Below are 72,089 nucleotides of genomic sequence, written 5' to 3'. Positions count from 1 at the left end.
GATTGTGTTCTATAATATCTTTTATTCCAGCAGTCTTCATGATGAGAATAAGGCCATGAGTTTTCTGTCGTTGGCCTCCAGGTGGTCCGATGAAAAGTACATTCAAAACATCTGCCATCTTGAAACTCTGACATCTAATTTTCACGTATTATGCGCAATAAAGTCCACTTGTTTCCGAATAGTCGGGTTGTATTTGGCATCGGAAAAACAGTACTGGGGTCCGTTAACGATGAGTACATTCTTAAAATGTTGCTGGTATGTTTCTGGTGCGCGTCCTAGGGAGTAAAAAAACTCGGGCGGTCCCGATGCAGGGAAGTGAAAAGCCACCCAATGACTTCCTTTCTGGTCACAATTGTCCGTGTTGATCACAAATGTTTTAGATCTTTCGCTCACATAGGCAGGTAAGTCGTCTGCACAGCAAACGTCGACCGATGTTTCCCTCAAAAGTCCCTCCAGTGTCTCTCCTGACATTGGTAGCTGAATTGATTCCTTTTTACAACCATGGTACTCTAGACCCTGAAGGTGTGCAAAGACTAGTCTGCAGTCTCGAAAAGCTACCAGGTCTTCTTTGTCATTCTCTATATCTGACGTTGTACTTTCTGTATCGAAACTATCGTCGTCCTTCATCTCTTCGACAGCTTCAGAGTTGTCGACTCTGCTGCCCATTTGAAAGACATCAGTTCATGCAGTTCGGAGTCTTGACGACTCTGTCGTTCCGAGTTTCAGGTCATCCAACAGGAATCCGTAGGGTAGCCTCGTCGCCTCTTCAAATTTTCGTAGAAATAAGTCCGACCTAGTCGGCTACATCTGTCGTCCTAGCGTCATGACGGGTTGACGATCTATGGGATTGTTAAAGAGAACGAGGTAATGACAGTTTAGTCTCTGGGTAGGATCCTTTCCAAAGTACAAGTTTTGATTTAAAACCACTACCGATAAATTTCTGTGATGACTGCCTGCTGTAAATAAGTCGTTGATTCTTGAATCTTTGGCCGATGTAAACATCAGATCATCCAATATGATCATATTCCTCATACTGGGATCGAAAAAGTCGTGACTTTCTTAATCGACCGGAATACCGCGGAAAAATTCCACTCGTGGTTTTCTGTATATCCCCATAGAGTGGCTTCCATCTCTTGTACAACCACACGATCCTTTCTGGGCATGGTTGGCACATCCTCCTTACTTGTTGTGGCATGATTTTCATGCTGTTCATAAAAAACGTCTTTCCACACGAGGTCAGTCCAGACACGATCATGGTAAACGGATGATTAAAAACAAAGTCTTGCCGTTGCTGCTGCTGGTGAGGTACTTTGTAGTCTTCTCTCAGAGAAAGGTACTGATGCTGCTGCTGCTGCTGCTGCTGCTGGGCATGCTTGTTTTTCATATGTCTTTGAAGATCGTTAGACCAAGAATAAACGCTACGACATAGGTTGCAACTGAACATCTTCACTTTCTCTGCATGTGTATTCAATGTTCTCTTATAGGTTTTTTTCGAAAATGCAGCAAGAAAAACAGATGGTCGTCTTTCAGGCGACAGAATTTGAGATTGTCGTCCCTCAAGACGAATCCGATTTGAAGTATGGACAGAGTCGTTCCTCTGACGTACGTGTGGTTTACGAAATCTCAGTACTGTATTGATGCTATTGACAACGTTGAAGTTCACTAGGTAAATTTTTGCTTAGGTTAGTGTCGCTTCAGCATACTTCGATTGACATTGGTGTTGATATTGTATGGGTATTACTATTATTGTTAGAATAACGAAATGTGTTTTTCCTGGCATGAATGTTTGGGAGAGAGTAGTAAGTCTATAAGTTTAACAGAGTCATTTCTTTACTCTTTCCATTTTTGAGTTGAATGGGTGGATTGAACCGAGTGTCGAATTTGTCATTCACAGACACGATGACAGAAAACCTATGCTCAAGAGCTCTATTGTCGACGATGCGTTATAACAACTTGTCATCCATTTATTTACCTTAAAAACATCTTTTGTCCGTCAGACTCGAACTGCAGAACCCTATCGGAGAGATGACCTCTGCGAACGTTTCTGTTTTGCTGGGACATTGAGCTTGAATTATGCCCTGATTTAAATATCATCCTCAGACTCTTTCAGTTTCTCTGACTGGGGAATCACATCGATGACGAACAAGGGATACAGGTCTGACAAGTCGAAAGGATTAATGTTACTGTTGCTGATGAGATGATCCATGTTGAAGGCAGCATTGAAGCCCATGACTGAGTGGCGTTGTTCGTTGAGGGTGACGTGGATGTTTCGCAAAAGCCAATCGTCGAACTGAGCTGCGTTATGAGTCAGATCGTTACTCTTGTCGGTTTGGAAGGCTATGATGATCAAAAGAGGTTTTTCTCGACCGCTTTTAGTAGATAGTCGCCAGCTGAATTGTGTACTCTGGGGAACGGCTATGGAATCGCACTATTTCATGCGAAAACCACAGTTGAGTTTAGTCTTGGTCTGGGTTGTTTTGTAGTTTCAACATGTTTTTGTCGGAGAGAACAATGTAAGAAATGCACCTGGATACTTTACTCTACTTTGCCACATTGCTGACTGCCGCTGTTCATTCACAGCGTTAGTATCAGAGTTGCACTAGTTTTAGTTCGTGTTTGAATCCGTTCACGATCTTTTCATATTTCTCTGCGATACCGAAGAAATGCTTTAATGGTGAAAGGAATGAGAACGCTCCTTTGCTCGCATGCTTCTTAATGATGTATACATGCCTAACTGCAAACCCAATGTTGTCGGCTTTGGCGTCAGCCGTCGAATCTGTGTACCACAACTAGATGAGACAATGGGATTTGCTAAAGTCGAAGTCGTCAAGATAAGTCAACAAGCTCAACATGGTAGTCGCTATACCTGGATCATTCACGTGTTCGATCGGCTTACCTGGCAGTCTCGAACCAAGGCTTTTTGATAGGTGAAGGATACAATTGTTTAAAAGTGTCACCAGATCTGCATCTGCGTAAACTGTGCCATTGTTCTTCAAAATTCGTCCTTCAACCGAGAGATAACTCTCATCCGGATGAACAAACAGATCCTGGGTCTCAATGTTGATTCGTATCTCTGCGCCAGAACTGTTCAATGGAGCTTCGGATTGCGGCTTGTATTCGTGTAATGTGAAAGCACTTTTATTCGTGGGTATCAATTTTCGTGTTTTAAGCAAAATTAAGTTACATGTTCGTAAGTTCTTAAATCAATGGATTTTAGTTTTCTGAAAAAAAAGTCAAGTGAAGAATTTGAAGCCATCAGAACCGAAGAGTCTTGAAAATAATCATATGCTGTTTTAAAATGCTTTGTGGGACATTTCAAAATTAGGTGTTCATTTTCATTTTCTTGTTCATCTTTCATTACTGACAACATTCATCAAATTTTTAATGCAAAAACTGCTTTGGGAAATAAGCTGATTCATCTATGTTTACAGATTGTCTCGATTGAAGGAAATTGCAAAGTAAACATTTTAATTGTTGCACACGTGTAATCAGTAGTGATGACACTTATTAACTCGAATGATCAACAGATTGACGATCATCAAAGGTGTCAATTGAGCAACAAATTTTTAAAAGAAAAGGGTACATAAGAAAAATGCTACAAATGTATTTTTGAATTGTAGAATTAATTCTTATGAAATAAAAAAGGCAAGCTCAATATGAAAATATTTTGTTCACGTTAGAATTATGAGGAGATAAAAATTAACACTTCATCTTCGCATATCATCACCGGAAGTCTGACTTTCATCGACTAAAACTTAAACCCTACCAATAAAAGTACTTTCACAGTGGTTGGTACTCCTGAATATTTTCATCGAAAGACAAACCTTTTGTGATGCTAAGTATTTCAGACATTGTTATTTATTTGCTAGTTAAGCGATGGACGAAATCGCGAATGGTTGCAATACTGCCGCCATGTTTTTTTTTATATGGGCTTGCTGCGGAGAAGTCTTCGTTTTAGGGGTTTTCTTTCTGGTCGCTTTGTCAACGACATGGTTAACAGTTTCAATGGCTCCCTTTTCAGCACATTTTAGGGTTGCATTGTTGACAGCACTGATGACCTTACTCCCAAATGCCTTCGTGACAGAGGAGGTGAACATATGTTCGGCTTAATTGGTTTAATAATCAGACAGACTCCGCTCGTCCACCACGTTTATATGTGTATATATAGGACGTTACTATGTGCCAGCTTGTACCCCCTGATGTCGATTATACCAACCTTCTTCACCGCGTCAAGGATGGATACGATTCGGTTGCGTACACCATTATTTTCAGCTCCAAAAGAGGCAGCGCTCAGGTCCAGTTGATCTAGAAGCTGATCAAAGTCTGATGGTATAAACACGGTTTGATATCCACTACCAAACTTATTTTTTTGTATATGTGCGACTCGATACCATTATATTCGTAACTCCTGTATGGACTCTGCATCACAATATTTATTCATTGCATTTGTAGTTTTCCAAATATCTACATAGGCATTTAAGTCTGCTTGTTCGAATGTTTCATGACGTTTCTTGACCACGAGTTCCCATAATCCAAGTGTTCCTTTGGATCGTACTCCATTCAGAACAATATCATCTCCTTCAAAGGAAGCGGGTTAATTCCGATGTAAATACCATTGTTTTTAGATCTTAGTTTAGAGGTGAGGTCTGCATCATTCGTCAAACTGAGTTGCAGGTATTCCTGTGCTCGATGTCCGAGGGTAGCACCTTAAGCTGGTTCGATAGGTTATGCATCTGAAAATCAGTAGGTGGAGGAGGCAGTGCGTGTAGCGTTAAGATCGCCATGAGGTCTTCAATCGTCTTGGTGATCTTAGAGGCAGTTTTTTTTTCTCTTTAGCTTTGACGACTGGTTTGAAAATTTGTTGAGTTCATGACTAAATCCTTGTTTGTCAAGTCGTTGTTGTAAGTTACTAGCATTGATGCTGTGCTTTACACACTGGAACTCCCTGTGGACAGCTTCACGCTGCTTGGGATGGGCAATTATTACAAACGTCATTTTATTCATAGCGTTTGTAAAAATACCCTTCAGCGTGTGAAAAGTAAAATAACAAAAATACCGAACTCCAAGGAAAATTCAAAACGGAAAGTCCCCAATCAAAAGCTAAAACACATCAAACGAATGGATAACAGCTGTCATATTCCTGACTTGGTACAGGCATTTTCCTATGTAGTAAGTGGTGGGTAAAACCTGGTTTTATAGCTAGCTAAACCACTCACTTGTATGACAGGCGCATAAAATTGCATTAAATTGACAACGATGTGTGAACAAAACAAACAGACATAATAGGTAAAAATGTCAAAAATAGGGGTACAACAGTTTACATTGTTTTATTATCTTAATCACTATAAAAACAAACAAATATGTCAACAAAGAAAAACAAAAGCGTTTAAAAAACATCCTCTAGTGGTTGCTGTTGTAGTTGCGGAATACCAACTCTGTAGATTCCCGGTACTATCCAGATCGGATTACATGATGATATTCACACCAATGTTTTCATGATTTATCAAAGATATTTACAAGTTCCAGGTGTCTGTGGCATTTGTCTTTACACGGTTGACACAGATGAGTGCATTGCTGTCCTCATACCGTGTTTTTCACTACAGTGTGGTTGTTGAGCTTTCAGTTAGCTTTCGATTTTTCGAATTACAGAGGATTTTCTACCCCAGGAATAAATTAACCTTGCTGTATTTGGCAAAACCTTTCAGAATTTTTGGTCCTCAATGCTCTTCAACTTCGTACTTTATTTGACCTTTTTAATCTTTTAATGTGATTAGTCTTTGTAGACGAAACGCGCGTCCGGCGTACAAATTTGGGATCATGGTATCATGGTATGATGAGTTTTTTTTCGACCTCACTTCTGTGTTCCTTCCTGCGTACCCTGTATCATCATCATCATCATCATCATCATCATCATCATTATTGCAGTTCTTTCAGCATCACATTCATCACAACTGACACCTGCGACAAACCCGTGATGTGATCTTGTGAGGATATTCACACGTTCCCACTTATGTTTACACTTGAACTTGCGTTTACAGGACCACCTTTGGTCAAACTATCGCTGGTTTTCTACGAAGAAGTATTTGTAACGATACACTCTTTATAATAGACAACATAAAGCTCTTCTTTTTATCTCTGTATATCCCAACACCCTTAGTGCTAATCAGATTGATGGGGACAAACCCGTAAGGCTCAGACCAGCAGAGGTTGCATAGGTTTTGAACTCCTTGAAGGCTAGGTCAGAACAGTGGTCACAGTGAATGAATTGGAGATTTTTGTGGTCTTTTTGAAAAAGATCTTGACACACAAAGTTGGATCGACTGGCGCGAGAGTTTGAAGTAGTTTGACACAGATAGAAACAGGCGGCGTTGAGGAGTCTACCTCGAACGTAGTAGTCTTCCCACTTATTATGTTTGCTTAGAATCAAATCATCAAAAACCACCAAGATCTTACGGTGTGGGTCAATTCCAAAGTCTTGCACTTCACCTTCTCCCCTCATTGTTCGAAGAAGAACGCGTAGATGCTGCCACTTTGCCTTGATGGGGGAAAATACGTCAACGACATCGATCAGTGATGTGGGACACTTACCTTTGATGGAAAGGAGTTCGCGTATGTAGTATTTTGAGAACATCTTCCCCAATTCTTTTTGCGGGAGCTGATAGATAGGTCGATGAAGAGATTTTCCAAAGACGTACAAACTTTCTCACATAAACACCCCGACCAGAGGAATAGGTGGTTTAGCAGCATCGTCTTACGGCAGTCTGAAGTGTAAGAGGAATACAGAGACAAACAATCGCTTCGAAATTACTGAACAAACGAATACATATAGTTGTAATCCCAAAACTTTGGTCCATACCTATCAACAGAGTCGCTCAAGCTGCGTATTGTCACGATCTCTGCTGTTTATACACTTGTTAGGTCCACCTAAGTGTGTATTCCTTTCAAATGTACCCCTCTTCTTGTGATTAGAATCTGGCACCCACGTGGAACCGATCCATGTAAACGAGCTGTCGATGATCAACATAAGGATACATGTACAACCACTCGAAACTATGTGTGTTAAAAGAACCTGTTTAGTTAACTGGACACTATCAATAATCCGACGACGAGAAACAAAATGGAACGCGGAATCGTTAGACCCCTTATCACCACCAAAGTATAGTTTTGTCTTGGTGTCCCAATAGAAAAGTTCAGTTTGACGTAAATTCCAGAAACGACGCGTGATCGTTGTTGGTGTAGGTGAAACTTGGACTGCTGATCTTGTCGTTATGAACCACTAACAAAAGAACAAAGGGTTCACGTTAGTTCTTAGCATCAACAATGTTTTCTCCAAATACAGCTGCTTAGTACCGCCAAAGAACAAGAAAGGTGTGATGGTCAAGGTTCAAACGGTTCTAAGTCACGCATTCCCATGAAACTATGTACGTAAAAGGGTGCCGATTTCTACAACAAAGAGGTCAAGATGCTATGCCGAAAGTACGTCATTGATGGCTGCTCTACAGATCCCGCCAGAATGAAAAAAGTCGAGTGTTGTCGACTGATGGACCCGCACCATGAAAGATAGGATAATCGAATACTTTAAAGCAAATGCTACGAGTACATGCATGATTGTTGTTTTGAATGATCTCGTTCACCAATGAAAACACAACCAAACAGAGATCGATCAAAATGACTACTGTGTCTGCAAGTCACACTAGGTTTTATCCGTGCTGTCTTTTACTTTTTAAATGACCCACTGTTTCCGTTACAGCATCCGAACTGGCCCTCGGAGCTTTCAGAATGATGGTACGATTGTCGTTCATGTTCAGGTCTTCGAACAAACTACCCATGGTCATCCCTTTCGCATCATAGAATCCAAATTAGTTTACCATGTTTTATTTATTTAATGCTGCAACGAGAACACAACTTCATCAAACGATTGATCTTTCGACAAAAATGTCAGCACATACAACAAAGTGCCACTATACCATCTTTCCTCTTATCTGTATTTCATCTGTGTTGTATTAGAATGCGGGTCGTATGTACTCAATTATCTCCCTAAGTAGGTTTAAGTCCATAAGAATCAAAGTACACCTTCGTCGGCTTGTCCTTAAACCAACACGTCCAATATGTATCTAGATCCGTTCGTGATTCGTTGGGGAAATCGAATACTTCAAATCTTTCAAACTTCGTTCGAGTTCCACTATTGACGAGGTGTTGGGAGGAAAATACTATGCACCTGTATACCATCCATTTATTTTAATCTGGTAGTGCCCGTTGGCGAGGGTACTAATACCGTCTTTCAGGTTGTGGCACTTGAATTATCATCATCGGCTGAAATACCTTCCTTGCGACACTCGAATGAATAATCACTTTATAGGCCGTATCTTGTCCAAACCTTTCCATGATCTAGCATAAGAAGCTGATGAAAATAAACTGTTGAATAATATTACAAAGTGGAGTGTCAATTAGTCTGTAAGTTCATATAGAATTATAGGTTGTAACGAGTCAGCACCTGGTGAATGTTTTTAAAGTATTAAAGTTTTTAAAATATTTGTTTGTTTTTTTTATTGTTTAAAAGTTTCGTTGATAGAAGGTTCTTCGCTCTAATTTTCTTTCAAAAAAGTTTTATCTTAATTTCTTCTTTTCGAAATACCCTTAAAAAATTAGTCAGTATTCAGCCTCCTCTTTATCAGTTCTTGCAATACACGTTTAACCATCTCTTTAACCATGTGATTCGGATAGGGGATTTTGGATTTTCATTCTGACTCCACACATGACCAGAAATTCTTACAATTAGTCTCTACTGACTCAGCTATGTCTTTTTCACGGTTTTTACGTTCTCGTGTGACATTTTAGTTGGTTATGTTCATAGCTTACGTATACTTCAATTAGATATCATTTAACATAGTGCAATACCCCGTGACACCATCCTTTTTTTTCTCTGGAAGTCCTGTAATAGGTAAACCCCCTCCCCCCCTCCCCCCTGTTTTTTTGTCAATTTTTTCAAAATTTCGAGCCCTAGTTACAGGTTTTTTTTAACATAGCGCCTCTCGAAACGCTAACGATGCGCCTTTTTTTTCTTCTTCAAAACCCATATAGCCATACCCCGTGACAACCCTCATTATTTTTCTCTAGAAGCCCTAGAATAAGTCAACCCCTCTGGTTTTGTCCCAATTTTTCAAATTTCGAGCTCTAGTTTTAGATTTTGGAACACAGCGCATCTCGAAACCTTGCACAAACGATGCGCCCGTTTCTCCTTTATAAGACCTATATAGCCATACCACGTGAAACCCCTCATTATTTTTCTCTAGAAGCTCTGGAATACGCCTATCATCCTGCTAATGTCCGAATTTTTCACATATCGAGTCCTTGTTTTAGATTAAGGAACATAGCGCCTCGCGAAACCTTAGGCAAACGATGCGCCTGTTTACCCACTACAAGACCTTTATAGCCATACCCTGTGACACCTCTCATTATTTCTCTCTAAAAGGCCTGGAATACGTCTACCTCCTGTGTTTGTCCCAAATTTTCAAATTTCGAGCCCTAGTTTTAAGATTTCTGAACATAGCGCCCTCGAAACCTTGCGCAAACAATGGGCCAGTTTTTCCTCTACAAGACATATATAGCCATACCCCTCCCCCCTCCCCCCTCCCCCACCATTATTTTTTTTCTACAAGCCCTGTAATATGCCAACTCCCCTGTTTTTGTTTTAATTTACAAAAATAACCTCTGGGTTTCTGGAGATCTTGAACAAGTATACTATGCAGCGCATTAATCCTAAAGTTTTAATGCAAAATCCAAGACTAGTAAATTGTGGCTCAATATGGTCTATACATATTTCTCTATCACCAAAAGTTTCATTTTTGCAAATTTGGTAGGTAGTTCAATTGAATAATGACATCAAAGATACTATTTTTTGTCAGGGAAGGACTACTTTTACGTTTTATATTGAAGTGGGTGAATTGGTGGTCTGACACCTACAACTAATCCGTTGACATGTGCGGATTTACTGTGATACTGAATGTTACCCTGAAAAGGGGTGTGGCTTGTTTTATAAATAGATTTGGTAAATCCCATTTTTAAGATAGAGCTGTAAATTGAAATTTCTGGACGGAATTTCTGCATTCTTAAATAGTTTTTTCGAACGGCCGTTGCTGTCTTTTACAATTTTTTGGTTTTTAGATATATCGTCTTATTGTTTGCTGGCTTATTGTTCGATCGTTTCACGTTAGCTAGTATCAGCCTGGTTGGGAAACCATGTTCCCATAACTGAGCATATAGTATCCCTTACAAACACCCTCATAACAGTCGACCCAAACACAAACTTTCCCGCCTAATGTCGGAATCTACACAATATAAAAAGAAGATGTGGTATGATTGTCAATGAGACAACTCTTCACAAGAGACCAAAATGACTCAGAAAATAACAACTATATGTCACCATACGGCCATCAACAATGAGCGAAGCCCATACCGCATAGTCAGTTATGAAAGCCCCCGAAATGTTTTTTTTGTACAAAATATTGAACTAAAACAAATATGTAACACGGCAACAAACGACAATCACTGAATTACAAGCTCCGGACTTAGAACAGGCACATAATGAATGTGGCGGGGTTAAACTAATTTGAAGTCGCCAACCCTCCACCTAACCTAGGACAGGGTTGTAACAGTACAACATGTTTTCTTTAAGTGAAATCCGTATGTGTAACCATCAACGATCAATAAACATTGGGAGGGAGCGACGCCAGATATTACCGGGTACTAGGTGAAGTGGAGAGGGGTTGTACAATTTTGTAATCACAGTTAAGAAATCCATTTTTAATGCATTTGTAAATATTGCACGTGTCTTCAGATTTGTATAACTAATATGTTGGGAATTGACATATTCTACAAATCATTTAGCCGGTTTAATGCTTCTAAAGATTGGACATTTCTTCTTCTAGAGGTTTCTCAACATCTTACGAACGAACAAACAATTGCCCTAACTTAACGTAGCTTGCCGTAACGAGAAAAGAGGGAGCATTGATTTATATAATAATATTGGACTATCGGTTGTGCACTTCCCTTAGAAATGAAATGTTTTTTACATAAAAATATAAACGCAAGATTTTCTTTAAACCATTTTGAGTTGTAGACATAATTTATATCAACTTCATATATATATATATAATATATAATATACAATTTACGATTCAATCAACGCAGTATTAAATCTATTTTGTCAATAAATTTTGGCGAAGAATATGAAATATTAAGACCGAGGACAGTAATCGTACAAGAGATTTAGATCAACATGACAACATCATTTCGAATTTTTTATTACATACATGTGAAAAAGGGTAAATGTAGAACTTTAAGATGGAAGGGTCTAGGGATCTTTGTTGAAAACCTACCTAGGCTTAGATCAAAGGTAAAAAGTCCTGCGCAAAAATACAAAACAAATCTAGGAGTGAACGCCTCTAGAGAAAAATCGGTTTTTAATTTGAAAATATCGTCGGATCTGAGATAAAACCGTTGCCCCCAACCCCTAAAATTCAAATGATCACTAGTCTTCTTCACCTTAAATGATTATTTTTGTTTATATTCTAGCTAAGCTGGCATACTCAAGAAAATAAATAAAGGGAAAATTTTAAATAAATATTTGAAAAAAAACATGCAGGTAATTTAAAAAAGATATTCTGTAATGTACTAATGTTTTTTTTTCATGACCTTTCTTATCCTTTTTGTATAATATGTTTTTGTTATCGTACAAATATTAGTATGAAAAATATAATTTATTTTGATTTTCTTGTTTATTGTTTTCGTTGAGCTTTTATGGCATGTTGTTAATATTTTCTTCTGTTTTTATATTTCCCACTTGTTCTTTTTATTTTAGGCATGTAATTTAAAAAAAAAATGTAACTTTTAATAACTATGTGACTATCAGTTTTGTTGGTGCTGTAGCATTCATACTTTCAACAAGAATACACAAAACTCTGTTATTTAACGATAGATCGAGTGCATCGTTCTATTTCTGTAACTGAAATAAAAAATAATAAATAGCGGTGTTAACGACATATATATCCAAGAAAGCATAACACATGCCGTCTTATCTTACTGTAAGGAGTGGTTTATAAAAATTATTATTGAAAACTATCGAATAAATGTGGGGATGAATGAAGAAATTGAAATGTCGTTAACGACATCTTATCTCTTTACTCGTTTTTATTGATATAGTTATTTTTTCATTAAAGTTGCTTTATACTTATGCATGTATAAACATGAATCAGTATGTATGAATACAAATGTTATGGTTAACGAGTTTTTGTATTAGACCTTTCTTACTACCTTTGTTTATGAGGTGACAAAATTTCATTTCTCTGTGACTTTCAAAATTCCTTTTTTTTTCGTTATTCGTCCATAAAATAGGATAGGATAATATTACTCTACTTTGTTTGAACTTTCAGAACTAGCTAAAACCATGTGGACTGCTGATATATTAGTCTTGCTTGGCCTATAAATCAACGCAAATCTTTTGCAGTCATTCCTGCAAATAATGTACTCAGCGACTTTAAACGGACTATCCTTAAATTCATAGCTGTGACTTATAGTTTACTCAGATTTTGATCTTAATACCAACATTAAATAACTTTTTATGATCTTCGTCACTATCAACGGTGTGTTCCCTGACAGTATACTTAGTCTATAGATGATCTTTCATATAGAGCCCTGTTGGTCTCATGCAGATATAGAGTTGTGGTTTTGAAAGTCAAGCGCGTTTAACCACAACAATAAAATGCAAGGTTTCAAAATGAATATGAAATTGTTTACTGCTGTCTTTGAACACATTGCAATATCGACAGAAATTTGTTACTGAACAAAAATCACTGCTCCTTAACGATAAGTTCAAAGAGTTTCGTCCAGTCGTAAGATGTTGAGAAAGCTTTTTTACATTAGAGGTTTCTCAACATCTTACGAACGAGCAAAAATCGCCCTAACTTGACGTAACTTGCCGTAACGAGAAAAAAGGGCGCATTCATTTATTTAATATTGGTCTATCGGTTGTGCACTTCCCTTAGAAATTTCTTTTACATAAAAATATACATGCAGGTTCTTTATTAAAACCATTTTGAGTTGAAGACATATAACACATGTATTATATTGACTTGATGTATAAAATATATAATATACGATTCAATCAACACAGTAGTAAATCTATGAAGAAGAATATGAAATATTTAGACAAAGGACAGTAATCGTACAAGAGATTTTGATAAACATGACAACATCATGTCGAATTTTTTTTGTACATACATGAGTAAATAAAGAACTTTTGGATGAGAGGGCTATGCATCTTTTTGAAACTTATCTAGGCTCAGATCAAAGGTAAAAAGTCCTGCGCAAAAATTAGGTAAAACAAATCTAAAAGAGAACGCCTCTAGGAAAAAATGTGGAGATGAATGAAGAAACTAAAATGTCTTAAACGACATCTTATCTCTTTACCCGTTTTTATCAATATAATTTGTTTATCAAAATTCCTTTACACTTAAACATGTATTAACCTCGATTAGTAAATATGAAAACAAGTGTTATGGTTAACGAGTTTTTGTATTAGACCTTTCTTACTACCTTTGTTTATGAAGTGACAAAATTTCATTTCTCAGTGACTTTCAAAATTCATTTTTTGTTATTCTTCCACAAATTGGGATTGGATAAGATTACTCTTCTTTGTTTGAACTTTCAGAACTAGCTAATGACTTGTTCACTGCTGATATATTAGTCTTGCTTGGCCTATTTGAATCCACGAAAAACCTTTGCAACCATTCTTGCATAAAATGTAGTTAACAACTTTAAACGGACCATCTTTAAATTCATAGCTGTGACTTATAGTTTACTCAGAATTTGATCTTAATACCAACATAAAATACCTTTTTATGATCTACCTCACAATTACAGCACATTAACCTGAGTGTGTAGTTAAAGTTAGTATCGTTGGTTAGCTTGCTTGCTTGCTTGCTAGCTGAACCATGAAAATCATAATTAGCTCAGGTAAAATCTTCCTTTGGTCAATGATATTTGGTATGCAATTGTATTAGCATTGGCACATCTCATTACCATGAAAATTATTTGGCCCCGCCCCCTCATTCAAGGTTTATTGACTTTGAAACTTTGCTTAGTTTGCATGTATATGTTTGTGATTAGGTCAGTTTGTGGGGAACCACTAGTGGTATGTCAATGATATTTGGTATGCAGTTGTATAAGCATTGGCATATATCTCATTTCCATGAAGGTTATTTGGCCCCGTTCATGGTCTATTGACTTTGGAACTTTTGCTTAGTTTTCATGTATTAGTTTGTGATTAGGTCAGTTTAAGATGAACCTCTAATGTTAAGTCAATGATATTCGGTATGCAAATGTATTGGCATTTGCAAGTTTCATTTCCATGGAGATTATATAATCCGACCTCCTAATTATGGTTCATTGACTTTGAAACTTTTACATAGTTTACAAGTTAATGTTTGTGTTTAGGTTTGGTTAAAGGGAACGACTTATGAAAAGTCAATGGTATTTGGTTTGCAGTTGTATTAGCATTGGCACATCTCATTTCCATGGAGATTGTTTAGCCTTGTACCTTCAGTCATGGTTCATTGACTTTGAATATTTGCATAACTTACATGTTGAAGTATTGCTATTTTAATTTAAACATTTGCATTATCAAAAAAACAATTAGGCGAGACATATCTCTGTGTTAACAGTTTATTAAAGTGAAGCGTGCTGGGGATGTAAAGTCTAGCGCTGTAGATTTAATGTCAAGCGATGGAGTGTTAAAGTGCTTTATTTTAGGAGACGGCATTTACCAAACACTCCTCCTCTAATCGTTCCATATAAGGCCGCCGAGATTTTTTAGGGCAGATGTAAGGGGAAAAAGGCACATCAGAAAATTTAACAGACTGCACAAGAGCAGACGTATGTACGTAGAACATGTAATAAAAGTATTAAAAACATTTAGTGTCATTGGTTCGTTGAACCGTCACCCAAGATGGCAATTTTCTTGTGTTGTAGAACTTTGTGCTGGGTTATCAAAAAGACATTATATATAATAAATGAAACATACTAAAGTTTTGTCATCCTAATCACTTTTCAATACTTTATCAAATGATAATCTCGTCGTGATATGCATTGAGTACTTGCCACTGAGCGTTAAACATCCAACAATCAATAAATCAAAGGCACACCAGATGCGAGGATTTTTTTTAAAACGACATAACAAAAACAATGTTCTTTTTAATGGATAAGGGAGATAACTCAAACGCATATACGACATATATCTATGTAAACAAACGTAACTCAACGTAAGCTTCCTCAACATTCAACAACACAAAATGAATTGGAACACTAATTGTAATTAATGTTTAACCACAACTATAAAACGCAAGTTTGTCTAAAGAATACCAAATTGCTTTCTGTTGTCTTTAAACACACTGCAGTATCGGTAGAAATTTGTTACCGAACAACAACATTCTTTAATATTTTTTTTAAAGAAAATCATTTACATTATCAAAATCTTCATAATGTACCGATATTGAATATTTGACTTCCCAGACACTAATTCGCCAATATTTTCTCGTATGCAGTGACCTTAACTACAACACCTCTCGTTATAACTTCTGCCATCGCACAGCGCAAGTGCGAGCGAAAAAAATGATGAAAGAATAAACAAACGTGCTTTTGAAGGTAAACAGTAATAACAGATTCTTAAAAAAACAAATTCAATACAGCAAATTGTTTAACAATTGTTAAGGAAAAAATAAATTACCAATTTGGAAAGCATGGAAAATATAAAAAAAAAACAAATGTCATGTTTCTTTCAATTCACTTATCTGTTACGTTTTTAACTTGCTCTGTTTTCATTGTTTATCAATGTCACGATCCGGTAAACTTCGGAAACAAACTCGAATGTTAACTAGCTAGCGATCAACAATCACTGAATAAATATTATTTGTCGATAATACGTTATAGATGTGTAATAAATATTAAAAAACGTGCATGCAAGACTTTGTTTAATATATATGTATGCATTGGTTCAATGATTTCGATAACATTAAAATTGCAAGGCTCTCGTTTCATATGACTTTAATGAAATCATTCAAGTATGATACTCTATATTAACTATAGAACACATTAGATATAGTGTCCGGTTGGGATCGTGGTTTTTCGAGTGCTTTGAACGGTTTTTTTTCGAGTATGACCGCTTTTTTTCGAGTGAATATGATCGAAATAGTAAACAAACAGACTTCATTTCTAATAAAACGTGAAAAAAGTAGCAAGAACCTTATATACAAAGATCATAGAAGGTAAATTAGTATTTTTGATAAAAAGATGTTATCAACCCTACATCAATTTTTTTTTTAAATGTTTAATTTAACCTTACAATCCTTTATACCAAAATATAGATTAAAGCCATTTTCATACACATACCAATGCAAGTGTCAATGGAAATGTGCACATGGGATCTATATCTTAGATATACAGACAGTTTACAAAAATTCTTGTGTTTGCATTGAAAAGGACATTTTGGAGAGTAAATTCATTTTTATATGTCCGTATTTTTTCGAGTGTGTTCTTGTTTTATCGAGTGAAACAAAGATCCTATTGCTTAAAAATGTAATATGTTGATGCATTAACGTTTAAAAATTCAATGAAAAGGTTAAAATAAAGTACTTTTTAAGCACGAAACAATGCATTAAAGTAGTTTGATAATGCTGTATTAACATGTACATTTCATAAAAAGTCATCGTTCATTTGCACTCAGAAATTTTCATGTTAGTGTACCGATATGGATTTGATACAGTAAACATTTCGTGATGTAAGCAATCTTAATGTAAGCTCAGACATGTTGGACTGAGACGTACGTACACATAGTGTGTACGGGTATGTACGGGTAAATGTGTTTTTTTACAGAAGATATATCCTTTATGTTTCATTTATCATTTGTCTTGATGGAAATATTATCTGTCTTAGTGTAATCAGGAGTGTACAGAGTTCAAACCGGGAGGCACAGCCAAAGATCGTATGCATTTTCAACACCGGTGTAAAATTCCGTACACCCCTGATTGCACCAAGATAACGAATGTATTTCTTATTTAGCGTTCTTTACTCTTTTTATTCCTGGGAATAAAATTGAAAAAAAAAATCTTATGACGAACTTTTTTCAACACTGACGTTGCTGTGCATTGTCAAATATTATCTATTTATGTTTTTAGTTATTTTTGAAAAATTTACAAATTCTATTATTTGGGAAATATTGGAGAATTTTTTTTTCTTAAATTTAATTTTTATTTAATTTAATCTTCTTTTAATCATTGTTTTTTCCAAAATTTAAATTTTCATAATTTTGGCATAGATTTTATTTTTTGGAAAATTTGGCATATTTTTTTTATCCCCTGGTGAACTGGGGTGGGGTGTTATTTCTGCCGGGTAATTAACCAATCCGATTGCAAGATTCTTGCTTCATAAGAAATAATGTTTTATCGAATGATCGGATATAGAAATGGAAATCAAGAACAATGTTCAATTGCTCCTATTGTGATTAAGAGTCCGATAAACGTATGCTAATAAAAAAGTATGCTTGATCACACAGTAATAAAGCACCAGCTTCATTTCCATCAGAAATTAAAAGAATAAAAATTGTCAATGTATATTTGTAAGGAGAACGCATATCATATACACATTTATTCTTTTTTTTTAATATTATTTCAAAAGGATCGTATTGAAGCCTACATATTATTTATTTCGTTGTTTATTAAATACATTGGACAAGTCCCCGAGTTTATCATCAGTTTAGTGGTCAGTAATCGGTATTGACATGATTTATAACAAACCTTTCTAAATTTTTAACCTTAAAAGAGGGACAGGGGAATAAGATATGTTCACTTAAAACAAATCTCACAAAACATGTTTAACCCCGCCGCATTTTTGCGCCTATTCCAAGTCAGGAGCCTCTGGCCTTTGTTAGTCTTGTATGTTTTTTTTTTAAATTTTAGTTCATTTATATATTTCGGAGTTTAATGTGACGATCATTTTCACTGAACTAGTACAAATTTTGGTTTAGGGGCCAGCTGAAGCCCGCCTCCGAATGCTCATTTGTTTTTTTTTCTCTTTGGTCGGCTTGTTTTCTCTTTGAGACATTCTCCATTTCCATTCTCAATTTAACTTAAGTCCTCTTCCGACCGACCCTTGCCAAAGTGCGACGTCCGTTTGGCTGTGTGGGATGTTCAAGTACGCAGCCACGTCTGGTCAGAATCGACATGTAGAGAGAGTGCTACGCTCATTGCACGTTAAGAAATCTTGCAACAGCTCTTTAAAGGGTCCGTGAGTGGACTGTTGCAAGGCAAACTTTTTATTTTCAGTGGCAGTTTAAATTTCCCGACCTTTATCCCGAACTTCCTCTGCTACAGGACCTACTTATTGGATTTGTTGTTAATTTGTTCTCGTCTTTATCATGTATGTCACATTTGCTACTGGACGTTACCATCAATCAATCATTTAGAATTTTCCGTTTATTGTAAATATCATAAAGAGGCTAAGATTTCAACTCAATCGGGCAAAGTTGACCTTAGATGGATTTGGCTATTTTTTTAGGTCCTTCTTGTCGTATAGCATAAAATTATTGTTGTTTCCATTTATTATTAGATATTACATTCAATTCAAATGTTATTGTAATTATTCAATAAACATGTTATTGTAATTATTTTCGAAATCCGGATATGGTGTAAAATAAATTAGCACCTCATGTTGTGATTTACCATCTTTGCCGCAAGTTTATTTTTTCTACTTGGTATTAAATTTATTTATTGTTACACCTTGTGATCAATTTATTAGGCAATCGTCAATGGCAGTCAGCAGGGTTTAAGAACATCAGTTGTTCAACCTCTAAGTCAAATGTGTTTTGTTAAAATATATTTTTTCACTCTTTTGGTCTTTTGGAAAATGTTGTTTGTGCTGTATTAAGACCCCTCTACAACGAAATTTGTTACATGCTCACGCATAAAAATTGCGGTTTTTATCCAACGCAATCATAGGTTTGAACGTTGTTTTCAATTTAGACTCGTTTATATTTATTTCGTTTGGGCTTGTATTATATTTTCCCTCCGGTTTATATAATCCGTTCATCCTATTTTGACTCCTAAAAATTCAAGAGTCTATCCTAAATTGAGGTAAATTAAATGGCCTTACAAATACTTTTCGATCCCTAATATCACTGAAGAGACACTAATTGTCGAAATCCGGATATGGTGTAAGATAAATTAGCACCTCATGTTGTGGTTTACCATCTTTGCCGCAAGTTTATTTATTCTACTAGGTATTAAATTAATATAGAGATCCATTTTGTTACACCTTGTGATCAATTTATTTGGCAATCGTCAATGGCAGTCAGCAGAGTTTAAGAACATCAGTTGTTCAACCTGTTAGTCAAATGTGTTTTGTTAAAATATATTTTTTCACTCTTTAGGAATTTTGGAAAATGTTGTTTGTGCTGTATTTAGACCACTCTACAACGAAATTTGTTACATGTACACGTATAAAAATTGCGGTTTTTATCCAACGCAATCATAGGTTCGAACGTTGTTTTCAATTTAGACTCGTTTATATTTATTTCGTTTGGGCTTGTATTATATTTTGCCTCCGGTTTATATAATCCGTTCATCCTATTTTGACTCTTTAAAATTCAAGAGTCTATCCTAAATTGAGGTAAATTAAATGGCCTTACAAATACTTTTCGATCCCTAATATCACTGAAGAGACACTAATTGTCGAAATCCGGATATGGTGTAAGATAAATTAGCACCTCATGTTGTGGTTTACCATCTTTGCCGCAAGTTTATTTATTCTACTAGGTATTAAATTAATATAGAGATCCATTTTGTTACACCTTGTGATCAATTTATTTGGCAATCGTCAATGGCAGTCAGCAGAGTTTAAGAACATCAGTTGTTCAACCTGTTAGTCAAATGTGTTTTGTTAAAATATATTTTTTCACTCTTTAGGAATTTTGGAAAATGTTGTTTGTGCTGTATTTAGACCACTCTACAACGAAATTTGTTACATGTACACGTATAAAAATTGCGGTTTTTATCCAACGCAATCATAGGTTCGAACGTTGTTTTCAATTTAGACTCGTTTATATTTATTTCGTTTGGGCTTGTATTATATTTTGCCTCCGGTTTATATAATCCGTTCATCCTATTTTGACTCTTTAAAATTCAAGAGTCTATCCTAAATTGAGGTAAATTAAATGGCCTTCCAAATACTTTTCGATCCCTTACATCACTGAAGAGACATTAATTGTCGAAATCCGGATATGGTGTAAAATAAATTAGCACCTCATGTTGTGGTTTACCATATTTGCCGCTAGTTTATTTTTTCTACTTGGTATTAAATTTATATAGAGATCCATTTTGTTACACCTTGTGATCAATTTATTTGGCAATCGTCAATGGCAGTCAGCAGGGTTTAAGAACATCAGTTGTTCAACCTGTTAGTCAAATGCGTTTTGTTAAAATATATTTTTTCACTCTTTTGGTCTTTTGGAAAATGTTGTTTGTGCTGTATTTAGGCCCCTCTACAACGAAATTTGTTACATGCACACGTATTAAAATTGCGGTTTTTATCCAACGCAATCATAGGTTTTATCGTTGTTTTCAATTTAGACTCGTTTATATTTATTTCGTTTGGGCTTGTATTATATTTTCCCTCCGGTTTATATAATCCGTTCATCCTGTTTTGACTCCTCAAAATTCAAGAGTCCATCCTAAATTGAGGTAAATTAAATGGCCTTACAAATACTTTTCGATCCCTAATATCACTGAAGAGACACTAATTGTCGAAATCCGGATATGGTGTAAGATAAATTAGCACCTCATGATGTGGTTAATCATCTTTGCCGCAAGTTTATTTATTCTACTTGGTATTAAATTTATATAGAGATCCATTTTGTTACACCTTGTGATCAATTTATTTGGCAATCGTCAATGGCAGTCAGCAGGGTTTAAGAACATCAGTTATTCAATTGTTAGTCAAATGCGTTTTGTTAAAATATATTTTTTCACTCTTTTGGAATTTTGGAAAATGTTGTTTGTGCTGTATTTAGACCACTCTACAACGAAATTTGTTACATGCACGCGTATAAAAATTGCGGTTTTTATCCAACGCAATCATAGGTATGAACGTTGTTTTCAATTTAGATCGTTTATATTTATTTCGTTTGGGCTTGTGTTATATTTTTCCTCCGGTTTATATAATCCGTTCATCCTATTTTGACTCTTTAAAAATCAAGAGTCTATCCTTCATTGATGTGAATTAAATGGCCTTCCAAATACTTTTCGATCCCTAACATCACTGAAGAGACATTAATTGTCGAAATCCGGATATGGTGTACAAAAACCTTTGCACCTTTTGTTTGCGGTATACCATCTTTTCCGCAAGTTTATTGTTTTCTTTTTAGTATTAAATTTATAATTAGGATCCATTTATTACTTCGGTAATCCGTTTATTTGGCAATTGCCAATGGCAGTCAGCAGGGTTTAAGAACATGTGTTGTTCGACCTGTAAGTCAAATGCGTTTTGTTAAAATATACTTTTTCACTTTTTTGGTCTTTTGGAAAATGTTGTTTGTGCTGTATTTAGACCCCTCTAACAAGAAATTTGTTTTGCATGCACACGTATAAAAATTGCGGTTTTTATCCAATGCAATCATAGGTTTGAACGTTGTTTTCAGTTTAGACTTGTTTATATTTTTTCGTTTGGGCTTGTATTATATTTGCCTTCGGGTTTATATGATCCGTTCATCCTTTTTTGACTCCTCAAAATTCAAGAGTCTATCCTAAATTGAGGTAAATTGTATGGCTTTCCAAACACCGTTTCGATTCCTAACATCACTGAAGAGACATTAATTGTCGAAATTCGGATATGGTGTACAAAAACCTTTGCACCTTTTGTTTGCGGTATACCATCTTTTCCGCAAGTTTATTGTTTTCTGTTTAGTATTAAATTTATAATTAAGATCCATTTATTACATCGGTGATCCGTTTATTTGTCAATTGTAAATCGCAGTCAGCAGGGTTTAAGAACATTTGTTGTTCGACCTGTTAGTCAAATGCGTTTTGTTAAAATATACTTTTTTTTACTTTTTTGGTCTTTTGGAAAGTGTTGTTTGACTCCTCAAAATTCAAGAGTCTATCCTAAATTGAGAAGGTAAACAGAATAATATACTTTTTCACTTTTTTGGTCTTTTGGAAAATGTTGTTTGTGCTGTATTTAGACCCCTCTAACAAGAAATTCGTTTGTATGCACACGTATAAAAATTGCGGTTTTTATCCAACGCAATCATAGGTTTGAACGTTGTTTTAAATTTAGACTTGTTTATATTTTTTCGTTTGGGCTTGTATTATATTTGCCTTCGGGTTTATATGATCCGTTCATCCTATTTTGAGTCCTCAAAATTCAAGAGTCTATCCTAAATTGAGGTAAATTGTATGGCTTTCCAAATACCGTTTCGATTCCTAACATCACTGAAGAGACATTAATTGTCGAAATCCGGATAAGGTGTACAAAAACCTTTGCACCTTTTGTTTGCGGCATATCATCTTTTCCGCAAGTTTATTGTTTTCTGTTTAGTATTAAATTTATAATTAAGATCCATTTATTAAATCGGTGATCCGTTTATTTGGCAATCGCCAATGGCAGTCAGCAGGGTTTAAGAACATTTGTTGTTCGACCTGTTAGTCAAATGGGTTTTGTTAAAATATACTTTTTCACTTTTTTGGTCTTTTGGAAAATGTTGTTTGTGCTGTATTTAGACCCCTCTAACAAGAAATTTGTTTTGCATGCACACGTATGAGAACTGCGGTTTTTATCCAACGCAATCATAGGTTTGAACGTTGTTTTCAATTTAGACTTGTTTATATATATATATATATATATATATTATTTATTTATTTTGTTTTGTTTTTGTTTTTTTTTTTTTTGGGGGGGGGGGGGGCGCTCTTTTAGTAGAATATTTGGATTTATGTTGACTTTTTGTGATCTTTTACTCCTTTTCCTTTGTTTTCTTGATCCTATGTTTTTCCGTTACTGTAATGTATATCAATCATAAAATAATATTGACTGTAAAAATAAAGTAGCATGCAATTAAATTAAAAAGATTATAAGTCCCTGTACTCGGTTCTCAAGACCTTTTTAAAAAGGACCTATTGATTTCTTATATATAGTAATACTGCAAGGTTATGGTAAAATGCTTTCAGAACAGAAAGTTATCATGAAATTGAAAATGGTTAAATATTTGATCAACATAGTAATATGTTTTTGTGACTTATTAGGAATATATGATATTGTCCTTCGCTACATTACAGTTACAAACCTGAAATTTTTACGCCAAAAAATGTCCTATTTCTTATTCACATTTTCCTTGAAAAAAACCGGACCATTTGTTGAAAAATCCGAACGTTTTAAATGTTGCTCTCAAACATAACACGGACAATATAGAACACTATATTTTAAGTAAACAACTAGGAAATTCTGCGTCGTTTGTGTTCAAAACATGTATTTAATTCATAATAAGATAAACAGTCACGAATAATACTATTATACTCGCAAAATAGCAGTAAATCGATCTGATCTTATGTTAATTCACTCAAAAAAACACGATCTCCGCCGGACACTTTACCTACCGTGGTTTCTCTCTATCTATTACAAATTTCAATATAATAGACAAAACATGAATTAAAAAAAAAAAATAGCCAGAAAGGAAAATTACTCCTAAAAGCGGTAATCTTACAATTTTGACGATCATATGTTAAGATATTTTGTACATTCATCTCCTTCCCCCTGGGGTATTATATTTTACCTCTCGAACGTCCCTAAATTCCTATATCGCACGAAAATTGAAGTTGAACACGTGTCGTTGTGCATACAGTGTAATGGTCCTTGATAGGCAAACGTTGGGGCAAAACGCCATAGAAGTTCCTTGACGCTTTGATTAGATTATATAATTATGTCAAAATAAAGGATCCCTTAAACGAGTCTTTTAAAAGTATGATTCGTGAAGCGTACGTATCTTTCGTCAAATTGATAGAAAGCTCTATTATTCAATCATGACTGACTATAAATACACAGTCATGACCACACTTTTCATAAATTGTCTTTCAAAGTTATGTAATTCCACCGGGGGAGGGGGTCTCATCAACATGGGATTGTGGGTACAGTTGTGCAGCTGGGAATAAAAAAACACCCCCATTCATATATTAAATAATTGTGAAATCCCTACCTATTTATATATTTCACAGCGAAATCATAACCCATTCACATATTTATCAGCTCATCAGCAGATGTGGAAATTTTAATGACAAAGAGTTTGGGAAATTCATTGAAGATCGTTGCACAACAAACTGAAAAATTATGACCCATAGATATATCACAATTGGTCAATTACTACCTATTGATATATTTCCTCGGTAAAATTGCAACCCATTCATATATTTGACGTATCAAAAAAGGGACCCATTCAAGCGGCTCATATGTATATACCTTCATATAGGAAGAGACCCCCCCCCCCCCCCCCCCCGTGTGTAATTCACAAAAAGATCAGGGATATCACGGTAGGTATAGTGTCCGGCGGAGATCGTGTTTTTTCTAGTGAAACGGTGCACTTTTTCGAGTGTAGATCAGGTTTTTTCGAGTGAAATTACATGCGATCTGATCGATTTACTGCTATTTCTCGAGTATAATAAAATAGTTTTATTTGTGACTGTTCATCTTATTCTGCATGCTATACATGTTTTGAACACAAACGACGCAGAATTTTCTTGTAGTTCACTTACAATATCGTGATTTATATTGTCCATGTTTTTTTCGAGAGCAACATTTAAAACGTCCAGGTTTTTCAACAAATGGTTCGGTTTTTTTTTTTTAAATGTGAATAAGAAAGAAGACATTCTTTGGCTTAAAAACTTTTTCTAGTTTGTAACTGTAATTTAGCGAAGGACAATATCATATATTTTGAATAAGTTACAAAAACAGATTACTATGTTGATCAAATTTAACCATTTTCAATTTAATTATAGCTTTCTGTCCGAATTTTGTTTCATAACCTAGCAGTATTGATAGATGATTGTATACCCTTCATGATTTCTTATATATCTACGATATAAAGAAGAGAGCAATGGGTCCTTTTTAAACGATCTTAAGAACCGAGTACAGGGAATCATAATCTTTTCAATTTTTTTACAGTAAATATTATTTTATGATTGATATATATTACAGTGAATAAAAAACATAGGAGCAAGAAAACTAAGGGAAAGGAGTAAACAATCAGAAAAATTCGATATAAGCCCAAATATTCTACTAAAAGAGCAACCCTCCCCCCCCCCCCCTCGCCCCCAATAAAAATTAATAAATTACAATAACATTTGAATTGAATGGAATATTTAATACAAATTCAAAACAACACTTTACAATTTTATGCTTTATGACCAAAAGGACCTAAAACAGCCAAATTCAGCTGAGGTCAACTTTGCCTGATGGAGTTGATACCTGAATATTTTTAAATATAAAAAACGGACAATTCAAAATGATTCATTTTTACTTGTTTAACGTCCAGTGGCAAATGTGTCATGCTAGTTCAGGACGAGAACAAATTAACAATAAATCCAAAAAGTAGGTTCTGTAACAGAGGACGTTCGGGATAAAGGTCGTGAAATTAAGACTGCCACAGAAAATGAGAGTATATTGGATATGAACAGAAATTTTGCATTGCAACAAGCCACCTACGGACCCTTCAAAGAGCTGAAGCAAGGGTTCTTAACGTGCAATGAGCGTAACACTCTCTCTAAATGCCCCATTTTGACCGGACGTGGCTACGTACTTGAACATCCCACACAGCCAAACGAACTTCCCACTTTGGCAAGGGTCGGTCGGAAGAAGACTCAAGTGACATATTTCTATTTCCCTGTCTCCCTAAGATATGTTTGAGGTAAATAATTTTAGAAAGGTTTGTTATAAATCATGTCAATACCAAAGTACCGACTACTGAGCCGATGATAAACTCGGGGAATTGTCTAATGTATTCAGTAAACATCGAAATAAATACTCTGTAAGCTTCAATGCGATCCTTTTGATATAATAATAAAAAAGAGAATAAATGTGTATATAATATGCGTTGAATTCACAAATATACACTGACAATTTTTTAGCTATGCTGGTGCTTCATTACTGTGTGACCAAGCAGAGCATACACATGATCAGACTCCTCTTCACAGTAGGAGCAATTGAACATTGTTCCTGGTTTCCATTTCTAGAGCGATAAAATATTATTTTTTATGAAGCAAGAATCTTGCAATCTGATTGGCTAAATACCCGGGTGTAAATAACACCCACCCTAGTTCCCCAGGAGATAAAAAAATATGCCAAAATTTTCAAAAAATATTTTTTTTAAAGTGTCTGTATATCTACGTATCAAGATTCCATATGCACATTTGCGATGACATTTGCATTGGTATGTGTATAAAAATGGCTTTAATCTATATTTTGGAATAAAGCATTGTTAGGCTAAATTAAATGATTCTAAAACAAAACAATTTAGTGTTGATAGTATCTTTTTATCAAAAATACTAATTTACCTTCTATGACCTTGTATATAAGGTTCTAGAATATTTTTTCACGTTGTACCAGAAAGGAAGTCTGTTTGTTTACATGTTCGATCATATTCACTCGAAAAAATGTGATCACACTCGAAAAAACCCGATCAAATCACTCGAAAAACCACGATCTCAGCCGGACACTATACCTACCGTGGATATGTAGGGCAGCTTGCATTTTACAACCTCTCCCCGCTTCAGCTAATAATATATTATTATGGTGTTGTTCCCATAAGGTGTACAATGCGTAGTTTTCTGACGTTTCATAATAAAAAATAAAACGAAATACAATGGTTATTCTTCGCAAACCATAATATAAGTATATTTTCCTATTAAAATGTTGATCTTTTCACTTGAACCCCCTTGATAGAGCCTAAAACATTTGTTACGCAATGTAATATAAACCAAATCAATAAATTCCGACTTGTCACCGGTAAACAAGCTACCAATCATGGTTGTATTTTATTTTGTGTAAGGTAAGATTTTTCATTTAAGAGTGTTACACATACCGATATTTGCTCGCAAAAAATAAATATTTAAAACTAAATTTTGTTCAGAGTATGTGATTGTGTGTCTGTAATGTCAATGAACCAAAACAAAATTAAAAACATAAAAAACCGGGGGATTTGGGGACTGATACAAATATATCATATTAAAGCGTTGTAATCTGTTTAAAACGAAAGTATTTTTTATTAATTCAACAATTGATCATCATAGTAATAAGTATTATAAGACTTAGTCAATCTTCTTATGTTCTTTCGTGTGTTTAGGAGAAATGTATACATGTAAGTACTGTTGGTAAATACGAGGATGTGACAATGATTTAATTTTATCATTTAAGGTTCTGGATAGGGTTTACCGAATAGAGAAAAAAGGGCAAAGTATTAACTTCTTCTAGTATCCACGGTAGGTAAAGTGTCCGGCTGGGATCGTGATTTTTCGAGTGATTTGATCGGGTTTTTTTCGAGTGTGACCACTATTTTTCGAGTGAATATGATCGAACATGTAAACAAACAGACTTCCTTTCTCGTAAAACGTGAAAAAAGATGCTAGAACCTTATGAACAAGATCATAGAAGGTAAATTAGTATTTTTGATAAAAAGATATTATCAACCCTAAATTATTTTGTCTCAGTATTTTGTTCTAAAAACGTTTAATATAGCCTTACAATGTTTTATTCCAAAATATAGATTAAAGCCATTTTTATACACATACGTGTACCAATGCAAATTTCAACGGAAATGTGTACATGGAATCTATGTATACTTGGATATATAGACACTTTACAAAAATTCTTGTTTCTGCATTGAAAAGGACATTTTGGAGAGTAAATTCATTTTTATATGTCCGTGTTTTTTTCGAGAGCAGTCCGTGTTTTTTCGAGTGTGTCCTTGTTTTATCGAGTAAAAAAAAATCCTATGGCTTAAAATGTGATATGTCAGTTCATTGACGTTGAAAAAACAATGAAAAGGTTCAAAAAAAGTATTTTTCAAAGCACAAAACAATGCATTAAACCAGTTTGATAATGCTGTATCAACACGTACATTTCATAAAAAGTCATCGTTCATTTGCATTCAGAAATCTTAGTGTACCAATATGGATTTCATACAGTAAATATTTAGTGAGGTAAACAATCTTTGTGAGAGCTCAGACATGTTGGACTGGGACGTACGTACATATAGTGTGTAAAGCGGGTAAATGTGTTTTTTTACAAAAAATATATCCTTAATGTTTCAATTACTATTCGTCTTGATGGAAATATTAGCTATCTCGGTGTAATCAGGAGTGTACAGAATTTTACACTGGTGGTGAAAATATTTACACCCTGAGGCGTAGCCTTTTCAACACCGGTGTACAATTCCGTACACCCCTGACTGCACCGAGATAACGAATTTATATCTTATTTACACCCGGGTAATTAATTAATCAGATTGCAAGATTCTTGCTTCATAAGAAATAATGATTTATCGTTCTAGAAATGGAAATCAAGAACAATGTTCAATTACTCCTACTGTGAAGAGGAGTCTGATCAAGCGTATGCTATGCTTGGTCACACAGTAATAAAGCACCAGCACAGCTAAACAATTGACAATGCGAAATAGCAATTAATTGACATGATCGCATGTTTAATCACTCGAAAAAAAAGCCGATCTACACTCGAAAAAAGTGTACCGATTCACTCGAAAAAACACGATATCCGCCGGACACTATACCTACCGTGAGTATGCAATTTATTGATTTAACCGTGACCAGGAAGTTTGTACAGAATTTAAAGAGATTATGATTATAGTATTTTTGGATCCTTTTAACCTTGTTGAGATACAAAAATAGATAAAGGAGAATGTTTGTTTATTTACACGACTAGTACACTCATGTTTTACTGGCTCATGGAAAAAAAATTGGTTCGCAGACAATAACTTTAGTGTAAGTGTATGGATGTGTAAGAAATTTTAGTACAAGATTTCATACCACAAAAGGAGGATTGGGATTGATTTTGGAGTTTATTGTCTTAGCTGTTTTGTAATTTGGAGCCAGAAAGGGACCAAAAACAATTATTTGTCTGGTTCACAGACAATAACTTGAGTATAAGAGATATTTCTTTTCTCACAAGGTTCCACAACACAATAGGAAGGTTTGGATTAATTTTGGTGGTTATTGTCATAGTTTTTAAGAAATTAGGGGCCAAAAAAAGTCTAAAAACAAGCATTTTTCATGTTTCAGGACAATAATTGGTGTATAAGAGTATAGATTTCTATGAAATTTTACCACAAGGTTCCATACTTTAAAAGGAAAGTTTTGAATGATTTTTGGAGGGTCATGGTTCATACCGTTTAATAATTAGGGGTCGAAGAGGGGCTGAAAACAACTATTTTTCTGGTTTGCAGTTAATAACTTGATTATAAGTGTATGGATCTCTATTCAATTTTAACACAAGGTTCCATACCACAATAGGAAGGTTGGGGTTTATTTTAGGGGTTATTATAGTAGCTGTGTAGGAATAAGGGGCCAAAAAGGGCCTAACAAAAACAATCATTTGTCTTGTTAACAGACAGTAACTTTTCTGAAAGAGTATAACTGTATAAATCTGTATTGAATTTAAGCACAAGGTTCCATTCGACAATAGGAAGGTTGGGATTTATTTTGGGGGTTATTGTTGTAGCTGCTTAGTAATTAAGGACCAAAAAGGGGGTCAAAAACAAGCATTCTTCATATTTCAGGACACTAATTTGTGTATTAGAGTATGGATTTCTATGAAATTTTACTACAAGGTTCCATACTTCAAAAGGAAAGTTTGAATTGATGTCAGGGGTCATGGTCCAAACTGTTTAATAATAAAAGGGCTGAAAAGGGACCAAAAGACTTGGATATTCTGATTTCTGGACAATAACTTGAGTATAAGTCTATTTTTTACTATTTGATTGTGCCACAAGGGTTATAGCATAGAATAAAGTTTGGGAATGATTTTAGGGGTTATGACCCTATTGGTTTAGTTAAAAGGTGCCAAATCCAATGCTTTGTAGAAATTGCTTATTTTTTTTAGCAATTTCAATGGGGTTTATTTAAAAAGTCTTGAATTCTTGGGAGTCTTTAATATGCTGAATCTAATTGGGTACTGTAAATTAAGAAATTATTGTGTGCATTTATTATTGCAATTTTTGAAAAAATTAACAAAAATGTGAGTTTAATTATTGCGATTTTAAGAAAAACAACAAATTATAGATAATATATGTATTTGATATCAGAATGCGAGTTTTTATTATTGCGATACTCAAGTAGTCGCATTATTCGCATTAATAAAAACCTTGCAATAATTTCTGAATTTACAGTATCTAGAATTTGGATTTAAGGGTCTGTTTTTGAAATGATCCATATTAAGGTCCAAAGGGTCCAAAATTAAACTTTGTTTGATTTCTTTAAAAATTGAATTATTGGTGTTCCTTGATATGCTGAATCTAATTGTGTATTTAGATTTTTTAATTGTGATGTCAGTCTTCAAATTGTCAACATTAAGGTCCAAAGGGTCCAAAATGCAACTTTTTTTTATTAAAAAAAATTTGAATTCTTGGAGTTCTTTAATATGCTGATTCTAAGCGTGTATTTAGATTTTTGATTTTGGGCATGGTCGGTCGAGGTTAAGGTCAAAAGGGTCCAAATTTAAACTTTGTTTGATTTAAAAAAAAAAAACAAGAATGGTTGGGGTTCTTTGATATGCTGAATCCAAGCGTGAATTTAGATTTTTGATTTTGGGCACAGTATTCAAGATGGTCCAAATTGGGGTCCAAAATTGAACATTGTTTGATTTAATCAAAAAAAAAAAATGTTTTGTGTTATTTGATATGGTCAATCCAACAGTATTTTAGATTTTTTTATTTTGTGCTTGGTTTTCAAAGTTGGTCCAAATTTGGGTCCAAAATTAAACTGTGTTTGATTTCAACATAACTTGAATATATACAGCATGTGTACAGGGTTCTTTGAAATGCTGAATCTAAACCTGTATTTAAATTTTGGTATTTTTGAGCCCAGTTTTCAAGCTGGTCCAAATCAGGGTCCAAAATTAAACTTTGTTTGCTTTCAACAAAAATTGAATTTATGGGTTCTTTGACATGCTGAATCCAACCATGTATTTAGATTTTGGATTTTGGGCTCCGTTATCAAATTGGTCCACATTGAGGTTCAAAGAATCCTAAATTAAACTTTTGTTTGATTTTATCAAAAATTGATTTCTTGGGGTTCTTTGATATATGCTGATTCTAAACATGTACTTAAATTTTGGATATTGGACCATAATAGGTAAATGTCCAATTTCAAATTTTCAGTTCTTTGACCACATTAATTTTGTGTCACAAACCTATGCTGTGTCAAATATAGAATCACAATCCAAAATAAGCTGTTTAAAGCTTAAATGCTGTGTCCATACTTGCCCCAACTGTTAAGGGTTCGATCTCTGTGGTCGTATTAAGATGCGCACAGCGGAGCATTGAAAATTTTTATCTAAATTGCAGATATTTATTTCATATCACGAAATCAATAGGAGGGACAATTTACCGTGTCATCTTGAATTACAGTAATATAAGTTTAAAAGGTTTTATGTCACGTTTTGTTAGGAAATAAAATCTAGATTACCTTACATTATTAGCACTAGCAAATACAATATTTATCATATTTGCTATGGAGTAAGGACGTGATGATCAATACAGTGTTTTTAACTTGTTTAAATGTCTAGTCTCTTGTATATCATATGACAATAATGACGATGATTATCATCGTTTTTCACACCAAAATGGTTGACATGGGTAGATACATGTACATTTGTTAGACAGGTCATGCATTATCTACTCCCATCCGATAATGATATCAATCCGTTTGGCTGTGCTAGACGTATGAGGGGAAAAGGAACATGGGAGTGAGTGGGGGAAGCGACAGTCCGGGGGACCGCGGGGGAATCAGGAATTAGGAGCAGAAACAGGGGATGAGGGGGAGTTAAAATAGGGATATTCTGGGGAAATGTTTTTGACTTATTTTCGTCTGGGAGGAAGGAAGAGGGAAATGGGAGTAGGGAGGGTTGCATTGGGAGTAGTGGTGGAGGGAAATGGTAGTTTTGGGGTAGGGAAGTGGAATCAGTGACCCCCTATTAACACCCTCAGTATATAAATGAGTAACCACGTTTGAACAGAATGCCTCGTGTAGTGCTCCACGTTTTCTGCTTTCGATGTTTTCAGGTGACCTGTTGCAGGCAAAGTATCTGCCTCAATTGCATTTAACCTCTTCTCCAGTAAAAATTGAATGGTCTTCGTCAAGGTCAATTGACAGTCCAAATTTTACTGCATTACTCCCCCCGGCTGACCACCACCTTGCAGGTCCTACCTATTGTATTAACGGGTAATTTGTTCTCCTACTGAACATTCATGAAATATTTTCACTTGACTTAAAGTAAACAACAATCAATCAATCATAACTATACGGTATTAAAGTACATTATAACAAGTAAATTTCACAAATGCATTAAAGATTACTAGCATAAAAAATTAAAAGGGAATAATATAAAAATCTTGTTAATTCTATTTTACCGATTTGTCCACATTGAATACTAGTCGTGAGATGTTTGATTGATTTGGGATTTCCATGACAGTTATTGCATGCAAAAAATTAAAGGAGATGCTAACTTTGTCGATGCACCCAAGACTTGATCCGTCAACATGACCGCTGTTGCTCAAAATAGAACATAAGCGTAAATTGCAGTGTTTTACTTATATCTTAAAAACTAAAACACTGATATTTATTCCATATAGGAGTTATTTCCACTAAAAAAAACGATATTGACCAATGTGTTGAGTCTCTGTCTTTCTCTGTAATGTAATACCCAAATTAGCTGACAATATGTTTCTTTTATTTTCAGCATTCAGAATGGATTTACAACGCTTCAAATTTGACATACATGTCTACAGTTTTTTCTTGGTGTGTAGATTTTTTGTATTATAGAAGAACAATTATTTATTAAACAGAAGTGCTTTCAATAAGTGGTCAACGTTGCAATGTGTATATTTAAGTTTGACAGACGTGCCACTGACCATGTCCTCTTTTTTATGATTCGCTGTGAACTATATCAAAAGTGGGTAGTTTGAGTTAAATTCGATGGGCATACATTTGACAACTGATGATCTTCGAACGATTTTTCTTATAATTTGATCGTTTATATTTATCAAGAAAACAAACAAGGTAGAGAAACTAGCTAACTTTACGAGATGAACAAACACATTGATATCTATAATAAATTACAATATCAATAATACTGTTTTTAATTTGTTCTGTTACAGGCACTTTTCTGATTAAGAATTTATCGCGAACGTACCAACTTAAAAAATGAAATCTTCATATTTCAGAAGTCTTTAATTTTATAACTGGGTTGCTTAGTTAAGTCTAATTAGAGAGGCGCTAATATCATTTCGTAAGTAAGTTAATTGTTCAAAAATTATAAGTAAAATAAAATTTTATCCTGGTTCTAAAAAAAATATTGTCTTGTCTTGAATACACTTAAATGCACTCAACAAAAATAGATACATGTATTTGAAGATAGGTAATGTGTTACTGCAAAAAACGATGCACGGGAACATCGAAATATCACCTTTTTGCTACATGAAAAAGTTTCAAGGATTTCAAATGTATTTGAAATTGGAATAAATCGTAAATGTATTTTTTTCCATCTTTAAACATATGTAAAATGGATGTAAATAAAACACACCAGAATGTGTACTCGTCTTTGTACACAATATATGCCAACTTATACATAAGTGTAAACATATTGTATTAAAGATTTTGTTATGCGTATAGCTACACGAGTAGATAAATGCTAAATATACGAGTAATTAAAAAATTGGAAAACAAAAGCTACAACTACATTTATTTTAATACATTATTTTTCAGGTTATATCCTTATTAAAGATATCTGATGCGGTTTTTAGATTTCATTGTCCTGTTCAGGCACACTGGAAACATAGAGCAGAAACATTTTGTGATGTTGGCAAGAGTTACTTTTGCTTGTATGACATAAATGAAAAGAATTCTACTGAATTTTGTAGAGATACAGAAGATTTTGATGCACCAGGTAATACAGTCTCTCATCTTCTAAATATGCACAATTTCCAATACCATGTATGTAATATATTACTCTAAATATTGACAACATGAATTCTTCTTCTTCTTCTTTTTTGTATTATCAGTGGCTTTGATTACTGCTATTAGTTTTAAGGCTTCACTGGGCTAGTGTGGTAACGTACTCTCCAAACGCGCTGGAGGTCAAGGGTTCGATCCTCTGTCGGGTAAAACCAAAGACTTGGTAAAATTAGTATTGCTGTTTTTTTTCAGCTTAGGACATAACATTTAGAATTAAGAGCAAAAGACTTAACCGACTCGGAATCAAAACAATTTTTTGTCTGTATTTGTGTTTTACAGAAACAAGTATTACAGAGATAAAAGGTAAATGACAATTCTAGTGATCAGCAAAGGAGATCTTAAAAGAAGTCAATGAATTGACTTGTAAGATGACTTTGCCAGAAGTTACTGCACAGGCACATGTCATTTGAAAAAAATGACCCATATACTTTAATATAACACAAGATACTTGTACCTAATCGTATATTTGAGAAATGTCAATCGATCACGAACTTCTGTAATATTTCGATTTTGCGGTTCTCTGTCCAACTGAAACTTGTAATCTCGTAAATCTGCATTAAATTTTCTACAAAATGGTATATTACAAGCCTATTTCTATTTTCGGAATCATTCGTAATAGGTCTTCCAAGTCTGCCAACCATAAGTATTTCGTCTTCTAACAACCCAATATGGCAATGTTAATCTAACATTGAATGATTAATTATAAATATCAGTTTGGTATCTTTCTGTTTATTTACGTATGACGCAGTTTTTTTTACCTAGGTTTTTGACCAATCCACTAAATGAGTAACAATGCATGATGGACTACTACGTGTTTACGATCAACCGAGAACAAGTTCTATATACTGAAATACAATACATTTTTTCATGCATTGCTGGATAAACATTTTGTTTTGTTTTTCATTTTTTGTATCCACATTTATAGTCCGTGATATAAAGTATTCGTTCCATGCTCAGATTAACGAAGAGTTGTTTCTATGCGAAGAAACGAGTGTTTGGATTACCCGAAATATAGCCATTAAATATGATTGAGGATTACACGAAGATTCCAGATATTCGTCCACAAAACAGCAACGAAACAACAGTGTTATGATATTTTACCTTCTTTTATGATTAAAAAGTCATTTAAATCGAGGAAGGGTATGTGTTTATTAATTTGTCTTAAAGAAACAAACACGTGTATTCATCAATCGGGGCCATTTATTTAGTATACCCGACTATACGGTATGGGTTTTTCTCATTGTTGATGGCCAGATGGTTGCCTATAATTGCTTACATCCACTTTATTTGAACTTTGGTGGATAGTTGTCTCATTGGCAATCATACCACATCTCTTTATTTTTATATACAAACACTTTTCAGAAAGATTGGTTTTCCATTATCTTGAATAGAGATATTACTATAGAATACTGTGAAATATTTTTATATTTAGATCCGAACATGTATTAAATCTATATCATCTTATCATATTTCATAAAAACTGCCCAAGACATTTCTTAATTCTTGTCTGACAATGTTAAAAAAATCTATAAGTATTGTTTGTCATATTTCAGTTTTTTGGACTTTTTTTTCTATTTCAACTGCTCCCTTTGTTCTGAAGGTAATGAAGCAATATTTTCCTGAATCATTGCAAGCAGCTGTAGTTTCGTTTTGTTTTCGTATTTGCAAAGTTTGTTTTCTTTTGTATTTTTTTATATTCTTAATGGACTCGGATATTTGCCAATCTTAATACTACATGTAGTAAAATCATTTATGATGCTATCTATGTTTACGTGCGACAAGGACGTGAACTTTGATATATGTATTGTGAAAATTGCAGCGTTGGGTCTAAACCTTTTATATTTCATTTATTGAATACAAAATATGTATTTAAATTGATAACAAATGAAAATCCATAATGGCCCTGTTCGTTCAGAAGTGACTGGCTCATTCATAATGGCTAGGTGTAAGTCTGTAATAGCCTGGTGTGGCTTTTACTGATAAAGGTGCAGTTTTACTTATAATACACCTTATTATATATTGGTTAATAATGCTAAATAATATAAGTCAAACCATCACATACTAAACACTATTACAACGACAAATACACTTTCTCTTCTCGTTTTGTATATAAATTAGGCCGTTGTTTTTTTAGTTTGAATTGTTCTACACTAGTCATTTTTTGGTTCCTTCATAGCTTATTTTTCAGCGTTGAAGGTCGTCCTGTAACCTATGATTGCTTACTTTACTAGATAGTGTCTTCGATGGAGAGATGTCTCATTTGGTACTTATACCTCATCTCCTTATTTCTACATACAAAGCACGTTTTAAAAAAACTAAACGGGTACCATGGCACCCACTATGATCCGGAAGATTTAAACGATTGAAGATATTGCACATATTAAGTCAATAGGACAGCAGCCGAACGATAAAAATACCTCTTAGGTATATTTTGGGATAGCATTGGCAACAGACGGACTTTATCGATGGACAAAAGTAGAAAAAAAAGCAGCAATGTTTTTGAAATGGCATTATACAGGATACGAAAAATCAAATAGCACATATATAGATAGACGTTGTAACCCATTCCATCAAACCGTTTTGACAGGTTTAAAAGAGCTCAAATGAATTTTATACCGGACAGAAGTCACTTCATTGGAAATTTCACTGTTTCACATGAAATTAATGCACAGGTACGATGCATAACAATGGACAAAACCGATTCAACTACTTTTACAAGGTGAAAAAGAAAGTCGAATCGTGAAGCCAGTAAACAAATATTTTTTTAATCTGAGCATGCAAATTGAAGATTATGTTATATATTTTACATTAAACACATTCGCTGAACAAACACATTTATTATTTGAGTCCCAGACACTATATTAGTTAATAGTTTTCACACTAATTCCACGTGTTTTTAAGTGGTAGTAAACTCGTAGTAGCCCAAAAGGCATTGTAGTTCATTGAGTCGATTGGTCAGTTTTAAAAGGCCATGTTTTAATTACCTTCTATTTGGTAAATTACTATATATGCAAATATTATATTCTGACGTCAGGAAATCTAGAGTTCCCAATCTGTTAAACATACCTCAAATAACACTTATTTTTTTTTCACGGTATCTTTAACAAATTCACTATCTGGATGAACATTTCTATTTAGAGAAAAGGTTTTTGGGAAATACTTTTTATGATTAATCATTCACTGCGAGATTAACATTGCCATTGTGCTGTGAGAAGACGAAATGATTACGGTCGACATACGTGGAAGGCCTGTTCTGAATGATCCTAATAAAAATAGGCGTGCAATACTCCATAATACAGGTAATATTTTTCAGAGATAAGAGCCAGGCGAGTTACGGTCCTTGCATTTATTTATTAACCATTTGGGAGGGGGGTTGCAGACAAATATTGTAAATATAGTAAATAGTGAGAAACTGTAAACAGAAGATAAATAATCAACTAAGATATACAAATTATTCACCATGGCCAACATTGTTAGTCGATTCTGATTATATTTTTTTTGTCCTCAAATGACGATTAATATCCATTTTTGTGTTCTGAACAACTATTCGCTCTTATTATAATACAGATCATGTGTTTACGCTCCGCTTACAAGGATCTTGAAAAAAACGCCACATTCTTCTTTCTGTTTTTCGGGATCCTCAGGTTTTGTCATTATGTTACATACCTTCAAAAATATGGAAGCAGAAATTTCATTGGCTGATATGAATCTGATCAGAACAGAAAGTAAGACATAGTTCTGTCAAATCCTTGTAAGCTTGGGGAAGTGTTGAGACAGGCTCTGTATTTAACTCAGATCGAGAGAGATTGTAAACAACAAAAATTATCATTAATTCATGTAAAAAATCTACGAAGAGTCAAAATGACAGAAATTGTCAGACAACACCTTATATTAGGTTTTGCCTTTGAACGATGATTTGCTCGGAAATAAGGCATATAGTGACGTTGCGCACGATGTTGGTACTACTTAGCGTTACACGTTCCTCATAATGAAGCGATTTCGACGATTTCAAAGAACGTTTCAAGCGTTCAAGCTAATAATTGATGAGGTCAATTTTCTGTTGTGAATTTGGTAACCGATTTCGGTTTGTCTGAAAATGCATAGTTTAATATATAAAACTCAAAGTGGTCGTACATATATTTTTTTTAATGCATATTCATTTAAAGGAGTTGTCAGTCTTTCCAGGCCATAATTGATAATTTTACTTTTGGCAGCAGTTCGCATTAATGAATCATACATTAATTTTCAAATTTATACAGATTTCTTTTTAATATAAATTAGATTTTGAATTTATTTTCCCTTTTTATTGCATGTTTATACATACTCCTTTTGTTGCATTTCCTTCCGTTTCCGTTTCCTTTCTATATTTTATCATTTCCCGATGCTTTCTTTGTCGAAAAATTTCTAGGAAGTTAATCATTTTGGATTCATGTTTTTCTCATTTCCGTATTTTTGTGGCATTATGCATACATGTATCCTTTTATTTTGTTATAATTGCCAGCAATGGTTTTGTCTATTTTATTTTATTAACAAACAAAAATATGCATGTTGCTTTTGATGATTTAAAACTTGCAGATAGACAACGTTTCTTGAATAAAACAAATGTCATGAATGTGCTGAAAAAAAACTGAGATCCCGATATTTTTTATATCAATCTCATTTGGTCAACATTTGAAATTAAACTTAAACTTTTCCTTTATCATACATTGGTTATATTATAACTTTTATTTGTATTTTCAATCGAACTAAACTGGAAACAAATAATTATGATATAAAATTAAAAACCCGAGCATGACACCAATTACGTTTTGCGAAAGTTGGGACAAAACGGCTATACTTTTTGAAACGATCTAAAAATATTGTTGCCTATCGAAAAAATGTTAAACACTATATAGTTTAAAAAGAAAAAGAAAAAACTTTTACCGCCAAGTTTTATTTTCTATGATCTAACTATGCTTATTTAATATACAGCCGGTTAATTCCTCAATTGTAAAGACAATACAGCGTTTATTTCGTTGGGACAAGATGGCTATACTTTTTGAAGTCGTTGCAATAGAAACTATACGCATGGTTTCCGGCAATAAAATATCATGAATCAGGAGAAAAGTAAAAAAACTATCAAAATATCATAAATATTTTTCCTCTCAGCTTTTCCAATTTCACGGTATAAATGCGCAAACCCGATATATGCTTACCTTGAATATGCTTGGACATTTTTCAGACCGTTTTCAAAAATAACATTGTCCGGTTTACGATTTCAGTGATATTGATTTTGCTTTAACACGCGAAAAACAATAAGAATAGCCATACTCTTGTGAAGTTTTATGATGATCAGAAAAAAAATACTGTAGGAAAAAAACGGAACTCCAAACTTTTGCACACAAAATGTAACGTTGGACATTACGTTTTTGCGTAAAAATGGGATAATAAAGTGTTATAATTCTTGATATTTTAAATTTCGGTTCCTTTTTTTCTTTATTTTCAAGTCTAATGTAATAAATTCAACCAGAAATCACTATGTTTTTATCGAACTGACCAGTCTACGTATTTATTTTCATGCTAATCTATAGCAAAATGAAATTCGTACCAACATCGTGCGCAACGTCATTGCACCTGAGATCACCCCAGATTTTGGTGGGATTCGTGTTGCTTAGTCTTTAGTTGCCTATGTTGTGTCATCTGTACTATTATTTGTCTGTTTGTCTTTTTATTTTTGGACATGGCGTTGTCAGTTTGTTTTCGATCTACGAGTTTGACTGTCCCTCTGGTATCTTTCGTCCCTCTTTTTGCACATACGTTGTACATATTAAAACCAGACCTATGAGCATAATGAGTTGTCTTCATATATGCGAGAAAATTTTAATTCCTGATTCATTTCCGAAACTGATATGGCGACTTTCGGAACCTCTGCAAATCGGTCTTTCTTGTAACGGACTTAAACTCTCAGAAACAAATTGTCAGACAAGGCCGTAACTGGGCATATTATTTTAGTGAGGCAGAACTGATCAGCAAGAGGAGCAAATCAAAATAAAAAAATTTGGTATGGGGTCTGGGATAAATGATGTAAAATCCTGCATTCTGGGCATTTCCAGAGAGCTTGGCATCGTTGCAAAGTTTGAAGATGTCACGGTTTGATTTAATTTCAAACTCATTGCGGACAGAGCTAAATATCAATTTTAAGCTTTAAGCCTTGAACAAGGTATATTGGGATCTACTTTGCAATTTCACCTTCAGGAATATAGGATAATCAATATATCTTTGTCATCTGAATTCACTGAGATATGGGGGTACCCCTATGTAATTTTATGTTATTTTAGGAATATTATTTTTAGTTTTTTTTTTTGCCACATGATACCTTTTAATGTTATGATTACGGGAAATTGGATATAACTATATTGTTTTATGGTATTCTAGGACAATTGATTTTTTTTTTGGATACCGGGAAATTGGACTGGAGTTTTCGCTATTTACATGTAGGTCCGTGATTTCCGATTATATCTGGAAATAGTCAGTGGTAAGATATTTTAGATCGACAATCGAATAATTAGGGGGTAGGAGGGAGTCTGATCCCGAAATCCTGAATTGAAAGACACGAAATTCCCTAGTTCCGAATTAGACAACACGAAATCCCATTTTGAAGGTCCTACCATCCCTCAATAATGCAAAAATTGAATTACGAGATGTTCTCTCAAATTTTAAGAACGAATAAAGTTGGGGAAAACATGAAAATAAATACTCAGACAGGACTGCTCCCGTGCTGTGCCCCAGTACTTGATTTGTCAGTTTATTTATAGTTTTTGGATTAGTGAAAATATATTCAATACTAACTCTTAACACCGGTTGTGATCACAAATAACATTCATTAGTTTACTAAAATTATTCCTTCCTCACCTTCAGTATCGCTTTTCCTTTTTCTGCAAGAGCCTGTTTTTAACTAGAGATCCATGATGAATTACCGGTTACTAGGTTAATGTAATCGAGAAAAATCAAGCGGTGACTGAGATGCTGAGTTATATCCGGGAGGAATAATTTAAAAGGAATGATGTCAAGTTATGGAAATTAAGGTTAAGACAGAAAAAAAACAAATGACTACATTTTGTATTTAATTACCATAAACAAATACATGTACACAGAAAAAAATTCAGTGTCAAAATTTTAGGCCTCACTTGCCTTAATGGTAGTTACGGCCTTGTCAAAGACACTAGGCTTATGACTTGGTACACCAAATCGTGTTTCTGCTACATAAGACTCACCAGTTTGTTATCAAAGGCCAAATTAAATACAAAAGTGTAGAGTATTCTGTGTTTATTTCCTACAAATGCTCAGCTTTTCATTTATACATAGAAAATACATTTATTTATTTTCTAAATCCTTTATTCGTGATTAAACCAATCACTGATTTTACAGTTCAAAATTTTAGTGAATGAATTAAGGCAGCAGACAACTTTATCGACAACTCTGAAAAAGTTTTTACGTTATACAAGATTGCCTTTTATTTTTTCGTCAAATTGTCAACCATTCTCAGTTTAAATGCAACAATATTGCGGGTGAATTTCACTTGTTTTTTATCTGTGAACCTTCATCAAGAGAACATTTCAGAAAGACCAATAATCATTAGATTAGAGTATTAGTATTAGAGTAAAGAAATTATTGCTATTTAGTTTTTACTAAGGGTTCAGTAATCGACTAGGTCGAAGTATTTCCTGTTATAGCAGGACCTTGCTGGCTATGAAAAGTCCAGAAAAAACATTTCTTCTATTTACCTCTTCTGTGCATATAGTTTTCAATTGACTAATAAAAGAAACACATTTAAGGAACGTAAATGAATCGTAGAATACGGAATGGCATATACCATTGGCCTTTTTCAATCACTGTCTTTTTGGGAATAAATCCCTCTTTTTTTCTGGCTGAAGAAGTTTTACTAAATTTTCTTTAAATTCTCTTATTATTTTCTTTCATTTTATAAACGAACGCAAAATTTTTGCGTTCGTATAATGTTATCATGTTGTCTGTGTCGCCGTCGTCCGAAGACATTTGATTTCCAAACAATAGCTTGAGTGTAAGTATATGGATCTCTATGCAATTGTGCGACAATGTTTCATACCACAACAGAAAGTTTAGGATTGATTTTGGAGGTTATTGTTCTAACTGTTTAAGAAAAGGGGCCAAAAAAGGTCCAAAACAAGCATTTTTCTTGTTGCAGTACAGTAACTTGTGTGTAAGTGTATGGATCTATATGAAACTGTACTAAAATGTTCCTTACCTCTTAAGAAAGGTTTTGATTAAATTTGGGGGTTATGGCCCAAACCTTTTAGGAATAAAGGACAAAAAAGGTGGGGGGAAACCAAGGATTTTTATGTTTCTGGACAATAAATTGAGTATAAATCTATGGATCTCTATGAAATTGTACCACAAGGTTCCATTCCAAAAAGGAAGGTTTTGTAATGGTCCTAATCGTTTGAGGAAAAGGGGACAAAAACATTATTTTTTTAGTACTTTGTATTAATTGCTTATTTCTTGAATAATTTCAATGGGGTTTAATTTAAAGTCTTTAATTCTTGGGGTTCTTTATTACTAGTATGTTTGTACATGCATTTAGATTTTAGATTTGAAACCCGTTTTTAAATAAGTCTACATTGAGGTCCAATGGGTCCAATATTAAACTTTGTTGATTCCAACAAACAATTAATTCTTGGAGTTCTCTGATACATTTATGCTGAATCAAACTGTGTAATTTAGATTTTGGATTTTTGGACCGGTTTTCAAATTGGTTCACATGTCATATGGGTCCAAAATTAAACTTTAAGTTTGTTTGATTTTAACAAAAAATGAATCCAGGAGTTTTTTATATGCCGAATCTAAACATGTATTTAGATTTTTGATTTTGGGCCCAGTTTTCAAATTGGTCCAAATCGGGGTTAAAAATTAAACTTTGTTTGATTTCAACAAATATTGAATTGATGGGGTACTTAGATCTGCTGAATCTAACTGTGTGTTTGGTTTTGAATGGTTTGCCCCTGTAATCAAATTGGTCCAGATTGAGGTCCAAAGAGTCCAAAATTAAATTTTGTGTTTGATTTCATAAATTATTATTTTTTGGGGTTCCTTGATAAGCTGAATCTATCCATCTATTTAAATTTGGATATTAGACCATAAAAGGTACATGTACATGTCCAATTGCATTTTCTTAATTTTCTGAGACCACATTCGTTCTGTGTCAGAAACCTTTTCTGTGTCAAATATTTGATCACAATCCAAATTCAGGATGTATTTTACAATTAATATTAATAAAAAGTAGATTCATAATTAAGAAATAGATACAGCATCATTATATTCTACTTTTAGAAATTATTTATAAATATAGTTTGAAATTAACTGTTCATTATTAGATATTTTGAAATTTTTTTTAGTGTTCTTGCTCTTACTTGCAACAACTGTAGTTTATACGTGCTGCTTTTGTACTTTATTTTCAACTACGAGAGAGTAGCACGTTTGGACTACAGTGTTTGTAAGATTGTATAAAAAATGAGAGATAACACATACATGTGACTTACCGAATTAGACTATTTACCGGATTTGTAATAACATAAGCAACACGACGGGTGCCCCATGTGGAGCAGGATCTGCTTACCCTTCCGGAGCACATGAGATCACCCCCAGTTTTTGGTGGGGTTCGTGTTGCTTAGTCTTTAGTTTTCTATGTTGTGTCATCTGTACTTTTATTTGTCTGTTTGTCTTTTTATTTTTGGCCATGGAGTTGTCAGTTTGTTTTCCATCCATGAGTTTGACTGTCCCTCTGGTATCTTTCGTCCCTCTCTTATACAGCAAGAAAAAAGAGGAAGAAAAGCAATCGATAAAAGGTGTATGTATTCCACCAAGCAAAGTTGATTTTATTCTTTGGTTTCTTCTGCCTGTGATGTTTTTTGTGCATTTGTATGCCCCCGCTGCTAGGCGAAGGGGGCATTATGTGTTATCCTTGACTGTCCCGTCGTCCGTCCTTCCGTCTGTCCCATTTTCGTTTCCGCACTCAAACTTAAGTTTTAATCATCCAAATTTTATGAAACTAAGACACAATGCTTAAAACCAAAAAGACTTCGAATATGGGTAGTGAATCACCTACAGTTCAAGAGATATGTCCCTTTATAATGGAAAATAGCAATTTTCGAATTTCCGCAATCTAACTGAAGTTCGCCTCATGTAATTTTATGACAACAATACACAATGCTAAGAATCAAATCTCACAGATAGAGTTCGAATACCGGCAGTGAGTCAATTACCGTTCTAGAGTTATGTCCATTTATAACTTGGAAAATTGCAATTTGTTCGGTTTTGCACTCAAAATCAAAAGACCTCAATTATAACTAGCAGTGACATCAAATGCTCTCAATAAGTTTTTTTTCACGTATTATAAGCAAGATTGAGCGGAGGAATTTGCGTCCGCAGACACATGCATCTTTTATTTTCCTATGTTTTATAAAAGTATATGTATTTGTATTGAGGACACAAACTTATAGTTGCTGGGTCATCGAAAGGAACACTGCAAGGAACTGATTGTGATAGTAATTTCTACCAACCTTTTAAATTCCTGTCGTCTGGAAACAGTCATTGCGTTTATAAAAAATCTGACTGCAGTGAGGAAGGACAAGTTGTTTATAGTAATGGAACAGAGAAAAATGATAGATCCTGCCGTTGTGACTATACGAGAGGTTATGATTTTATAACACAACCAAATCATCGATGTTTGTGTGTACCATCTAAAGAAGATTGTTCCTGTTATCATAAGAAATGTCCGACTAAAAACATTTTATCACCAGGTATGAAAGTATTTTTAATGAATTGCCAATTGTCGGAGCATTTTCTTTCTTCTAATGATTCTACATACTTCGGAGAGGATTATGTTAGCATACAGGTATATGCTACTAAATCCGTTTCCACATCTAAGCAATATGGTAATATCGCACACTTTTTATAAATCGTATTCTTTTCGTAAACAATGGTCAATTTTCCTAAAACAATCTACCACTGGAACAGAGGTTAATTATCGCAAATGATATACATGTATTTCTGTTTTTTTTTTTTTTTTTTTTTTTTTTTTGGGGGGGGGGGGGGGTGTATATACGTATTTTATGTATATATCCATATATGAAGGACTCCATAACTACTTTGACATTGTGTTTCTAGGCCTTAGGCTTAAACTTAGGCTCACGATATTTTGGGCCTTTGGATAACACATTTCGCATGTTCAGCTCACCAGTTAATCGTGCCATGCTGGATTATATATGTATGGGGAACTCGCAAAGCGGCAATCGGCAGGTTTATATTTAAACTCATCAATAAAGAGAATGGAGTGTTAATAGGGGTAGTAATATAAGTTACATAGTCATGATAGTGTGCTAGTGACATAATACGATATATATGGGGTCAGTAAATTCCATATGGGGTGAGAGCTTCGCTCCATATATATCGTACTAGGTCACTAGCACACTATGTAACGAATTTATCTTACCGACTATCTTAACATGTGGTATTTAGACAAGTGACCTATCAAAGTGATCAAGTCTTCATTGCCGTTAGTATTAAGAACCTATACAAAAACAATTGCCAACAATAACATGTGTGTTTTATGGATTTATTTCAATCGTTCGTCATCAATTTCTTCGTCTGTTGAAACCTTTAAGATTTTTCCTCAACACCATGTTATTTTTTATAAAGGGACGTAACAACAATACTAACAGTGTATTGAAACAAACCCCGCCTACTAACCTGATATGGAATATACACGGTCTGACTCTCCACGCGGTTGCTTTAAATCAATCATATTCCTAGAAATGTATAGGAGGTAAGATAAATAAAGCTTCGTGAAGACGTAATGAATTTCTAACGACTTCCGTATAAATTGCAGACGATACTTAATAGAAACACCATTTATATTAGGTAATGTATAAAGACAACGAACATGTCTGCGTTCATGCCAAGGGGCATAATGCACCAAGCTTTATGAAGAACTAAATATTATACCTATACTACGAATGTTGCTGTAATCATGGTGCCGCAGTTCCCAATTTTCAAATCCAGTGGCCTTCTTACAGTCTACTGATAGGGGTTGCATGATTGTAAGTCCTGTGGTATATTTTATCGATGGTGCGAATTCATGAAGAAAGGATTGAATGATAAGACTGAGTAAAAATGTCGTTTGTATTGTTTGGTATGACTGTACATACGTTTTTAACCCTTTCTGTCGTTCAACCGACGTTTACCAATTCGCAACGGCTACCTTTTAATCCGCAATCGAGATTAATCAATTTACAATTCAGAGCATCGTAGCTCCTTATATAGTTAGATTATTTTGTTTATTTGGTAGTCAATTGAGCATCTGTTATTCAAATTTCACAGGTTTGTTCAATTTTTGTAGTTTTTTTTTTTTTTTTTTTGAAAAGAGGAGGGGATTTTGTTCAGAGCCATTAACGTGTCTTGTAGTAGAATTATAAACGGTCGTGTACGAAGATTTTTGCTTTTGTCATATATATGATGATCTGAATGTGTCGTATTCGAGGTATATGTCATGTTTGGTGATCATGAGACGAACTTAAGTCGGCTGCTAATGGAGACATTTGACATTTCAAGTCCGTTTTGCAGGCTTCATTTGAATTTGACATCATTTACCTGGATCAATGTGATACTTGTAGGTGAACCTTTAAGTTATTTCTAAGAATTTGAATATTAAACCATTTATGATCAGTAAAACTTTTCGGCATGTGCACTCTGGCTTAGGATGTTCTAAATAAGTAATTTGTATCAAATATGAACTTATTTTAATTTTAACCATTTTAGATTATGAGTGTCTTAATGAGAACGAGTGGAAACTCAGCTTTAACTGTGATTCAATATCAACAGTTGTGTGAGTATTTCTTGTAAAATATCCACAGCAGGGAACACACGATGCTTACTCTCCTTGATTGGCTTCCTTGGATGTCATGTTTATTGAATACATATGTTTTTTAAAACCTCTGGATTGAAGTTGAACGTAGTTGAGCTAGATAACGGAACTTGTGTTTAATCATGACAAATTTTAATGTATCAATTTGGTATAACATCGCACAGTTTTCATAAATCGTATCTTTTCGTAAACACTGGTCATTATTCCTAAAACAATCTACCACAGGAACAGAGGTTAATTATCGCAAATGATATACATGTATTTCTGTTTTTTCTGCAGACACATTTCGTATCTCTTTGCTGTACTGTTGGCAAACATGTACACATCTTTACATCATGTTACTAGTACATAATATAAATAATAACCTTGTACAGTTCTACTGGGACTTAAATGTACACGTTATCTATTTTTGGGACCACATTGATTTCATATATTTATTTTAAACAAATTGGGTTTACCAAACGATTTTGAATAAGTAAAATTGAGAATGGAAACGGAGAATTGTCAAAGAGACAACAACCCGACCAAAGAGCAGCTAGTCCCTTAGACATGTATAATAGTTCAGCGAAAATGGATGTCACACTAAACTCCGAAACATAATAAGGCATTTATACGTATTTACTAAAATACAGAACTATTTATTCTTAGATGTAATTTGTATTAGTTGGATCATCTCGCATATTATCAAACGGTTAACCAGTCTAATAATGAAGACATGCAGCTTGATTTCATAATCTGAATTGGAAAAATTAATGAGTGTTCATTAAACAGCTACACCTTGTAACATTTAAATGAAAGTTTTATTCACAATTTTTTTTGTAGAGATTTTAATAGTGCTGGACCATCTGTATCATCAAACCCCCTAAATGTATCTCTAGACGTGTGTCGATTTGATTATTGTTGTCAGGATGTTCTCTCATTGCCTCGTATAATCCCATCACTTATTATACGATTTACACGTTCTATTTATGTATCCTTTTTTTTGTCAGGTTATCTAAAGATCCTAAAATATCATTATCGACAGACAATTTGTCGTTGGACTATCATGTAATAGGTATGTTGATCGTATGCGAAATTTGAAAATTGGTTATAAAACGTTAGAATTCTTAACTGATATATATATAAGTCTAAATTGAAAACAACGTTCAAACCTATGATTGCGTTGGATAGAAACCGCATTTTTTTATACGTGTGCATGTAAAACAAATTTCTCGGTAGAGGGGTCTAAATACAGCACAAGCAACAATTTCCAAAAGACCAAAAAAGTGAAAACGTCTATTTTAACAAAACGCATTTGACTAACAGGTCGAACAACTGATGTCCTTAAACCCTGCTGACTACCATTGGCGATTGCCAAATAAATTAATCACCAGATCTAACAAAATGGATCTTAATATCAATTTAATACCAAACAGAAAACAATAAACTTGTGGAAAAGATGGTATACCACAAACATGAGGTGCAAAAATTTGTACACCATATCCGGATTTCGACAATTTATGTCTCTTAGTGATGTTAGGGATCGAAACGGTATTTGGAAGGCTATATAATTTACCTCAATTTAGGAAAGACTCTTGAATTTTAAAGAGTCGAAGAAGGATGAACGGATCATATAAACCCAAAGGAAAATATAATACAAGCCCAAACGAAAAAATATATAAAAGTCTAAAATATATATAGGTCCTAGAAAATGAAACTTTTAAAAACAAATGCATCAATTTTAAAATGTTTAATGTTAACATAGTATTTTATAATTCTTGGATAACGTAAAGATAATCCCATGTATAACAATCGTACAGGTACGAGGTAAGTTTGAAATACATAGTTTTTATTATAAAGAAACTGTCTTCATTGTAGACATACATTGTATATATAGAGCTTATCTTTTATATAGATTAGACCGTTGGTTTTCCCGTTTGAATGGCTTTACACTAGTCATTTTTGGGGCCCTTTGTAGTTTTGCTGTTCGGTGTAAGCCAAGACTCCGTGTTGAAGACCGTACTTTGATCTATAATGGTTTACTTTTACAAATTGTGACTTGGATGGAGAGTTATCTCATTGGCACTCATACCAGATCTTCTTATATCTATGTGCCTTTCAATTTATTTTGATTATATATATGTATACAAGAATAAGACATATTTCAGAATATTAGAGCTGCGCTTAACAACTACTGAAACAGTAGTAAAAAAAACCCTAAAAAGTACTATGATTTCAATGTAAGTAAAATAATTTCATATGGAATACCTAATTTTGTCTCTGTTATTCTAAGCGTCAAAACTCTGTATGAGAGTATCAAAACGCAGAGCATGCCCTTTTGATGCAAAATCTGAACTGACTGTCTTGTGGTAATAAATTTTACCCAGCTCTTCAAACAAATCATTTTTGAATTCTAGCCAGTCATATATCAAGAGAGCTTAGAAAATTTAAAACACTCTTATAATAATACCAGTACCTATCTCATTGAAGTTCATGATGTTAATTATATACCATAAACTTTGAATTTGATAGAGACTGATACAAGATTTATAAACAATAGGCGTACTGACGCTTATTTATGAAGATGAGGACAGGAAGTTCCATAACAAAACATTATGTTTAAGTGTAGTGAACAGTAAGATAAGCTCAGTATGGGACTAACTTTAATTAATTCCCTTTTCAGCATATAGAAAGACTGCATATGTTGCAGTATTGGTAATGTGGATGAGTATGCTGTCAGTACCAAGTGAGTAATAGATTTAAACGAACGTTTTTGTCTTGCCAGCAATGAATGTCATAGAAATAAGAGAAAAAGGAATGTTCATCTGAAGGCGAATATGTAATCTTTTTTGTATGAAGTTTTATATCTCATAAAGTAAAAAGGTTTGATATTTGATATGGTATAAGATACATATCATGCCTTATGTAGCAACCTCTCTGTCGAGCATATGACCGTTGACCATAATATTTTTGTTCTGCGATTGTTTAGGGAAACTGAAATAACTGTATATCGTGTTATTTTACACACTTATTATAAGTGACAGGGTATCTATATTTGGTATAACCATCTTTGCAATATCTGCCTACATGTTCATTTGACATTGACCTCATTTCATGAAATAGTGATCACGCTTAGGTTTTGTTTTCAAATCTGTATCTTAAAATTGTCGAAGATACGTATATATGTAGGGAGCGACACAGGCTCTTTAAAACCTCTAGGTATTTTGAAGTATCAATTCTACAGGCAGCTATTTATGTTTTACAATAATATTAATAAAGCTAATGCGGAATTGTTCTTGAATTATTGGTTACATAGACGTAAAAACATTTTGTTATGAATATGCTAATATTAAATCATCGATGTTGTATACTTAAAAAAAATGCATTCAACTTTGCTGATCGAATGCAATACATCAAATCTTTCTTATGATGTTTTGTATTGATGTTCTGCAAAATTGTTCCTTGTCTTCTTTTACAAATTATGACATTGTGGGATGCAATTTTGAACAGATATCATGTTATGGAGGGGTATTTGCGAAAAAAAATACCAGTCAAGGGACGGTGAAATTTCCCAAGCCGCTAGGCGAGGGAAATTTGGCCCCCAATACTTTATTACATGATATATCTGTTTAATTACACCGAATAGATTTTGATTGAAACTGTCTGTACATGTGAAGAGAAATCGAAGTACCGAGGGAATTATATGCGTTGGTGCAGTCTTTTTGTAACGTCATGGTATCTATATGTGTAAACGTCATTGTTATTCCATCATTAAATCGTTCATTTGTATAGACATTTTTCCCCTCTTTATATAAAATTGAAAATGGAAATGGGGAATGTGTCAAAGAGACAACAACCCGACCATAGAGCAGACAACAGCCGAAGGCCACCAATCACTACAAACCAGTAAAGTCTGAAATGGCCTATATCTGTACTCGACTGTACTGATTTTTACTCGACCATTCTGAATTGGTCTGAATTTTACTCGACATTACTCGACCCCAGTCTTAACCATACTCGACCGTACTGATTTGTACTTGACCCTTATCTTTGCCATTGATAATAGACTGAACTATTACTCGACCAGTCTGAAACAGTCTTAACCCATTTTCGACCTGTACTCGACCAATTTTTTCAGTCTAAACCATACTCGACCAAAGGTCTGAACAATACTCGACCAGTCTGAACCATACTTGACCAAAAAACCTATATTTTTTTTAATTTTAGCTGTTAAAATTAATTTCTTTTTTTCTGACATGAAAACAGCCACAATAAAATAAAGTTATATATAAAAATATATTTTTACATCCTTACATGATTCTCAGATTTATCAAATAGACATAGTTAAATTAAATTATCTTATCTAATAATTTAATTATATTAATTTTAAAGTTTTAGAGTTTTGTTAAAAAAAAGATTTTCTTTTAACTAAAAACCACACCTTTACTGAGGGTAATAAAACCTTATTAAGGTGCTTCTTGTTTGGAATGTGTGTTTTGTTTTTTTTTAAACTTAATTTTCCTAAATTCCTAAAGAAAAACTATATAGGTTTCATGGTTATATACGATAGTTATATAATTATCTTTTTAATGAGGTAACAACAGCCAAAAAATCACTGAAATTGTTTAACCTTATATTAGAAATATATCTATTTTTATTATAATTTGGGATATATTATATATAATATATATCAAAAGGGGATAAAAAAATTAAAGAAATAGATAAATTTTTCTTCTGATTAGTGGTAAAGTATAAAGTAATACCTCCTGCTTGGGGCAAACTCATTAAAAAGATCACACCTGGTCAGAGAGTATTAATTTCTAATTAACATTCATTAAAAAATTGCAACATCCTGTAAAACTTAAATCGCAAGGCCTTTTGAATTCACTAGATAAGTAATACACGAGTTTAAGAAAAAAAGGGCTTTCTTTTTACCTGTAAAACACACATGTACTGAGATAAATAAACCTTATTAAAGTGCTTCTTGTATGCCATGTCTTTAATTTTGACAAAAGTTATTTAAATTTAATTGAAATAAATTTTTTCTGCAACTTTGGAACACATTTCCTTTTTTAAATGGTTATCAAGGATTGCTATGGAAGTTCTATTATCATGATTATCTTAAATTCTTGGTTTTACAAAACAAAGGTGTTATTTTTAAAATTTATTAAGTTGCTTTATATACTATTTTAATAAAAAAAAATGTTCACTGCATTATTGACTAAACTCAACTGACACCATAAATCTATACAAGGCTTAAGTAAATGGTGAAAATTGTCCAGTAACCATAAAATATATCTGAAACATTCAAAAAAATTTGAATAACATTGAAAATATGAGTCACAATTCAGTTTTGAGATTATTTGATCAGCTTGTTTTATTTTTATTTTAAAGGTGATATATATGTGTAAGTGTTGATAAATATGGTGTTGAATTTATATTATGTTTATTGTGAAATTTTGGTTTCAATATGCCATATTGAATACATTTTGAATTTCAAATTGTTGTTCAAATTTCTAGCCAGGGGAAATAGCTGTTAAAAACAGTTCCTAAATTGATGAAATACAATAGATAGATACAAAAATTAGGTCTAGGTTGGTTAAGACTTAGTCGAGTATGGTTCAGACTAGGTCGAGTATGGTTCAGACTAGGTCGAGTATGGTTCAGACTAGGTCGAGCATGGTTCAGACGAAAATAAAATGGTTAAGTACTGGTCGAGTACAAGTTCAGACTGTTAAGTATGGTTCAGACTACAGTCGAGTATTATCAAGTAAATTTCAGACCAATTCAGACTGGTCGAGTAAAAATCAGTACAGTCGAGTACAAATATAGGCCATTTCAGACTTTTACTGGTTTGTAGTGAATGGGTTTTCAATGCAGCGAGAAACTCCCGCACCCTCAGCCGGCCCCCAAACAAATATGTATACTAGCTCAGTGACAATGGACGTCATACTAAACTCCAAATTATACACAAGAAACTAAAATTAAAAATGATACAAGACTAACAAAGGCCAGAGGCTTCTGACTTGGGACAGGCGCAAAAATGCGGTGGGGTTAAACATGTTTTTTGAGATCTCAACCCTCTCCCTATACCTCTAGCCAATGTAGAAAAAACAAACGTACAACAGTACGCACAGTAAAACTCAGTTTAAGAGAAGGCCGAGTCCGATGTCAGAATAGGAAACAAAAGAAAATAAACAAAATGACAATAATACATAAATAACAACAGACTACTAGCAGTTACTGACATGCCAGCTCCAGACCTCAATTAAACTGATTGAAAGATTATGTCTTCATCATATGAATATCAGGCACAATACCTCCTGTTAGGGGTTTAGTATTATACCATCATAAAATATATGAGAAGAACATAACCCGTGTCATGCCAACAACTGGTTTTAGAATAAATATGTTTAACTCCGATGCAAAGACCCTATAAGTGAATCAATATTAAAGCCAAAATATGCAATCTTTAATGACCTGACAACAGTATCGTAACTATATCCCTTCTTAATAAGTCTGTTTAAAGGTTTTGTTAGCTTTTGAGGTGTATACTGACATTTTTGTGCTTTGTAAAGAATATGACCATAAAAGATTGGATGTGAAATACCCGAACGTATAAGATGTCTGCATGTTGAGTTATATTTACGAATGATGTCCTTATACCGATGATAAAATTTAGTAAATGTTTTGACTAGTTTATGATATCGAAAACCCTGGTGTAATAATTTTTCAGTAATACATAAATTTCTCTCGCTAAAATCTAATACGTTGTTACATACACGAGCGAATCGTACAAGTTGAGATATATAAACACCATAAGATGGTGACAAGGGAACGTCACCATCTAAAAATGGATTATTAACGATAGGAAATGAAAAATCATCTCTTTTATCATAAATTTTTGTATTAAGCTTCCCGTTAATGATATAGATATCAAGATCGAGGAAAGGACAGTGGTCATTGTTAGTATTAGATTTATTTAAAGTAAGTTCAACAGGATAAATTTCTTTAGTATACATACTGAAGTCGTCATTATTGAGAGCCAAAATATAGAGTGAAAAATAAAAAGGCAGGACAGAGATTACAACTAAAAAATGCAGGACAAAATTTTTCATCCTAGCCCAAAATTCGCATCTGATGCAGGAACATTTGTACGTTTATATTACTTCCACTGGGTCGATACTTCTACTGGTGTACTGTTAGCCCCTGGGGTTCTTTCCACCCCAGAAGACAGTACTTCGGTACTGGCATGAACAAACGGATATTCTTTTGGTTGGAATGTAAATATTTTGGTCTCGAACATAACTGAAGCGACATTTATTGTCGAAGCGAAATGTGCATCTGAGCCACTAAAATTGGTACTGTTTATTTAAATGGAAATGGGAATGTTAAGTCAACTGGCCATATCAGATTGCCTACCAAGTATGTATGATGTAAGGTACTTTATAACAAATGAATACTGCCTTTTTATGTATAACCATATATATTTAAAGGTCATATACTGAATTTTGTATACTATGCATTATGTTGATGATCAAAATGTGCTTCATTTATTTTAAGTAATACTTTTGGCGCTGCCTGTTCTGCAAGATTGTTTTTACAGACGCACAGGTACGTATTCTTTTCCAATTATCGCAATATTTAATCATAGTTAGAAAAATACAACGCACGTTTTGAGATATGTATACAGCGAAACGCAAACGCACAGGTACGTATTTTATTCCAATTATCGCAATATTTAATCATAGTTAGAAAAATACAACGCACGTTTTGAGATATGTATACTGTACATGTACGACTCTCTTGGGTTTGCTACCAAACGACATGCTTAAACGCATATAATATTTACTTGGCACTAAACCAAAAAACGTGTTAATTGCTTAGTGCCCATTTAATTGGTGTTACTTTATTTCAGTTATTTATGATTTTTTATCAGAAAATTGGGTGTTTCTATGAAACCACAAGTCACAGAAATATCATGGATGTTTTAATTTTCTGTTATCTATCTGTTGGCTTGATAAACAATTATAAAACATACATGGTCTGCACGGGATTTAGGACAACTTTTTTGGATCGTTTGATTTCAATGCTCCTCCGATCGTTGCTGATTTTGGTTTCCATTTGTTTCAATTTGAGTGCCACTGGTGAGTCTTATTTAGACATATCAAGTGCTTAAGAATACACCTGTATCTTTAAGGGTTTTAAACCTTTTGACATTACAAATTCTATAAAACATCTAAAGCATTTTTTTCTCTGGAATAACATGTGTCAGGATACACAAGACTAAGCAATCATAACTTCAACAAACATCTAAAAGAAATTTTCACAAAACCCAAAACAGAAAACAAAAGTTTAACGTTCTAAGGAAAGTAAAACCTCTTAAAGATTTAAATAAACGACACTCGGATAAAGCAAGTGAACTTGACGAAATAAGTTCATGTATCTCATTTTATCCTTTTGTATATTTTATTTCTACATTTGCCACATGTTATACTGCAACCTCTTAATAAGTTTACAAAAATCATATTTGAAAATAAATATGATTCATTTGTAGAAGATTGTGTTCTTTAATGTCATTCATTCAAAAAAGTATTGCCTGTTTCATGTATATGTTTTCATATATACATTTTGTGCTGGTAAAAATACTATTTTCAATACAACAGCTCAGGGTAACAACAAATTCGTCTGACATTTTTCGATTATGTAGCTATGTTTGTACTTATCTTTTTGTTCTACTAAATGTTAACGGTAGGGATAATAAAACGTAAATATTATGAAAACTTCGGGGAATAGGTTACAGATTCAGGACAGCTTTTTGTTCTCAAAAGTCATATTTAAACAAAAATAACACTAGCATGTTGGGGTTCCTTTTGCTTATTCTTTACTTTTCTATGTTTTGTTGTGTATACTGTTGTTTTTCTTTTTGTCGTTATTCCTTTTTTGCCATGGCATTGTCAGTTTGTTTTTATAATTATGAGTTTGAATATCCATTTTGTATCTTTTGCCTCTCTTTTATACAAGTTTTTAAAAAATGTGCGTCGGGGTTTACCTTCATCAATAATGCTCATACCAAGAAAAAATGGAGCCGATGATTTTTGACCATCTAAACACGTTATGAGCTGTATGATCAACAGGAACCTAAAAGAATAACAAATACAATCTAACGTTGACTTTGCCTGTGTAATTTGGAACCTCAGTTTTTCCTTACAATATTAATAAAAAAATCTATTAAAACATTATTGCAATATATGTTTAAAGTTTGATTTTCATATATATTCAAAACAAAAGATAATAATACTCTATAAATTAGTTACGTTCTACATTTATTTCATCATTAATGACCATACCTCAAAAAAGTTAAAAGCCAAGAATGTATATACACCTAAACAAGTGACGAGCCGTATGATCAAAACGGGTATTAAGGAATAACCAAATCAATCAAAAGTCAAACTTTAACTAAGGCTGTTTTAGCCAGAGAATTTTTTAAATTGAAAATAACACTCAATGAATTTGTTTTATCCGAAGCTTGTTTCTACATTTACATCAGGAATGCTCATATAAAACAAAATGAAAACAAAACTCCGTACAACTACTCTAACACGCAGAGAGCTATCTATGTGAAAGATACTTCACATTCCTAGGTAGGATACAAAAACATTTGAAGGATTAGACTTCAGAATCACTATGACTTTTTATACAATCGCAAAATTTTGTGGTCGTATAATGTTATGCCGTTGTCAGCGTCGTTGTCGTCGTTGTCCGAAGACATTTGGTTTCCAGACAGTAACTTGAGTAAAGGTTTATGGATCTCTTTGAAACTGTACCTCAGGGTTCAATACCACAAAATGAAGGTTGGGGTAATTGTCTTTAAAAAACAAGTTATAATTTTCCGTTCTTTGGCCACATTCATTGTGTGATAGAGACCTATGATGTGTCAAATATTAAATCACAATCCAAATTCAGTTTTGTATCAAGCTCACATGTAGTATCCATACTCGCCCTAACTGTTCCGGGTTTGAACTCTGCGGTCATATGAAGCTGCGTAAAGCGGAGTATTTATTATTTATTAAAGTAGGTATGTCTTCTGTGTTATTTGAATCGACTCTCATAGCTGGCTGTATCACGACGAACAATTGCATTTTAATGAGTTTTGAGTTTAAGATAAATAGGGGTCTACCTGTTTGGAATACCACCAGAAATTAAGATATAATAGATAGGGACTGAAATTTAGCCTAGTGTTTCATAGTATTTAATAACGAACAGAAAGCTTGGCACTCTCTTTTTTGAGGGATCGGATTTATCGTCCTTATTCTGACTGAATGTGGCTGCGTATTTATAAATCCCCCACAACCAAACGGACGGCACACTTTGGAAAGGGTTTTCCTGTCGGTCGGAAGAACGCCAAAAGTGATCATGTTTATATTCCCTAGTCACCCTTGTGGTGAACTTTGTGTTGTATGAGACGTGTATTAAAGTAAAGTCAAGTTTTTTTTTCAATCGGAACTTAGCGACGAAATTGATATACATAGGTAAAGGAATAAGTTATAATAAACAGTAAAATATTCTCAGTGTAAATTTTATTTTGTAGATTTCGAGACAATTCCATTACAGGACGTTGAAGAAAAAATTGCTTCTCTTATAGCCAATGAAAAGTCCAGTTTGGAAAAACAAATTGAGGCAAATGATGTTGAAAAACAGAAATTAAAGGACAAAATAAGCAAACTCGAAGAAAATGTTCCACACCATGTACTAGGTAAATTTGTTATGTAGAAAATAGTTTGTCATCTAATTTTGAGCGGGCGACTAGATGATGAATTATTTAAATTGTAACATTATAAATGTAAAAACATGTTCGTCTCGCCTGGAACAACAGTCGCGAAATGCGAGACATGTGTATTACTATTAGGCGGCGGCTGCAGCGGCGAGTTAAACTATTTGTATAAAGCTTTATATTTCCCAAGGTAGGAAACCTGGATGCTTCATAACTTGTATGAAGACACATTATGTTATGTAGTTTCCGTCTGTCATATGTCCATTATTCTTGACCTTATTTTCGGTTTTTTTTTTGTCATGTGAATTTCTCACTTACATGTAGTATTTGTAGTATGATAACTAAATTTGGTACATAGGTTCCTTTCAACGCCTACATATTCGTCAGACAGGGTTCACCTTACCTCGACCTAATTCATGGATCAGTGATCGAGGTTAAAGTTACGTCATTAGGTCCGTTTCTTAGATACTAGAAGCAGAAGGTCAACTATATGTGGTGTATGGATTGATTGTTAGGGGTACATGTCAATCTGGAAGGTTTCATCTGACCTTGACATCATGTGCATGTTTCCTTGGTCAATGTTAAGTTTTTGTGTTTTGGTCTGTATTTCAAGTACTATAAGCAATTGATCAACTATAGTTGGTGTATGGAATGAATATAAGGTAAAAATGTCTTTCTAGCCGGTATCATCTGACCTTGACATCAGTTTCACGGCTCATTTGTCAATGTTAGGTTTTTGTAATTTGGTCAGTTTTTCAAATTATTATAGCAATAGGGCAACTGTGTTGGGTGTGTGGAACAATTGTAAAGTGTACATGTACGCTAGAAGGTATTATCTGACCTTACCTCATTTGTTATGGTTCACCAGCCAATGATAAGTTGTTGTTATTTTGTCAGTTTATCATATACTTTCAGCAACAAGTCGTTGTTATTTTGTCAGTTTATCATATACTTTCAGCAACAAGTCAACAATATTTGGTTTATATGTCTGCCTGGCCTGTTTTATATGATCATGACCTTATTATCACTGATCATTGATAAAGTTAAGTTTTATAATACTTGTAGTAAAACCTTCATGTTACAGACTTTCAACATACATTCAATGATAAGTAAAACAGGCAAGATATTTCAGTGTTTGCACTTTTGTTAAACATTTATGATTGAAATCAAAGAATTTTGATCTTAAGGATGAGTGTACTTGTTAGAAAATGTTACCACTTTATCAAACTAACCTTTATCCATACAGCACTTTATTGTTGACATGAAATATCATTTATATGTTAATTTTTCTGCAATTTTACTTTAAATAAAATGTAGAATTTTTCGAAATATTTAGGTACTCAAAAGCGTAATCTGCCTAAGCCTTAATTAGCACATTTGTTTGGAGTCATCACTTTTAAATAATGTTCAATTTTACCTTTGATTTGACCTTAAACTCTTTAAATTACAGCGTCACCGATGAGTCTTATGTAGATGAAACGCGAAACTGTCATACAAAATTACAAGCGTAGTATCGTAAATGAGATTGTATGATCATCAGTAATATAAATCAAACCTTTGATACACAAAGATTAATGTCAAGTAACCTTTAACACAATAAATTTTGTAATGTAAGTTAATTTTACTGATATGGCATAGTCCGGTTATTCAAATTAAATACGTTGAAAGTAGCAATGATTATTTATATAATAGTTATTGAAAAACTGGTCATTATCGTCCGTTTTTTTCTGTTTAAGACCGATGGAATTTTTTATAGAAGAATAAAGAATGTCATGTGGCTCCTTGTTATCCAATAAGCTAATTCTTAGCCGATATGAAATAAAACATATTACATAAATATGTCGTGTATTTCAGATGACATTCCGTATAATAGACACACCGTGGTATTACTATTTTCTTTTTGAGAATGTTGTATCCAACAAAATCCGATAAGTATATTTTGTCCAATTCTTATTAAAAATACATTATTTATTTTCATTTTACAGAATTACAAAAGGAAATACTTCAACATTGGTCCAATGTTCTTAATAAATTTGTTTTAACAAAAGCCGCCAAATTCCTATATCGGCGCATTCAGACAGAAAACGTAATTGCTATTATAGGACCAACAGGGACGGGTAAATCAGCGTATGCTTATCACATAGCATTTAAATTAAAGAACGAATATGGTTATACAATTTTGCCTGCAAGACAGTCATCAGATATTATACAGTATTATTTACCAGGTACAAACCAAGTATTCGTCATTGATGATTTTATCGGGAAATATGCTTTCGATGAGGCTGAAACAGTTTCATGGGAAAAAAGTGGTCCATTACTGCAGAAGATTTTGAGGAATAACGATAAAACTAAAGTAATACTAACGTGTAGAAAGTCTATTTGGCAACCTGAAAAATATGAACGCTTTGGATTTTCAGCACTCGTATGCGATTTACTTACAGATGAGTTGAGATTAACTCTGTTGGAAAAACGAAAAATCGTTGAGGCATACATCGACAAAAGTGACGTTGTGGCGTTAATTGACGAAATTATAATGATGTATACATTTCTTCCCTCTTTATGTTCAATCTTTTCATCGACAAATGTTGTTACTGTTCAAACCTTTTTTACCTTACCTTTTCAATTCCTGGAAGAGGAAATAGAAAACTACAAGGAGAAATCACAATTACGTTATATCACTTTAGCTGTGCTTGCTATCAAACAACAAATAGCTAAAAAATCATGTTTTGATGATATTGAAAATGAAGAGTTGATAAATAACTTGTTTGGAGAATCTGGATTTCGAATACGTCCATCTAAAAAACTTATAATAAGCAGTCTCGAGGCTATGACAGACACATACGTAAAGGCTAACAATGACTTTTTCGAATTTATCCATCAGACTATGCAAAATATAGTTCTTTACTGCATTTCAAAAACATTGATAAACTCGGTACTTAAGTTCAGTAAAACTGATGTTATTAAGAACCAGGTAAGATTAGCTTGTATCAGAGAAGAACAGACCGTTCCTGTTATTAAAGTTACATCGGAACACGAAGATGCTTATTTTACACGTCTCATGCAAGACCTTAGAAAAGGACTGTATGTGGATGTTTTTGAAAATAATCAAAATGAATTTGAAACATTTAGACAGAAATTGTGCATATATATAAACAAACATAAACAGGAAATACATTTGAAGACTAACTCAAATGGTTTGACTGTCCTTCACGTTGTTTCATTGTTTGGATACGATGATTTTGTTTCTTTGTTTATAAACATTGACAAACGAATGATCCATATGTCAGATGGAAATGGAAACACACCTTTGCACTTAGCCGCTTATAATGGTTATCCTAATATAGTTAAGTTACTTGTTGAAGCGGGACGAAACGTTCATCTTTTAAACAACGAACAATTATCACCTTTTTTCATTGCATGTGAAAAAAATTCAATTCCCGTTGTGAATTATTTGATTAATTTGAAAGATGACTTGGTCAAGATCAATGAAACGTATATGCTAAGGGAATACAAAAGTGTTCTTCATATAGCATGTTTGAAAGGGTTTGAAAGACTAACAAAAATACTGCTGGACCATCATGCTTCTATTGACATACAAGATGCAAGTGGATTTACACCGTTACATTTGGCATGCTTTAATGGGCAATTTGATACAGCTTTTCTGTTACTAAAAGCAGGAGCCAATATCAATGCAGTGGACACATTGGAACAGACGCCTGTTTTTTATGCATGTACTGGAAATTATAAAAATATTGTTGAACTTCTTATTGAATATAAAGCAGATATTAATCAAATCACATCAACCGGTTTACTACCTTTGCATGCGGCCTGTGAGAACGGAAATATAGAAATAGTAAATATTTTGATAAAAAATCTTTCTAACATAAATGTTAAGGAGAAAACAGTCGAGTCACCTCTTCATATAGCGTGTAGACAAGGGAATGAACGTATAGTAAATTTGTTGATTGACCAGAGTGCTTCGGTCAATTCAAAAACTAAGGATATGTTGACGCCATTGCACGTAGCTTGCAATAACGGGCATCTGAATGTTGCTGATATTCTGTTAAAGAAGAATGCCAACTACAAAAAGAAAAATATAAAAGGATGGACGGCTCTTTTTTTCAGCTGTGACAAAGGTTACAATGATATTGTAAAGATGCTACTGAATTTAGAGACTGATGTAAATATTTCGAATAAAGATGGAGTTACGCCCCTAATGTTAGCCTGCAAAGGAAATATAAATGTGGTTGAGACACTTCTGGTTTCAAAGGCAGATGTGATGCAATGTGATAATGACAAGTGTTCCCCTTTAGAGTATGCCTGCACCGCTGGAAATGTGGATATAGTCAATTTATTACTCGAACATGGTGTCAATATCAACTTGGCGAATAAAAATGGAATTACCCCTATTCATGTCGCTTGTATGAACGATCGTGCACACGTTGTTAACTCGCTGATTGAGCATAAAGCTGATATTAATTTATTAGACATTATTGGTGAAACTCCTCTTTACAAATCCTGCTTCAGCGGAAATATTGAAATAGTAACGATGTTGCTCAATAATGGGGCAACAATCAAAATAAGCGATACTTCTGGAAAGTCTCCTGCAGCCATTGCGAAGGCAAAAGGTTTCAGTAGTATTATCGAGCTTTTGGAAAAAGACCAGACCTGATCAAGTCACTGCAAAGGAAAAATGGTTCCGTAGTATTGTCGAGATTTTGAACACAGAAAAATCTGATCAAGATCCATATATTCCTTACATTGCATAAGCTGTTTTAATTGTATTACCGATGTACATATTTTAAAAAGAAACACCAGTTTCTGTTAGTTCTTTTAATTTCAACTAAAGGTGTAAATGCAGTAACGTCTTGGTTAAGCATTTTTTTTATGGGAAATAATACATTTTGAGTCAAACTTATATTTCCAGTGAACAGAATATTGTAATTAATGAAATATACATAATATTCAACAGAAATACGTTTTCTTTCGAAAGTGAATGTCGAACCTGGTATGAATAATGTGGTTCTTGCTTGTGTCGTTTTATTGTTTAGTAGAAATGTACGCTTAAAAGGTTAAATTAACTATTATTAAATACTGATGAAATAAATCTCATATTATCACAATACAGGACATAAATATAAAGAGATATAATATAAATGGAAATGAGACAGCTACCTAGTGACATTAAATAACCACAGACATCTATAGCTATAAAGTCTTCAACAAGTTTGTCAAGCTGTAAATCGTCCCGTTTCTTTACATGTTTTGAGTTGAATACAAAGTTTCAATTAAGGGTCTTCAATCAATATCCTAGATCTACGAATAACATAAACAAGATATTAATTACGAAAATGTATGACGAGACTCCTGGAATTTGATATGCACATGCATTTGATTTAGGTTACACCAAGTTTGGTATATCTGAACCCTTATAAAACTTCAACTCAACATTTTCCTTTTGAAAGAGTGTTATGGGTCCGTGTAACACTTATCAATTTAAAATTTTAAAAAGTTTTCAAATTTTAGTTATTTAGAATTTTGATCAAAGTTTTAAAATATCAAAATTCCAAATTTTTGAATTTTTTTGAAATTATGAAAATTTCATCAAATAATTAAAATTTTAAAATTCTGAAACTTATTTAAGAATTTGATAGTTTACAGACGGGTGCAGTCCTAACCTGTACAGCAAGTTAACTTGATAACCAGTCATTTGGACTAGTCAAAGTTAACCTGTGAAAGGATTTAGGACTGCTCTGACCAATCCTAGGACCACAATCTAGTTAACTTGAAAAGCGGACTTGGTCCTAGGACTGTTTTTATGTCTGCCGAAAAAGTTAACTTAGAAACAGGTCCGCTATTGATATAAGTTAACTTCGAAACCAGTTCTGCCATAAGTTAACACAATTTAACTTTGATTTTGACAACTCCGATCGAACCAGACCTGATCTCAAGTTAACTTTTGGCCTGGTCTGCTCAACGCTAAGTTAACTTGTAACCAGGACCGCTCTACATCGATTTTTTTAAAATATTTTTTAATGTCTTTGTTTCTTGGTATAAACATAGAAAAATAAATTCAATTTAATACTTCCGTGATATAAACATGATTAAGTACATGTAGCTCCGTGTTGAAGACCTATAATGGTTTACTTTTATAAATTTTGACTTGGATGGAGAGTTGTCTCATTGACACTCATACCACATCTTCTTATATTCTATTTGTAAATAAAGTACGCATAAAATTTTGCTTGTTTATATACAAATTTATCCGTGATCTGCCTTTCTATATTTAAAAAAAAAAACGATAATGGCTACAATGCTAACGAGCTGAATATATATTCCAATACATATCAAATTCTTTAAATCGTATTAACCATATTTGCACTTTATAATGTAAATCTATATAGCCGCATAGTAAATGAGAAATATTTTTATGTCGGGATAGAATGTATAATAAAAATGACAGCAATATTGCAACACAATCACTACAAAATTTTACCCGCATAAATTTAGAGTGCCAGCATGTCCTCCTTTTGTTCAATTTATTGATACGTAACAAAATTTCAGTAGTTTTGATACCCCAGGCTGACTCGTATAGCAAAATTATTTGACCGTATCAACCAAAACTTACCATGTTTGCACTTTATCATGTAAATCTATATATATATATATATATATATAGCCGCATAATAATTCAGTAATATTTTATGTCAGGATGCATTGTATAATACAAATGACAGCAATATTGGAACATAATGTGAATACATAATTTTGTCCGTATAAATCTAGATTGCCAGCATGTCCTCTTTTTAATCAGAATATTGTCCAGCAACAAAATTTCAGTAGTTTTGATACCTCAGGCTGACTCCTATAACAAAATTATTTGACCGCATCAACCAAAACTGACCATATTTGCACTTTATTTTGAAAATCTATATAGCCGCATAGTAAATCAGCAACTATTTTTATGTCAGGATTTAATGTATAATACAAATGACAGCAATATTGGAACACAACAACTACAATTGTCCGCATGTATTTAGAGTGCCAGCATATCCTCCTTTTGTTCAATATACATGATATATTGATACGTAACTAAATTTCAGTAGTTTTGATACCCCAGGCTGACTCGTATAGCAAAAATATTTGACCGCATCAACTTAAACTGACCGTATTTGCACATTATTATGTAAATCTATATAGCCGCATAATAATTCAGTAATAATTTTATGTCAAGAATGAATGTTTTATACAAATGACAGCAATATTAGAACATAATGTGAATACAAAATTTTGTCCATTTCAATCTAGATTGCTAGCATGTCCTCTTTTTAATCAAAATATTGTCTCGCAACAAAATTTCAGTAGTTTTGATAACTCAGGCTGACGCCTATAACAAAATTATTTGACCGCATCACCCAAAACTGACCATATTTGCACTTTATTTTGTAAATCTCTATAGCCGCATAGTAAATCAGCAACTATTTTTATGTCAGGATTTAATGTATAATACAAATGACAGCAATATTGGAACACAACAACTACAAATTTTTGTCCGCATAAATTTAGAGTGCCAGCATGTCCTCCTTTTGTTCAATATATTGATATGTAACAAAATTTCAGTAGTTTTGATACCCCAGGCTGACGCATATAGCAAAAATATTTGACCGCATCAACTTAAACTGACCATATTTAATCAAACTTTCAAAACACTAAACTTAACGTGCAGTTTTGATTATTTCGCTTTTTGAAAGTTTTAATTTTTTTATTTTTGATTAAGAAATTAAAAATATAAAAACGGGCAAAAAGAGTACATAGTATCATTATCGCGTTTGGGGTATCTGTAAAGTACGAATCGAAATTTGCTAAAACGAAACGAAACGAAACGAAGCGAAACGAAATATGACGAAACGAAATGAAAAGAACATAAAATTTTACTTAATAGTTAATGTATAAACTAAAACAAGAGGCAGACGGATCTAAGCGGAGAAAAATTTAATAAATAAGAAACGCTTTGATTATGATCATTCTTGAGTAAGAATAAAATGAACGGAACGAGTTTAATCATCTTAATTGCAAAAAGAGAATAATTTAAAAAAGAGGTTGTATTTCTATAAACAAATCGGACATCACATGAGATATCCTGAAATTTTTACGATTTTGCAGTTATTGAAAAAAAAACACAATTTTTAAAACTGCATTGAACTAAAGCTAAGCGTTTCATATAAATCATTCAGAAATATTTGGTTTTCACAATTGATCAAAAGAGAATTTCGAATTTTATTGGTCGAAACGGACAAAAGAAATTCTAAGTTAGATAGTTAACTCCTTTTTCACTATTGTGTTTGTTCAACACTTTTGCAAAAACGTCAATTGCTTGAAAAAGCGCCTATCATTTAGGAGTAACAGTGAAAACTGACAAACTCGCAGTAAGCCGAATAACGTGGAAGGGGTTGCGTGTGTAATTATTTCTACTGTACGTTAAGCAATAAAATTGTTCAATACACGTGTATTCCCTCAAATTTGATTTCAGATTATATTTTTTTAAGGCTTCTTACTATCAGCATCCATGTCTGCAGATGAAACCATTGAACGTACATTTTGAACGATCATCTTTAACCTTTTATCAACTATTTCGGTTCATATAAATCCTTGACTTTCAAATATTCGGCTTTGAGCTTTCCTGATGAAGGTAAATCAAGAAAAGCGCTTCGGATGCATGCAATTTTTAACGTGTTGTTTTCATCCTTTATCGATTGCACTTGACGATCATAATTTGCCTTTTATCATTGATTTCAATTCTAAGTATCGGTATTGTTGATATCTGTTTTACACTGCTTAGTAGCTTGGAGCCAGGATAATGTTAATAGGTAGAACTTTAAGATCCAACTCATCGTATTGGTCGTAAAAGCTGAATACATTCATACCATATGAAATTATATAACAAACATTATTTTCAGCCTGCATATGTATGTGATAGTTGCCCTTGTACGTTAAGCGCTCGTCTATCCATGTGTAGCTGTCGGCATTTTGATTAATGCGTGCCGTCAGTTTTAGTTTATGAGCAACACTACATTTGTATGTTGATTATTTTAATGATTCAGTTGTGAGGTAGTTTTGATAATGAAATATGTGTTTGTATTTTCATTATATTTGTGTATACGTTATGTTTTTTCTCTCTTGGAGAGGGCTTGCAGATGTTTAGCCTCTTGCACCTTTCAATTTAATATATTCTGGTTTCTTTTTGTCATATTTACTTTTTGTTTATTGTTTAAGCATAATTTAGGTCGTCGGATGTCTCATTTTATCATGTCGTGTAACACGGTAGGTATAGTATCCGGCTTAGATCGTATTTATTAGGTGAATCGGTCTAAATTTTTCGAGTGTAGATCAGGTTTTTTCGAGTGATATGTGACCAGATCGATTAACTGATATTTCGCAAGAATGATAGTTTTATTCATGACTGTTCATCTTATTCTGAATACTATATATATATCTTAAGCACAAACTACGCACAATTTCCATGAATTTCACTTAACATTCAGCGTTTTACATTGTCCGGGTTTTTTCGAGAGCTACATTTAAAACGTCAAGTTTTTTTTAACAAACGGTCCGGTGTTTTTGAAGAAAATGTAAATAAGAAAGAAGGCATTCCGGGCATTTAAAACTGATTTTGTTTTCAGTTTATAATTGTAGTTTAGTGAAGAAAAATATTTTATATATTCCTTATAAGTCACAAAACATATTACAATGTTGATCAAATTTAATCATTTTCGACTTAATGCTAATTTTCTGTACTGAATTTTTTTTCAATAACCTTTCAGTATTACCAGTATTACGATATGTAAAAATTCAGTGGGTCCTTTTTAACAATGTCTTCATGTTCTTTAGAACCGAGTACAGGGACTCATTTGACTAACAGGTCGAACAACAAATGTTCTTAAATCCTGCTGACTGCCATTGGCGATTGCCAAATAAACGGATCACAAGGTGTAATAAATGGATTTTAACTATAAATTTAATACCAAACAGAAAAGAATAAACTTGCGGCAAAGATGGTATACCGCAAACAATGGTGCAAAGATTTTTTGTACACCATATCCGGATTTCGACAATTAATGTCTCTTCAGTGATGTTAGGAATCGAAACGGTATTTGGAAGGCCATATTATTTACCTCAATTTAGGATAGACTCTTGAATTTTGAAAGAGTCGAAATAGGATGAACGGATCATATAAACCCGAAGGCAAATATAATACAAGTTCAAACGAAAAATATAAACAAATCTAAATTGAAAACAACGTTCAAACCTATGATTGCGTTGGATAAAAACCGCAATTTTTATACGTGTGCATGCAAAACAAATTTCTTGTTAGAAGGGTCTAAATACAGCACAAACAACATTTTCCAAAAGACCAAAAAGTGAAAAAGTATATTTTAACAAAACGCATTTGACTAACAGGTCGAACAACAAATGTTCTTAAATCCTGCTGACTGCCATTGGCGATTGCCAAATAAACGGATCACAAGGTGTAATAAATGGATCTTAACTATAAGTTTAATACCAAACAGAAAAGGATAAACTTGCGGCAAAGATGGTATACCGCAAACAAAGGTGTAAGGATTTTTTGTACACCATATCCGGATTTCGACAATTAATGTCTCTTCAGTGATGTTAGGAATCGAAACGGTATTTGGAAGGCCATATAATTTACCTCAATTTAGGATAGACTCTTGAATTTTGAAAGAGTCGAAATAGGATGAATGGATCATATAAACCCGAAGGCAAATATAATACAAGCCCAAACGAAAAATATAAACAAATCTAAATTGAAAACAACGTTCAAACCTATGATTGCGTTGGATAAAAACCGCAATTTTTATACGTGTGCATGCAAAACAAATTTCTTGTTAGAGGGGTCTAAATACAGCACAAACAACATTTTCCAAAAGACCAAAAAAGTGAAAAAGTATATTTTAACAAAACGCATTTGACTAACAGGTCGAACAACAAATGTTCTTAAATCCTGCTGACTGCCATTGGCGATTGCCATATAAACGGATCACAAGGTGTAATAAATGGATCTTAACTATAAATTTAATACCAAACAGAAAAGAATAAAATTGCGGCAAAGATGGTATACCGCAAACAAAGGTGCAAAGACCTGTTAGTCAAATGCGTTTTGTTAAAATATACTTTTTCACTTTTTTGGTCTTTTGGAAAATGTTGTTTGTGCTGTATTTAGACCCCTCTAACAAGAAATTTGTTTTGCATGCACACGTATAAAAATTGCGGTTTTTATCCAACGCAATCATAGGTTTGAACGTTGTTTTCAATTTAGACTTGTTTATATTTTTTCGTTTGGGCTTGTATTATATTTGCCTTCGGGTTTATATGATCCGTGCATCCTATTTTGACTCTTTCAAAATAAAGAGTCTATCCTAAATTGAGGTAAATTATATGGCCTTCCAAATACCGTTTCGATTCCTAACATCCCTGAAGAGACATTATTTGTCGAAATCCGGATATGGTGTACAAAAACCTTTGCACCTTTTGTTTGCGGTATATCATCTTTTCCGCAAGTTTATTGTTTTCTGTTTAGTAGTAAATTTAAAATTAGGATCCATTTATTACATCGGTGATCCGTTTATTTGGCAATCGCCAATGGCAGTCAGCAAGGTTTAAGAACATTTGTTGTTCGACCTGTTAGTCAAATGCGTTTTGTTAAAATATACTTTTTCACTTTCTTGGTCTTTTGGAAAATGTTGTTTGTGCTGTATTTAGACCCCTCTAACAAGAAATTTGTTTTGCATGCACACGTATAAGAATTGCGGTTTTTATCCAACGCAATCATAGGTTTGAACGTTGTTTTCAATTTAGACTTGTTTATATTTTTTCGTTTGGGCTTGTATTATATTTGCCTTCGGGTTTATATGATCCGTTCATCCTATTTTGACTCTTTCAAAATTCAAGAGTCTATCCTAAATTGAGGTAAATTATATGGCCTTCCAAATACCGTTTCGATTCCTAACATCCCTGAAGAGACATTAAATGTGGAAATCCGGATATGGTGTACAAAAACCTTTGCACCTTTTGTTTGCGGTATATCATTTTTTCCGCAAGTTTATTGTTTTCTGTTTAGTAGTAAATTTAAAATTAAGATCCATTTATTACATCGGTGATCCGTTTATTTGGCAATCGCCAATGGCAGTCAGCAGGGTTTAAGAACATTTGTTGTTCGACCTGTTAGCCAAATGCGTTTTGTTAAAATATACTTTTCACTTTTTTGGTCTTTTGGAAAATGTTGTTTGTGCTGTATTTAGACCCCTCTAACAAGAAATTTGTTTTGCATGCACACGTATAAGAATTGCGGTTTTTATCCAACGCAATCATAGGTTTGAACGTTGTTTTCAATTTAGACTTGTTTATATTTTTTCGTTTGGGCTTGTATTATATTTGCCTTCGGGTTTATATGATCCATTCATCCTATTTTGACTCTTTCAAAATTCAAGAGTCTATCCTAAATTGAGGTAAATTATATGGCCTTCCAAATACCGTTTCGATTCCTAACATCCCTGAAGAGACATTAAATGTCGAAATCCGGATATGGTGTACAAAAACCTTTGCACCTTTTGTTTGCGGTATATCATCTTTTCCGCAAGTTTATTGTTTTCTGTTTAGTAGTAAATTTAAAATTAAGATCCATTTATTATATCGGTGATCCGTTTATTTGGCAATCGCCAATGGCAGTCAGCAGGGTTTAAGAACATTTGTTGTTCGACCTGTTTGTCAAATGCGTTTTGTTAAAATATACTTTTTCACTTTTTTGGTCTTTTGGAAAATGTTGTTTGTGCTGTATTTAGACCCCTGTAACAAGAAATTTGTTTTGCATGCACACGTATAAAAATTGCGGTTTTTATCCAACGCAATCATAGGTTTGAACGTTGTTTTCAATTAAGACTTGTTTATATTTTTTCGTTTGGGCTTGTATTATATTTGCCTTCGGGTTTATATGATCCATTCATCCTATTTTGACTCTTTCAAAATTCAAGAGTCTATCCTAAATTGAGGTAAATTATATGGCCTTCCAAATACCGTTTCGATTCCTAACATCACTGAAGAGACATTATTTGTCGAAATCCGGATATGGTGTACAAAAACCTTTGCACCTTTTGTTTGCGGTATATCATCTTTTCCGCAAGTTTATTGTTTTCTGTTTAGTAGTAAATTTAAAATTAGGATCCATTTATTACATCGGTGATCCGTTTATTTGGCAATCGCCAATGGCAGTCAGCAGGGTTTAAGAACATTTGTTGTTCGACCTGTTAGTCAAATGCGTTTTGTTAAAATATACTTTTTCACTTTCTTGGTCTTTTGGAAAATGTTGTTTGTGCTGTATTTAGACCCCTCTAACAAGAAATTTGTTTTGCATGCACACGTATAAGAATTGCGGTTTTTATCCAACGCAATCATAGGTTTGAACGTTGTTTTCAATTTAGACTTGTTTATATTTTTTCGTTTGGGCTTGTATTATATTTGCCTTCGGGTTTATATGATCCGTTCATCCTATTTTGACTCTTTCAAAATTCAAGAGTCTATCCTAAATTGAGGTAAATTATATGGCCTTCCAAATACCGTTTCGATTCCTAACATCCCTGAAGAGACATTAAATGTGGAAATCCGGATATGGTGTACAATAACCTTTGCACCTTTTGTTTGCGGTATATCATTTTTTCCGCAAGTTTATTGTTTTCTGTTTAGTAGTAAATTTAAAATTAAGATCCATTTATTACATCGGTGATCCGTTTATTTGGCAATCGCCAATGGCAGTCAGCAGGGTTTAAGAACATTTGTTGTTCGACCTGTTAGCCAAATGCGTTTTGTTAAAATATACTTTTCACTTTTTTGGTCTTTTGGAAAATGTTGTTTGTGCTGTATTTAGACCCCTCTAACAAGAAATTTGTTTTGCATGCACACGTATAAGAATTGCGGTTTTTATCCAACGCAATCATAGGTTTGAACGTTGTTTTCAATTTAGACTTGTTTATATTTTTTCGTTTGGGCTTGTATTATA

General features: G+C 33.6%; 1 protein-coding gene across 1 annotated transcript; it reads left to right on the top strand.

Moving 5' to 3' along the window:
- Window positions 1-27,085: 27,085 nt before the first annotated feature.
- Window positions 27,086-63,125, top strand: LOC127714489 (uncharacterized). Its single transcript, XM_052220544.1, has 10 exons — window positions 27,086-27,133; window positions 33,055-33,113; window positions 34,080-34,260; window positions 44,828-45,142; window positions 47,160-47,226; window positions 48,255-48,319; window positions 49,928-49,990; window positions 54,808-54,858; window positions 57,836-58,000; window positions 60,004-63,125. The coding sequence occupies exons 2-10, from the start codon at window positions 33,063-33,065 to the stop codon at window positions 62,688-62,690; spliced, it is 3,645 nt and encodes a 1,214-aa protein (XP_052076504.1). The 5' UTR covers window positions 27,086-27,133; window positions 33,055-33,062; the 3' UTR covers window positions 62,691-63,125.
- The last annotated feature ends 8,964 nt before the right edge of the window (window positions 63,126-72,089 follow it).

The sequence above is a fragment of the Mytilus californianus genome, unplaced genomic scaffold (assembly GCF_021869535.1).
Source record: "Mytilus californianus isolate M0D057914Y unplaced genomic scaffold, xbMytCali1.0.p SCAF_9, whole genome shotgun sequence".
Classification (NCBI taxonomy): Eukaryota; Metazoa; Mollusca; class Bivalvia; order Mytilida; family Mytilidae; genus Mytilus; species Mytilus californianus.
This window is presented reverse-complemented; position numbering and strand designations above follow the sequence as displayed.

Bases quoted from the DNA above. Each gene is read 5' to 3' on its own strand.
- LOC127714489 (XM_052220544.1), top strand. From the start codon at position 33,063: ATGGATTTACAACGCTTCAAATTTGACATACATGTCTACAGTTTTTTC. The intron at 33,114-34,079 runs GTGTGTAGATTT...ATTATTTTTCAG, and splicing joins ATGTCTACAGTTTTTTCTTG to GTTATATCCTTATTAAAGAT. The intron at 58,001-60,003 runs GTAAATTTGTTA...TTCATTTTACAG, and splicing joins TGTTCCACACCATGTACTAG to AATTACAAAAGGAAATACTT.